The sequence below is a fragment of the Schistocerca piceifrons genome, chromosome 7 (genome assembly GCF_021461385.2).
Source record: "Schistocerca piceifrons isolate TAMUIC-IGC-003096 chromosome 7, iqSchPice1.1, whole genome shotgun sequence".
NCBI classification, from domain to species: Eukaryota; Metazoa; Arthropoda; class Insecta; order Orthoptera; family Acrididae; genus Schistocerca; species Schistocerca piceifrons.
Genome location: NC_060144.1, coordinates 533,774,607 through 533,846,695, shown reverse-complemented (window position 1 = coordinate 533,846,695; position 72,089 = coordinate 533,774,607).

Sequence of the window (72,089 nt, the reverse complement as noted above, 5' to 3'; positions counted from 1 at the left end):
ACCAATTATACATTGAGCTGTCAAACTACACACCGTGCTCGACAGCGACAACACGATGAGGAAAATACACTGCCAGGCCAGGGCAGGTAACCTGAACGTTAACGGCCACAAGGCAGAAGATTCCGCTGGTGCACTTCAATTCAAATAACCAAGTACAGTTAAACTCCACCGGAGGGTGGAAAGCCGGCCGCGGTGGCCGAGCGGTTCTAGGCGCCTCAGTCCGGAACCGCGCAGCTGCTACGGTCGCAGGTTCGAATCCTGCCTCGGGCATGGTTGTGTGTGATGTCCTTAGGTTAGTTAGGTTTAATTAGTTCTAAGTATAGGGGACTGATGACCTCAGATGTTAAGTCCCATAGAGCTTAGAGCCATCTGAACCATCTGAGGGTGGAAAAAATTTTAGAACTAGAAAACACACGTTGTTGCTCGCGGGAATATCCCAGAAGCTGACAACGAACTCCAAACGACTCAATGTGAACAGTCTTGACTTGCTGGTAGATTAAGTCTAAACTGAACTTTCATGTCCAGGATCGGTGAGCCACGAACCTCGTAGCAATGGGAACAGCACCACACACTCCGACACTGCATAGAGGCCACCAACAGGCCCGGCCAAACTACACGCCGCGGAGATTTCCTCGCTGCTCCACGCCAACCGACCAACTGCCCGCACACAGCCCAGCCGGAAATTTTAAGCGCCAGGCCAAAGATAGTCCAAGGTGCGAATATCGATAAACACCGCTGCTGCCACCCGCTGAAAGAGAGGATAACAGCATAATCGCGATAACTGCGGGCGACTAAACACAGAAGAGCAACCGAGGTTTAATCCAACGCATAGCATGAGCCAGCCACGGCTCAAGGATATTGATCCTCAAGAAAAGCCTATAGTGATGTATCTGAGCACCTTATGTCACATAGAAAACCACTGACTTATTCGATATCTGCAATAAAAGCTATCGTATAACTAATTTGGGATTCAAAGTTCTTTGAGGCCTATGAACATCGCAGATTTTGAGACCTGGAGTTCTTTAAGACCACTGTATTTGGAAACAAAGGTTTTTATAAGATGTTAGACAGGCAAATGGAATAAAATTATAGCATATAACAGAAAATGAGAGTTATCCAGGACACCTAATTTTGGGAATCAGGAGTTGAAATACTAATTTTCTCACAGACACAGAGAAACAAGTGAACTGATTCTAACAGATACAGCACTCAGGGAAGGGTGCATATATGCAGATTCAAGTAAATGAGACACAGTTATAGTTACAGAAACCCAAGTATCTTTTAAACAGCCTATTTAAATATTATTATTTTAAAATCTCAATTAATAAAACGAAAATTATGACTTTTAGGGGAAAGAATCCAGTCAGATAAAAGTTTGCCCTGAACTGAACTGAACTGAACTCCTCCGGAACAGGCCATGGAGGCCCAACGGTACTGCCTGGCCACCGTGTCATCCTCAGCTCATAGGCGTCACTGGATGCGGATATGGAGGGGCATGTGGTCAGCACACCGCTCTCCCGCCCGTATGTCAGTTTCCGAGACCGGAGCCGCTACTTCTCAGTAAAGTAGCTCCTCAGTTTGCCTCACAAGGGCTGAATGGAGCCCACTTGCCAACAGTGCTCCGAAGACCGGATGGTCACCCATACAAGTGCTAGCCCAGCCCGACCGCGCTTAACCCAAATGGCTCTGAGCACTATGGGACTTAACATCTGAGGTCATCAGTCCCCTGCCGGCCGAAGTGGCCGTGCGGTTCAAGGCGCTGCAGTCTGGAACCGCAAGACCCCTACGGTCGCAGGTTCGAATCCTGCCTCGGGCATGGCTGTTTGTGATGTCCTTAGGTTAGTTAGGTTTAACTAGTTCTAAGTTCTAGGGGACTAATGACCTCAGCAGTTGAGTCCCATAGTGCTCAGAGCCATTTGAACCATTTTTCACCAGTCCCCTAGACTAAGAACTACTTCAACCTAACTAACCTACGGACAGCACATACATCCATGACCGATGCAGGATTCGAACCTGCGACCGTAGCAGCAGCGCGGTTCCGGACTGAAGCGCCTAGAACCGCTCGGTCACAATGGTCGGCAGCGCTTAACTGCGGTGATCTGATGGGAACTGGTGTTACCACTGCGGCAAGGCCGTTGGCAAAAGTTTGTCCTAGAAAAAAATTTCAGAACAAGTATCATATTGTAAATATCTTGACTGTGACATAAGTTTATATAATTACAACAGCCTTGAGTAAACAATCTGTGGAGTACGCTAGCAATCAAGGAACTGGAAGTGGTAAGGTGCCAGGGCACAAATACATAACAGAAAATGTGTTACAAGCATTAAAAAAAAAAAAATAACCGGCATATTCTGCCACTCATATGAATGCAAGAAACTTAGTAACAAGTATTTACTATTTGATATTCGAGAAATTTTCATTTGAGGTTTTAAATCGTTGCTGTGTGTAAAATATGTATCTCAAAATAAATTCAGTAGAGGACAGTATGAATTCAGTTACTACCGGAACTGACAGGAAAACATTTCAGTTAGCAAATGATTAGAAAAAGTACAAGAAGCCTCAATAAACATTTATTTAACATATCAATTGACAGCTGTAAGCACAGCAGATCCAAACAGGTGATGATGGACCTTAGAAGAATACGAACTATAATCTTCGTGTAAATCAGAGAAATATTTTTAACTCTCAAAAACTGGTAGCGGTTGTCTCATTAAAATAGCCAGGCATGGTAGTAAGTAAAATGCAAATCTCAGAGAAGAGAATGTGTACCAACGTAGGTACCTGGACTTGAAGTTGTTATAAGTCAGGCCAGTTCTACAAAAGAATGTATAAATAAGATTCAAACAACAACGGCCACGTGGCTTCAGCTAGCTCAGATACCAGGTACTGAAACCGAATTTTCAGTTACACTGAGTACAAAATAAATTGTGCAAGAGAGCGCAATTTATCAACAGGGTTAAAGGCCGACAGAGAGGAATAACTGTGGCACATACAATTTAAAAAAACGTAAGTTTGCCAAATTTGAATTGATAAACTATTTAAACAAAATCAGGGTTAAATTTGCAACAATATAACATGGTGTAAATATCTCACAGCACATAAGGTAGCTCTGGACAGCTCTTCGTACGGTCTACATACCAAGGCGCTCGCCAAACAAGTGCAACAATTGACGATGACTATGGTTCGGTAATCCCTCTTCGCTCGTAAATAGCGAAGTTGTAGTGCCGCCTCCAACCAAATCTGAGCGACGTGCTTCTGGGATATATAAGTTGCTAGAATAGAGAATTGCACAGCCGCTCAAAGTGATATTCAATTTCAGCGAAAGCGCATAGCGTCCGTGTCACTGTTAACTGACGACATTTGCCCTTGGATGATCATCTTGTCGTTTTCGGTGGAAAACGACTGAGAGCAGCTCATGTGCATCGCCTTCAAGTCGGACTCGCATTTGGCAGGACGACGGTTCAAACCCACATCCGGCCATTCTGATTTAGCTTTTCCGTGATTTCCCTCAATCGCTTCAGGCAAATGCCAGCATGGTTCCTATGAAAGGGCATTGCCGACTTCTTTCCCCACCCTTCCCTAAACCGATGAGACCGATTACCTCTCTGTATGGTCCCCTTCCCCGAATCAACCAGTCAACCAATGTTCAAGTCGGTGTAGTAGAGAGCGTGTATGCCCACAGGTGGGACGTGTGGGAGGCTGTTGCTTAGGGATGAGATTACATCACGCTTTCGATTTCACATTGAAGCACCACTTGGGTCAGTCAGCAAAGTTCAAGCTGCACATGGGACTATTCAAGGAAATTTTGAAAGTAAAGTTAGGAAACAATCGAAAGTGATTTTTTTTAAACTAGTCGTTTTACCCACACTGCTTTATTGCAGCGAAGCCTGGGTACCGGCTCAAATGCAAACAAATGAAATACGTTCGGCATAAAAGAGGTTTCTAAGGCGTGTTAAAAGATGTATAAGAATGGATAGGATACGAACTGAAGATAATCGGAAAGAAAGAAGTATGGTGGTCTAGTGGTTCTAGGCGCGCAGTCCGGAACCGCGGGACTGCTACGGTCGCAGGTTCGAATCCTGCTTCGGGCATGGATGGGTGTGATGTCCTTAGGTTAGTTAGGTTTAAGTAGTTCTAAGTTCTAGGGGACTGATGACCACAGAAGTTAAGTCCCATAGTGCTCAGAGCCATTTGAAAGAAATATAGAATTGATGCATAGTAAAATACTAAATAATAGAAATAATAGACATAACTGCCCCGTGCAGTTACAAATGGAAAACATCAAAAAAAAAAAAAAAAAAAAAAAAAAAAAAAAAAAAAAAAGACGCCATACGATGATGTGATTAAGCGAAAGTATGACGCAATGTTTAAATTGGCTGTCAGTTACCTTGTTCCCCTAACGAACTGGCATTGTTAAACTACGCTGGCGGCTGTGTTATTGTCCCAACCACGGCCGGCATCGGGCTTTGTCACGTCTAGCTGGGATTTCAGTACTCAACTGATAATAACAGGAGACAACAGGGGGGAAACCACATACCAAGAAAAAACAGACAGACACGGTAAAATGTTGCGCATATTTTCTCAGAAGAACACATTAAACGACATTACAAGTGAATAACGATTACTGCACACAAATCAAGCTAAGAAACAAGACAAAATAGCAGTTACACCGGAAACATACTACGGACGTGATGAATGGTCTAACCCGCAAATTAACAGAGTCTTTGACGGGAGATACTTGGAATAGTAACAGTCATGAGAACTGAACGATCGGTCCTGTCAGGAGCGGTTTAGATTGCTATTCAGGAAGCATGATACGATCGCCGCTGCTAGTGTGTGGCGCACGCGATATTGCATCGCGTCGGAATTATTACCGATTAGCACACGGGAACTGATTACTAACCGTACTACAGCGAGCTGCACGATCAGTAGCCGCTATCGATGTAACGAGCATGCACGCCTGTGCATAATGGCAGCAGCTCACTCGCTGACGACGGTCTCGAACCTGCTCCAAGTGAAAACTGTCTTCAACTGGGACGTTGATGGAGCGACTTTTCACTTCTGTGAACGAAGACCCGATGGTACTGTACGTCTCCACCGGCAACAACAGGAATCCAGTGACCAACGTAACAGGTGCACTAATTGTGTACTTCTTCCGGCCAGCGTAGGCAGCGGCTGCGGCTCACAGGTTGGAAGACCTGGAATGGCAGTCGAAAACGGCGGGCAGAATGTGTCCCTCCGTGGCTGGCGAAGAAGAACTGAATTTCAAGCAAACGGCTGCCTTGGCCTTCCAGGAATGCTTCACTGCAAATTTAAACGCAGCCAAAACCTCTCAGACAAACAGAAGCTAAACGGTGTCCAAGTTAGCGTAAGAGGGCTATGCCTGAAGCGTTCAGTGAATTCGAAGGTAAAATTCTATGTACCGACTTGATAGAAAATCCTAGGAAGTTCTGGTCTTACGTTAAATCAGTAAGTGGATGGAAACAGCATATCCAGACACTCTGGGATGATGATGGCATTGAAACAGAGGATGACACGCGTAAAGCTGCAATACTAAACATCTTTTTCCAGAGCTGTTTCACTGAGGAAGACCGCACTGAAGTTCCTTCTCTAAATCCTCGCACGAACGAAAAAAATGGCTGACATCGAAATAAGTGTCCAAGGAATACAAAAACAACTGAAGTCACCTAACACAGGAAAGTCCACTGGACCTGACGGGATACCAAATCGATTCTACACAGAGTAAGCGAAAGAACTTGCCCCCCTTGTAACAGCCGTGTACCGCAAGTCTCTAGAGGAACGGAAGGTTCCAAATGATTGGAAAAGAGTACAGGCAGTTCCAGTTTTCAAGAAGGGTCGTCGAGCAGATGCGCAAAACTATAGGCCTATATCTCTGACATCGATCTGTTGTAGAATTTTAGAACATGTTTTTTGCACGCGTGTCATGTCATTTCTGGAAACCCAGAATCTACTCTGTAGGAATCAACATGGATTCCGGAAACAGCGATCGTGTGAGACCCAACTCGCTTTATTTGTTCATGAGACCGAGAAAATATTAGATACAGGCACCCAGGTAGATGCCATTTTCCTTGACTTCCGGAAGGCGTTCGATACAGTTCCGCACTGTCGCTTGATAAACAAAGTAAGAGCCTACGGAATATCAAATCAGCAGTTTTTAGCAAACAGAACACAGCATGTTGTTCTCAATGGAGTGACGTCTACAGACGTTAAAGTAACCTCCGGCGTGCCACAGGGAGGTGTTATGGGACCATTGCTTTTCACAATATATATAAATGACCTATTAGATAGTGTCGGCAGTTCCATGGGGCTTTTCGCGGATGATGTTGTAGTATACAGACAAGTTGCAGCATCAAAAAAATGCAGCAAAATGCAGGAAGATCTGCAGCGAATAGGCACTTGGTGCAGGGAGTGGCAACTGACCCTTAACATAGACAAATGTAATGTATTGCGAATACATAGAAAGAAGGATCCTATATTGTACGATTGTATGATAGCGGAACAAACACTGGTACCAGTTACTTCTGTAAAATATTCGGGAGTATGCATACGAAACGATTTGAAGTGGAATGACCATATAAAATTAATTGTTGGTAAGGTGGGTGCCAGGTTGAGATTCATTGGGAGAGTCCTTAGAAAATGTAGTCCAACAACAAAGGAGGTGGCTTACAAAACACTCGTTCGACCTATACTTGAGTATTGCTCATCTTATTTGGTAAGCGTGATAGCGTTACGGAGATGTTTAGCAAACTCAAGTGGCAGACTCTGCAAGAGAGGCGCTCTGCATCACGGTGTAGCTTGCTCTCCAGGTTTCGAGAGGGTGCGTTTTTGGATGAGTTATCGATTATATTGCTTCCCCCTACTTATACATCCCGAGGAGATCACGAATGTAAAATTAGAGAGATTCGAGGGCGCACGGAGGCTTTCCGGCAGTCGTTCTCTCCGCGAACCATACGCGACTGGAACAGGAAAGGGAGGTAATGACAGTGGCAAGTAAAGTGCCCTCCGCCACACACCGTTGGGTGGCTTGCTGAGTATAAATGTAGATGTAGATGTAGGTATTGTACAATTTCTATATTCATTAAACCAGACGACAGAAAGTGATAATATCTTCACGAGTCCTGTGCTTAGGAAAGCCTGTGAAGGTCCCTAAATGCTAGGAAAACTCATTTTTTATGTGATTTAATTATATCGTGTTTAAACTGCTACGCTGATTAACCCGTAACCTGTATCAGTCGATACGTGATTTGATGACAATGCTAAATATGAAATTAAGGGTAGTCATTAAATTTTGTTCGTGCACTCTCCCTTTGTCGGAGAACTCGACTAGCTGCTATCGTGTTTGCACGTTCTTTGTAGCTAGGCAGCACAGTATATCACTGCTACACAAGCAGAATTCGATTGCATGGCTAAGAGAAGAAGAGATCTATGACGACCAAGGACACGCGAAGCCGGAATGGGCAATAATGTCTCATCCGTGAAGTGTAGACAGGAAGAATAATACTGTTCAGTAAGAAAAATTTACGTGTGCCACAATAAGAATGCAGTGGGAATGTATTCACATCTGTTGGACGAATGTTATGAAAACAAACACTCCAAACAGACATTTCACGTAAGTCACATGGGACGAAAATCTGTAACGCAACCATATGTGTGTGGTGTGTTTATAATTATGTATTATTTATATTTTAGGACAATTAATCTGTAAAAAACACACCACATGTCATAAAAATGCGCGTAAGCCGTCTGAGGATTAATCACAACGATTCGAAACCGGTAACCGTACCCTTTGAATAAAGGAAATGAAAGTAAATTTGTGGCTGGTTGCTGTCCCAACACCATCAACATTTGTCTTCAAACAACAGCCACGGTCTCCATCATGTCATCATATGACAAAATTGCAATAATAGTATTGGTTAAAAACAATGTAGGTTGCAATTTTAGTTTTTTATTTTTCAATGATGCGAACTACCTGAGCCCCCATCCTACTCTGTGAACGGGAACGCGTTATGCAGATGTTGGTGCCTCTCGCGTCCATCTAGAAAACATAACCTGAAGATGCCTAAATAAGGCGAAACGCGTCGTTGAAAAATAAAAATCTAAAATTGCAAACAAGACTGTTTTTAACCAATACTGTTAAGCACTGTTTTGTTGTGAGACACATATGGAAGGGAAGAATAATTTATCATATCTGCTTACATGCTAAAATGCCATTCCAGACAGTCGAGTTGGCTAAACAACAACCCTTACGCCCGGGTAATATCATCATCCACTAATTTACCGTTCCGAAATTCGTATTGTTTCTGCCAAAGTCGCACGAACTCCATTAGTAACTCTAAGACAACAAAGAAAAAGAAAAAAAAAAAAGAGACGACGCACCAGGAAGGAATCAATTTAACGAGAGAGAAATCGTTAGATGTGATATACGTGTACGGACAAACAAATGATCACAATAAAAATAAAATAGAAGATGATTTATACAAGAGAAAGAAGTTCACAATCGGAACTGGCCAGTAATATGCAAGTCCTTTTGTGGCCCTTAAGCAAACAGTTATTCGTCTTGGCACTGGTTGAGGGAGTTGCTGGATGTCCTCCTGAGGGATATAGTGTCAAATTCTGTCCATTTACAGACTTAGACCATAAGAATATCCAGATGGTAGGAGTACCCTCCTCATAGCGTTCCAAACGTGATCTGTCGACCTTGCTGTCCGAAGTAGGGTTTGGCAAACATGAAGACAAGCAGCAGAAACTCTGGCCATTATCGAGCGAGCATTATCTAGAAATGGCGCACCAGACCATCACCCACCGTCTTATGGGAGGGCGACAGTTAGGTTGGTATTCCACCATTGTTTCCAGACATGTCTTCTTTCTGAAATCTCATTCACTGGAGTAGAATTGCCGCCAGTAGTGAGTCCTTTTTCGAACTGAACCCTGATGACTAGCGAAGACGTGTGTGGAGACGTCCTTGACAGCAGAGGGATACCAACCTGGTTGTCGCCTATCATACGGCCCGACAACTAAGAGTCATCGCTGGGATGCCATTTACTTTCATAGCAGCACTCCTCTGGTTGCCATCCGCTGCAGCCTTACAGCACAGCGGTTCTTCAGCGCTATTCTACGCCCCGTTTTGTTGCCCTTCATGGCAACCCGTCCTGGTCTGGGGTGCCAGTTCATTTCATAACAAGACCTCTTTGTTTGTCACCCGCGGCACCCTTACAACACAACGGAACGTCGAAGATATTCTACACCCAGTTTCGTTACTCTTCATGGCCAGTCAAATTGTACTTACATTTCACCAAGATAGTAGCCACCCTCACGCGGTGAGAGTTTATAATGCTTGTAGTCGTGTTTGCTAAACCCTGCGTTGGCCAGGAATGTCGCCGGATCTCAACCCAAATTAGAAACTTTGGAGCATTATGTTCAGGACCTTTAAATCATCTCTGGATTTTGACGTTCGACTTCGTCAATTGGACAGAAGATTTTGTGTGTCCATTCTTGCGATTTATGGTCTTTAACTTACGTAATAAAATAAAACACGTGCAACCGTCGTTTTGATGTTATGATATTGCAACCAGTTTTGGTGACTCAATACACCATCTTCAAGTCTTAACTGACGCTGAGCGGTTGAACTCCAATCATATACTCGATGCGATACGATGGTGGCCACTGGTGGGATGATGTATACGATTGGAGTTTAACCCGTCAGAGTCAATTAAGGCCTGAAGATGATGTATTAAGTCACCGAAACTGGTAGCAATGTAATACAATAACATCATAACGACGGCTGTAGGTGTTTAATTTTACTACATAATTGGATAGAATGCGGCACGATTACCCCAAGAGGATGTGTCACAAGTTTACTCAATTCCAAGACAAATAAGTGCTTCCGTAAGTGCCAGAGATGGACCGACGCCCGGCCGTTGTGGCCGAGCGGTTCTAGGAGCTTCAGTCCGGAACCGCGCAACCGCTACTGTGGCAGGTTCGAATCCTGCCTCAGGCATGGATGTGTATGATGTCCTAAGGTTAGTTAGGTTTAAGTAGTTCCAAGTTCTAGGGGACTGATGACCTCAGATGTTAAGTCTCATAGTGCTCAGTGCCATTTGGACCAACGCGTTACGAACTTTCTCAATACATGAAGCTCATTCTCTTCAATAAATTATCCAATTTTTCTAAAATTGTTATCATTCGTTTGTCTGTGTATGGCTGTCACATCTACCGATTTCCGTCCGATTTGGATAATTCCTTCGTGGTACGTCTTTTTTTTTTTTGTCTTAAAGTGTATATGCAAACAGCCACACAGTAACCTCTGCCGGACCTTGCAAGGGATGCTGGGCGACGCCCAGTAGCAGCTACAGCTGCAAGCACCGCACCACGAGTCGCCGAAATTTACGGCGGACTCGCGGGCCGCGTTTCGCTGCAGCTGGTGACGTCTTCAGGCAGGAGGAGCCGGCGGGGGCGGACGGAGAGATTCGGTTTTCATCCAGCGCCGCGCGGCCGTGCGTTATTGATGGCGCGCTGTCAGCGGTAGATCAATCGCTGCCGCGAGTTACCGGCGCCGCCGGCGCCCCTCAATAATGCATGCCGAGACGCGCCGGGCGTCCGCGTCTTCCGCTGTCTCCTCCCAACCCCTCCCCCCCCCCCGCCTCCCTCCCACACCCCCTATCCTCGCCCCCCGCCGTCGTCCGCCCCCGCCGCCGCCTCCCAGAGCCTCCCAGCCTCGCCCCAGCTCGGCGTCGCGGGATTTATGGAGCTGCGCAGATGCGATCATACCGGCGCGGCCCGTCTCCATCTCCAGCGGTTCCCGCGCCCAGCTCCTCATTCCAGACCGGAAGGGAAGGGGGGCGAAGAAAGCGGCCGCCTCGCAGGTGTGCTGGACTCCACACAGGCTCTGGAGACGCTATCGCATCATCGCACTTATTCCCAGTTTCTGCTGGACCCACCACACCGCACGAAGCAACGTGGCTTCACAATCAAGGTCAGAGAAAAAAATGCTCCACAGTAAAGTACTACGGCCCGCCGTTAACTTTAACACTTCGTTGCTTTACAGTCGTTATATCTTATGGGGACATTAATCCCTTCTCTTCCCCTGACTTTTTTTTTTCCCCGAAGAGCGCATCAGAAGGGAGATGAATGTATAGCTAACTGGACAGTCATTATGAACCCTCATCAAAACTGGGCCTAGAATTCTGCAGGTATGACTGTTGTTGCAAGGAAGTGTGATGATAATGAGGACCAAGGTATGGTGTATTATGGTCATACTATAAAACCATATTCCGCCTCGATAGCTGCGTGGTTAACGCAGCAGGTTGGCAACTTAAGAGGCCCGGAATCGATTCTCGGCCGGCTTGGAGATTTCCTTCGCTCGGGTACACCGTGCTATGTAGTCCTTACATTCGTATCGCAATTACTGACACAGAAGTCGCCTGAAACACACTGTGGTATCTTCTTTCAACTAGTGAGATGGCTGTATGGCCATAAATCGCCCGAATCTCGTGCTCGTGCGGTAGCGTTCTCGCTTCCCACGCCCGGGTTCCCGGGTTCGATTCCCGGCGGGGTCAGGGATTTTCTCTGCCTCGTGATGGCTGGGTGTTGTGTGCTGTCCTTAGGTTAGTTAGGTTTAAGTAGTTCTAAGTTCTAGGGGACTGATGACCATCGATGTTAAGTCCCATAGTGCTAAGAGCCATTTGAACCATTTTTGAGCCATGAATCGAAATACAATTAACTGAAAAAAAAAGGTCCAAAGATCCAGGATAAACTCAATCGTTCGTCTTCCGACAGTAGCTGTTAACACGGTATTCTTAAGGTTTATTTGTAAAGGTGATATCCAATTGACGTGAAGGACATAGAGGAACCAATATTAGTGTCAGAGACTTCTCTAACGAACAGTTAAGTACCTATCATGCCGAAGATGGACTGTAAACTGCTGCCACAAACAGAGCTTACTGTGTCAAGAATATGAAAACAAAAGTGACAGCATTTAAAGAGAACGAACATTTATGACAAGGCAACAGAATAAGTGAAATGTTTTAACTACTTTGGCAAGCAAATATTGTGTAATAGTAAAAACATAACACCGAAAAGAAAAGTGAGAAAAGAAACTAAAATCAATATTTATAAAACTATGACAGATCCTGTATATCTCCACGACAGAGATACCTGTATCTTGCCAAACGACAGAGCAACTAGGTTCAGGAGTTTCAAATGAGTTTCGTAGCAGCTGTGGAATTGCATACAAATGGCACACAATAAAACAATGAAACTGCAGCAGATTTTGTATAGGGATGACGTTTCCTGCATTCTGCTCTGTTGTAAATGGAACTACCGACCTCTTGACGGTTAAATAGTTTTTATCACAGTTGGAAGAAGAATGTCGAGCCACCCCCCGTTTATCGTTTGGAATAATTTGTAAAATAAATCTGTATCCCTGAAGATGTAGCTCTAACGCTGCGAAACTAATTGGATCGGAAATAAACATCTGTCAAGCAGCTGAAGTGGTCTTATTCATCACGGTTCAATAACGAAACTGTTGACTTAAAATTGAGCTAATTAACGACACAATAGATGAATACAGAGATAAATGCAAGGATCATGGGCTCAGAGCATCAGAGCATTGATTAGTAATAGAAAACTTGAAATATGTACTACATCTACATCTACATCCATACTCCACAAGCCACCTGACGGTGTGTGGCGGAGGGTACCCTGAGTACCTCTATCGGTTCTCCCTTCTATTCCAGTCCCGTATTGTTCGTGGAAAGAAGGACTGTCGGTGTGCCTCTGTGTGGGCTCTAATCTCTCTGATTTTATCCTCATGGTCTCTTCGCGAGATATACGTAGGAGGGAGCAATATACTGCTTGACTCTTCGGTGAAGGTATGTTCTCGAAACTTTAACAAAAACCCATACCGAGCTACTGAGCGTCTCTCCTACAGAGTCTTCCACTGGAGTTTATCTATCATCTCCGTAACGCTTTCGCGATTACTGAATGCTCCTGTAACGAAGCGCGCTGCTCTCCGTACGATCTTCTCTACCTGCATGGTAACAGTAGTCTCAAAAGCAGAGGGGGCATGAATAAAGCTGATCCACATAAATAGAGGAGTTGTCACACTAATTCGTGGATGTTAAGATGGTGGTTATACGATGGAGTTTAAGACTTAGTACCAAACAAGGGAGAAGTGTACACAACACACCTGCGGATTTACTTATTTATTCAGAGGCAGTGGCAACCAAACGATTATGTAGATTGGTGGTAGAATCTGTGAGACTGGCGACGTGCCATCAGTCATACGGAAGAATATATTCTACACTATCCCAAAGACAGCAAGGGCGGACAAGTGTGACAACAAGCGCACAGTCAGTACGAAAGCTCATAAATCCAAATTGATAAAAGGAAGAAATACAGAAAAGCGGAAAATAAAATTGAGGACTTGTTGGGATGGATGACCGTGACAATAACAGCGATCTATGAAACTACGAGGGCAGTTCAATAAGTAATACAACACTTTTTTTTCTCGGCCAATTTTGCTTGAAAAAACCGGAAATTTCTTGTGGAATATTTTCAAACATTCCCGCTTCGTCTCGTATAGTTTCATTGACTTCCGACAGGTGGCAGCGCTGTACGGAGCTGTTAAAATGGCGTCTGTAACGGATGTGCGTTGCAAACAACGGGCAGTGATCGAGTTTCTTTTGGCGGAAAACCAGGGCATCTCACATATTCATAGGCGCTTGCAGAATGTCTACGGTGATCTGGCAGTGGACAAAAGCACGGTGAGTCGTTGGGCAAAGCGTGTGTCATCATCGCCGCAAGGTCCAGTAAGACTGTCTGATCTCCAGCGTGCGGGCCGGCCGTGCACAGCTGTGACTTCTGCAATGGCGGAGCGTGCGAACACACTCGTTCGAGATGATCGATGGATCACCATCAAACAACTCAGTGCTCAACTTGACATCTCTGTTGGTAGTGCTGTCACAATTGTTCACCAGTTGGGATATTCAAAGGTTTGTTCCCGCTGGGTCCCTCGTTGTCTAACCGAACACCATAAAGAGCAAAGTAGAACCATCTGTGCGGAATTGCTTGCTCGTCATGTGGCTGAGGGTGACAATTTCTTGTCAAAGATTGTTACAGGCGATGAAACATGGGTTCATCACTTCGAACCTGAAACAAAACGGCAATCAATGGAGTGGCGCCACACCCACTCCCCTACCAAGAAAAAGTTTAAAGCCATACCCTCAGCCAGTAAAGTCATGGTTACAGTCTTCTGGGACGCTGAAGGTGTTATTCTGTTCGATGTCCTTCCCCATGGTCAAACGATCAACTCTGAAGTGTATTGTGCTACTCTTCAGAAATTGAAGAAACGACTTCAGCGTGTTCGTAGGCACAAAAATCTGAACGAACCTCTCCTTCTTCATGACAACGCAAGACCTCACACAAGTCTTCGCACCCGAGAGGAGCTCACAAAACTTCAGTGGACTGTTCTTCCTCATGCACCCTACAGCCCCGATTTCGCACCGTCGGATTTCCGTATGTTTGGTCCAATGAAGGACGCAATCCGTGGGAGGCACTACGCGGATGATGAAGAAGTTATTGATGCAGTACGACGTTGGCTCCGACATCGACCAGTGGAATGGTACCGTGCAGGCATACAGGCCTTCATTTCAAGGTGGCGTAAGGCCGTAGCATTGAATGGAGATTACGTTGAAAAATAGTGTTGTGTAGCTAAAAGATTGGGGAATAACCTGGTGTATTTCAATGCTGAATAAAACAACCCCTGTTTCAGAAAAAAAAGTGTTGCATTACTTATTGAACTGCCCTCGTATAATAAAGTATTTCAATAAAAGCACTCTTGATCGTCATCAAAGAGTAAAATGGTCTGATAATGACCCTACAAGAGATCGGAACCGGTCACCGCATGAAATAAATAACTTACATGCGATGAAGACTGCTTTTATTGAAATAATATTATTATGGATGACGATCAGTTAGGCTTCAGCAAAGACAGGTACCAGAGAGACATGTTAGGCGTCACACTTTGTAACGGAATCAAAAACGTCAAGACACTTTAATATGATTTGTCCGCCTAGAGAGGTATTTCGATAGTGTAAACAGGTGCAAGACATTTTAAATCAGAGAAATAGGCATACATTGTAGGAAAGACTCGTGATGTTCGATAAATATAATAGCCAACAAGGATCAGAAAGAATGGAAGGCGAAAAGCGAATCGGCTGGAATAAAAAGGTTGTTGGAAGCGATGCAGTCTGTCTTCTCTAACAGTCAACCTGTATATCGAGGAAACAATACAGCAGAAAAAAGTTGCGAAGATGGGATTAAAATTCGGAATGAAGTATATTACTGATGAGATACGCCGATGACGTTGTTTCTCTCTGCAGAAATGAGGAAGAAGTAACAGTCTACTGAACACAGAGCATGAATCGAGAGTAAATCAAATAAATAGGACCATGCTGAACTCCATAAACTTCTAAACTTCAAAGAAATACGACAGTACTGAAGTCCATAAACTTCTAAATTGGGTTTCGTGGAGTAGACGAAATGAGGCAATTCCACTGTCTTGGAAACGAAGTAACCCCTCACAGACGAAGCAAGGAACATATAAGAAGCAAACTATCACCGGAAAAGAAAGTATTCCCCGACTAAAAAGATCTGCTAATATGAAACATAGGTTTTAAACTGAGGCAGAAATTTCTGTGAATGGTCGACAGGGGCACATCACTTTGTGAAAATGAAATATGGACTGTGGGAAAACCTTCTTGGCCTAGAGCGGTGCAGATGTGATTTTGTTGCAAGGAAATGTGATGTTGAAATGTATCGAGACACTTGGATGTAATGACGTCAGCGTATAAATCCATAAATCCAACATGAAATCCATCTTTGGTCTTCCGACTGTTTCTACAGTGTTCCAAGAGCTGTTGTTGTTGTTGTTGTGGTCTTCAGTCCTGAGATTGGTTTGATGCAGCTCTCCATGCTACTCTATCCTGTGCAAGCTTCTTCATCTCCCAGTACCTACTGCAACCTACATCCTTCTGAATCTGCTTGGTGTATTCATCTCATGGTCTCCCTCTACGATTTTTACCCTCTACGCTGCCCTCCAATACTAAATTGGTGATCCCTTGATGCCTCAGAACATGTCCTACCAACCGATTCCTTCTTCTAGTCAAGTTGTGCCACAAACTTCTCCCCAATCCTATTCAACACCTCCTCATTAGTTATGAGATCTACCCATCTAATCTTCAGTATTCTTCTGTAGCACCACATTTCGAAAGCTTCTATTCTCTTCTTGTCTAAACTATTTATCGTCCATGTTTGACTTCCATACATGGCTAGACACCATACAAATATTTTCAGAAACGACTTCCTGACACTTAAATCTATACTCGATGTTAACAAATTTCTCTTCTTCAGAAACGCTTTCCTTGCCATTGCCAGTCTACATTTTATATCCTCTCTACTTCGACCATCATCAGTTATTTTGCTCCACAAATAGCAAAACTCCTTTACTACTTTAAGTGTCTCACTTCCTAATCTAATTCCCTCAGCACCACCCGACTTAATTCGACTACATTCCAGTACCCTCGTTTTGATTTTGTTGGTGTTAATCTTATACCCTCCTTTCAAGACACTATCCATTCCGTTCAACTGCTCTTCCAAGTTCCTTAGCTGTCTCTGACAAAATTACAATGTCATCGGCGAACCTCAAAGTTTTTATTTCTTCTCCGTGGATTTTAATACCTACTCCGAATTTTTCTTTTGTTTCCTTCACTGGTTGCTCAATATACAGATTGAATGACATCGGGGAGAGGCTACAACTCTGTCTCACTCCCTTCCTAACCAATGCTTCTCTTTCATGCCCCTCAACTCTTATAACTGCCATTTGGTTTCTATACAAATTGTAAATAGCCTTTCGCCCCCTGTGTTTTACCCCTGCCACCTTAAGAATTTGAAAGAGAGTATTCCAGTCAACATTATCAAAAGCTTTCTCTAAGTCTACAAATGCTAGAAACGTAGGTTTGCCTTTCCTTAATCTAGCTTCTAAGATAAGTCGTAGGGTCAGTATTGCCTCACGTGTTCCAATACTTCTACGGAATCCAAACTGATCTTCCCCTAGGTCGGCTTCTACTAGTTTTTCCATTCGTCTCTAAAGAATTCGCATTAGTATTTTGCAGCCGTGACTTATTAAACTGATAGTTCGGTAATTTTCACATCTGTCAACACCTGCTTTCATTGGGATTGGAATTATTACATTCTTCTTGAAGTCTGAGGGTATTTCGCCTGTTTCATACATCTTGCTCACCAGATGGTAGAGTTTTGTCAGGACTGGCTCTCCCAAGGCCGTCAGTAGTTCTAATGGAATGTTGTCTACTCCCCGGACCTTGTTTCGACTTAGGTCTTTCAGTGCTCTCTCAAACTCTTCACGCAGTATCATATCTCCCATTTCGTATTCATCTACATCCTCTTCCCTTTCCATAATATAGTCCTCAAGTACATCGCCCTTGTATAGACCCTCTATATACTCCTTCCACCTTTCTGCTATCCTTTCTTTGCTTAGAACCTGGTATCCATCTGAGCTCATACTATTCATACAAGTGGTTTTCTTTTCTACAAAGGTCTCTTTAATTTTCCTGTAGGCAGTATCTATCTTACCCCTAGTGAGATAAGCCTCTACGTCCTTACATTTGTCCTCTAGCCATCCCTGCTTAGCCATTTTGCATTTCCTGTCGATCTCATTTTTGAGACGTTTGTATCCCTTTTTGCCTGTTTCATTTACTGCATTTTCATATTTTCTCCTTTCATCAATTAAATTCGATATTTCTTCTGTTACCCAAGGATTTCTACTAGCCCTCGTCTTTTTACCTATTTGATCCTCTGCTGCCTTCACTACTTCATCCCTCAAAGCCACCCATTCTTCTTCTACTGTATTTCTTTCCCCCATTCTTGTCAATTGTTCCCTTATGCTCTCCCTGAAAATCTGTACAACCTCTGGTTCTTTCAGTTTATTCAGGTCCCATCTCCTTAAATTCCCACCTTTTTGCAGTTTCTTCAGTTTTAATCTACAGTTCATAACCAATAGATTGTGGTCAGAGTCCACATCTGCCCCTGGAAATGTCTTACAGTTTAAAACCTGGTTCCTGAATCTCTGTCTTACCATTATATAATCTATCTGAAATCTGTCAGTATCTCCAGGCTTCTTCCATGTATACAACCTTCTTTTATGATTCTTGAACGAAGTGTTAGCTATGATTAAGTTGTGCTCTGCGCAAAATTCTACCAGGCGACTTCCACTTTCATTTCTTAGCCCCAATCCATATTCACCTACTACGTTTCCTTCTCTCCCTTTTCCTACTACTGAATTCCAGTCACCCATGACTATTAAGTTTTTGGCTCCCTTCACTATCTGAATAACTTCTTTTATTTCGTCATACATTTCTTCAATTTCTTCGTCATCTGCAGAGCTAGTTGGCATATCAACTTGTACTACTGTAGCAGGCGTGGGCTTCGTGTCTATCTTGGCCACAATAATGCGTTCACTATGCTGTTGGTAGTAGCTTACCCGCATTCCTATTTTTTTTATTCATTATTAAACCTACTCCTGAATTACCCCTATTTGACTTTGTATTTATAACCCTGTATTCGCCTGACCTAAAGTCTTGTTACTCCTGCCACCGAACTTCACTAATTCCCACTATATCTAACTTTAACCTATCCATTTCCCTTTTTGAATTTTCTAACCTACCTGACTGATTAATTGATCTGACATTCCACGCTCCGATCCGAAGAACGCCAGTTTTCTTTCTCCTGATTACGACGTCCTCTTGTGTAGTCCCCTGCCCGGAGATCCGAATGGGGGACTATTTTCCCTCCGGAATATTTTACCCAAGAGGACGCCATCATCATTAACCATACAGTAAAGCTGCATGCCCTCGGGAAAAATAACGGCTGTAGTTTCCCCTTGCTTTCAACCGTTCGCAGTACCAGCACAGGGAGGCTGTTTTGGTTAGTGTCACAAGGCCAGATCAGTCAATCATCCAGACTGTTGCCCCTGCAACTACTGAAAAGGCTGCTGCCCCTCTTCAGGAACCACGCGTTTGTCTGGCCTCTCAACAGCTATACATCCCTATTAATTGAGGAAGAAACAGTTTCCACATTAGAGCAGAGATTACCACTGCCACGCGGTAAACCAGTTGTGCCAGTTACGTCGGAAGTCAAAATTCCTCCCAGAAAAGTGTGGTATGACTGAACGAAACGAGGCCACCATCAAGCAACTGTACGACAAGTTCGGGAAGACACACACAGATGAGGCACACACAGCAAAACACGATCGACCTAAACTGTGTGAGCGCGACGCCTACTATTCAGTCTGGTCCCTTCACGCGGCCTGTGTAAAAACGGATTTTGTACTGTTTATGAACTAGTACCAGATGACAACGTTTAGCATTCCGTCAGTGGATCGTATCACGTTTAATTCCGGATGGGGGAGAACTCCTACATGTCGTTAGGTCCGGGCATTTTTGCTTTTATTAACTTACGTTCTCAACTTAAAACTCGAAACACTTACAATGGGAAGGCTTCAAACACGGCCTACCGATTCGGCTCACATTTGTCAGGTCGTTCGTGTACTGTCAAAACTGAGAGTCTTTAAGATACATTGGCACAATACCCTTCCGGAAATCGAGAGCAGGAAAAGGGAGAGAAGGAAACATAGTTGGTGAATATGGGTTGGGGGTAAGAAATGAAAGAGAAAGCCGTCCGGTAGAATTTTGCACAGAGCATAACTTCATCATAGCTAACACTTGGTTCAAGAATCGTAAAAGAAGGTTGTGTACATGGAAGAATCCTGGAGATACTAGAAGGTAAAGTAGTAAAGGAGTTTTGCTATTTGGGGAGCAAAATAACTGATGATGGTCGAAGTAGAGAGGATATAAAATGTAGACTGGCAATGGCAAGGAAAGCGTTTCTGAAGAAGAGAAATTTGTTAACATCGAGTATAGATTTAAGTGTCAGGAAGTCGTTTCTGAAAGTATTTGTATGGAGTGTAGCCATGTATGGAAATGAAACATGGACTAAAAATAGTTTACACAAGAATAGAATAGAAGCTTTCGAAATGTGGTGCTACAGAAGAATGCTGAAGATTAGATGGGTAGATCACATAACTAATGAGGTGATATTGAATAGAATCGGGGAGAAGAAGAGTTTGTGGCACAACTTGACTAGAAGAAGGGATCGGTTGGTAGGACATGTTCTGAGGCATCAAGGGATCACCAATTTGGTACTGGAGGGCAGCGTGGAGGGTAAAAATCGTAGAGGGAGACCAAGAGATGAATACACTAAGCAGATTCAGAAGGACGTAGGCTGCAGTAGGTACTGGGAGATGAAGAAGGTTGCACAGGATAGAGTAACATGGAGAGCTGCATCAAACCAGTCTCAGGACTGAAGACCACAAAAACAACAATCGTTCACTGGTGAGACACTATGCAAAGGTAAAAGAGGCCCCACTGAACCACTTTGTAACCAGCCTCGGTACGAGAACAGCTTCACCCCCTTCCTAAACGGCGCATATGGACGTAGACGTTAAAACTAATTAAAGGTGTAACGTTCCTGCATGGGCTACAAAGACTAGTACTGCTGTTACTCAAATGGCATACGGAACGTATCAGCGGAGGGAGTCGCTATTGTGTAGACGTGCGTAAGACGCCATGAACTCAGTGAGTAAATATCATGGAATCAACAGAAACTAGTTGGTTTTCATTGGACAGCCTGCAAACTCTAAAACAGGAATGAAGAAACACTTGCCACTGGAATTTCACCGGACATGCAACAATATCAAGAACAGAAGAAAAGTGATGCTGCTTATGCCAAACGTAGAGAAAATGCAACCTATTTCACTCATTAACCTGACAAGACGCGTGAAACAGACTCTGTATGTATATGAAAAGTCGCTTCCCATCTTATCTTCAGAGAATACAAATAACAGAGCCGCATTCTACACATATGGAGAACTCTGAATACTAGAGCATCAGCTATGTAAATGCAGTCAGGGGCTGATTATATATCGGTAACGAAATGTCACATAGAAGACACAGTACACGAAATAGTGGGACATGGATGATAGTGAGGGTAGTTGGATGACATAGTCGATAAAACAGTAGTGGCTGAAGGTCTTGAAGACCACGAGAAAGAGGATGGAGGATAATCTGGAGTTGCTGTTCATGTAAACTAGAGATAACTGGACAAAATGTATCGGTAGAAGGCAGACATACACTTTTCGAGACTGTATAACACGCAATACTAGCAATATACACAACAGCGAGAACGAGAGCATGTCTGTGTCGGCGGTAGTGATAGTTAATTTACATTACGAAATAATATTTCTAATTTTTAATTTATTTAACAATTTTTACACTACTGGCCATTAAAATTGCTACACCACGAAGATGACGTGCTACAGACGCGAAATGTAATCGTCAGGATGAAGATGCTGTGATATGCAAATGATTAGCTTTTCACTGCATTCACACAAGGTTGGCGCCGGTGGCGATACCTACGACGTGCTGACATGAGGAAAGTTTCCAACCGATTTCTCATACACAAACAGCAGTTGACTGGCGTTGCCTGGTGAAACATTGTTGTGATACCTCCTGTAAGGAGGAGAAATGCGTACCATCACGTTTCCGACTTTGATAAAGGTCGGATTGTAGCCTATCGCGATTGCGGTTTATCGTACCGCGACATTGCTGCTCGCGTTGGTCGAGATCCAATGTCTGTTAGCAGAATATGGGATCGGTGGGTTCAGGAGGGTAATACGGAACGCCGAGCTGGATCCCAACGGCCTCGTTCACTAGCAGTCGAGATGACAGGCATCTTCTCCGCATGGCTGTAACGGATCGTGCAGCCACGTCTCGATTCCCGAGTCAACAGATGGGGACGTTTGCAAGACAACAACCATCTGCACGGACAGTTCGACGACGTTTGCAGCAGCATGGACCATCAGCTCGGAAACGATGGCTGCGGTTACCCTTGACGCTGCGTCACAGAAGGAGCGCCTGCCATGCTGTATTCAACGACAAACCTGGGTGCACCTATGGCAGAACGTCATTTTTTCTGATGAATCCAGGTTGTGTTACAGCATCACGATGGTCGCATCCGTGTTTGGCGACATCGGGGTGAACGCACATTGGAAGCGTGTATTCGTCATCTCCATACTGGCGTATCACCCGGCGTGATGGTATGGGGTGCCACTGGGTACACGTCTCGGTCACCTCTTGATCGCATTGACGGCACTTTGAACAGTGGACGTTACATTTCAGATGTGTTACGACCCGTGGCTCTACCCTTCATTCGATACCTGCGAAACCCTACATTTCAGCAGGATAATGCACGATCGCATGTTGCAGGTCTTGTATGGGCCTTTCTGGATACAGAAAATGTTCGACTGCTGCCCTGGCCAGGACATTCTCCAGATCTCTCACCAATTGAAAAAGTTTGGTCAATGGTGGCCGAGCAACTGGCTCGTCACAATACGCCAGTCACTACTCTTGATGAACTGTGGTATCGTGTTGAAGCTGCATGCGCAACTGTACCTGTACACGCTATCCAAGCTCTGTTTGACTCATGCCCAGGCGTATCACGGCTGTTATTACGGCCAGAGATGTTTGTTCTGGGTACTAATTTCTCAGGATCTATGCTCCCAAATTGCGTGACAATGTACTTACATGTCGGTTCTAGTATATTTATTTTTGTCCAATGAATACCCGTTTATCATCCGCATTTCTTCTTGGTGTAGCAATTTTAATGGCCAGCAGTGTAATTTATGTCTCTTTATCGTTTACTAAAAACTCTCCTAGAATCCTATTTAAAAATAACAGGAGTTTCCTTCTTGTATTATCTTTATGTAAAATTACTATAGAATCAAATAGTGCTAATCTAAAATAGAAAACAGCAATAAGTGTTGACTCCCTGAGCCGATAGTTGAGAGATTATATATAATTAGCAGCAAATAAATTAATTCTGGTAACAATTGGCGTAGACCTCTGACACGATTCGTTTTTCCCGTGGTGCGCGGTCCTGGTCATCGGGCTTCTGCAGTTACAATTTGTACCAATGGTTTAAGTCATAAGTTTCCCCCACACGCTGAAAGCGAACTGTTTCAAATGGTACGTCTGGAGATCGGGCACGTAATTGTCTTCTTCACATCGTTACGTATAGCTCACGTGAACAGCGCTTGTTTATAGGTCACTATTTTTGTACATCTAAAATGATATAGTGCAGAAATAACGTGACTAATACAAAATATTTAACATATAAGAGACAACGCTCGTGAGTGCACTAGTACTTTTGGATAGCACACGTACATTGCGGAGCATGCGACCGACACATATGAATCAGTGCATGGTGGCATACACAACACAATACATTCACACACAAGCAACGTGTGCACGTTAAGAACGCTATTCCACACTATGTAAAAAGAAGCACCGGCCGCGGTGGTCTCGCGGTTCTGGGCGCGCAGTCCGGAACCGTGCGGCTGATACGGTCGCAGGTTCGAATCCTGCCTCGGGCATGGATGTGTGTGATGTCCTTAGGCTAGTTAGGTTTAAGTAGTTCTAAGTTCTAAGGGACTGATGACCACAGCTGTTAAGTCCCATAGTGCTCAGAGCCATTTTTTTTTTTGAAAAGAAGCAGTCCCTTTGTTGAGAATCTGACGTTAAACTAAACTTTCATGATCGAAAAGGAAAATGTTAGCACTGGATTCGAATGGTAAACACTTTAAAATGAACTGAGATTCCGGTCCATGACCTAACAGCGTGACGATAATCGAACAACTCGACTAGACCGAATGATGATAGCAATGAATTCAGGGACATATGCAGCTGGTATTGCCGTCATTATCGTACTAAAGTGTGGAGAAACTGTTAAGTCTGTAGCAGAATATTGCCAACGAAACGCGAAACTAACAATAAGTGCTACCTACGCAGGAAACCGTTAGTTCTGTAACAGTACGTTCGTGTGTTCCTCGATTGCATATGATTGGAGAGCCGAGTGCAACAAAAGGTCAGCTCTATTCGATATGGCAAGCGAGAAATGACAAAGGTGTAGCCATATATGTAGCCATGTCTATCTGCTAGCGCTAACAAGGCGGTAATGTCACTCATGATAATACAGCAAGGTGTAATTTTCAGTCGTAGTTGGATTGTAGATCCGGTAGAGGTGTTTCGACGCCAATCACGTGACCTCTCTTCCCATAAAAGGTAGGTTTGCTGTCCCCAGTCACTTGGAATATACTCTCTGCCAGTTCACACTCGGAACTATCAAGTACTTTTCTGTTGACCGATTTGTGCAAGGTGAACAACCTAATGGCATACCGACCGTAAATCTTACAGAAATTTACAGGGTCCATAGTTGCCACGTTAACGACGAAAGCACCTGTGCACGGGAATGGCAAATAGATAAAGGCAGATGTTGGTGAATCGTGTGTCCACCAATGAAATTCAGCTTAAAAAAGTAACTTCCGTCATCCCTCTCGCTGTTATTCTCGTTATTATTCAAAGTTGTAAGTCTGTACTTGTTGGATTTCTGAGTCTTTTGGTGTATTCATCGTCATCTATTTTCCGGTGCTTACGTGGCCATCTACCGAATGTTGTGTCAAACAAAGCAACTAACTGATCGCCCGATTTCGTTTTTACATTAGAGTACCCAGAGTTATAAGCTGTGAACTTCATTGGAATATGACAAAGGCTGCTGCCACTATAGGATATTGGGTAGGAAAGTAATTTTCTTCCTTCCACATTGTTTTGAGGCACTTTTACGCGGATTTCTTTTCGGAATTTTTATTTATTTATTTATTTTTGTTAGATTTATCGCGTATAAATACATTTGGAATTGTAATATGGTTATCAAAAGTATAACTTGGTGTATTTATATATTTCAACAATATATTTAAGAGCACAAAATAAGTTTATATAGTCTCAGTTCGAGTACGTAAATGAGCCCTGTGTATGGGCAGATTTACGCACCTAGGGGGGTTACGCAATCACAGAGCACAATAATGAGTTAAAAAAAAGTTACTCAACATTTCTTAACATACATTGTTGGAAGTACAGGAAAGCACAGTCTCACTGACGCTAACTGACTTGGTAAAACAACTATTTTAATGGCAGTAAACTATTTTTTTTGGAGAACTTACATCTGTTAGCGCGATATGACCTACATGGAAGCTTCAATGTTAATTAAAGGCCTACTCATCATCACTGTGCGAGGTGCAATTTACTCACAGAAAAAAATGTATCCTGTGACACAATAATCGTGAGCCCACCTTTAACATCTAAGGAACTGGACGAAATCTTGATTTTTTTAATACTGGATGTATCGTTTCAAGCAGTAAATGCAAAGACAGTTTTCATCCTCTTCATCAGATTGCTGCAAGTTATAAGAAAAATGACGAGGAGCTGGATGGCACATTTTTTTTAGACAGAAGTGCTTGCTAACAGACGCTTTGGAAGGACTAGTGTGTGGGAGGAGATGGAGAGGAAGAAGGACATCCAAATTATAGTCGATATGAAGGGAAGCGGAAATTACGCGGACCTGAAGAGAATGCTAGAAAGAAGTTCTAGCAATTACTTGCTCTCCTGAGGCCTTGCCCTCATAGAATTAATTTCTTCTGCTTGAGGTTCATGAGGTTCAATTTTCATCAAATTTTTACCTTTTCTCTCCTGTGTCTCTATTTTTTGTAGATTGTTTTTCCTACTGGCGTTAAAGTTTCCTCGAATGGGGTATCAGTTAGGATGGCGATGGGAAACAGTGCGCAAATATGACCCATTGCCGTGTTTCAATTAGTTTCTAAATCACAATAGCACGAGGGCTATTCGGAAAGTAATGAACAATAGGTCGCGAAATGGAAACCACAGTAAAAATCAAAACTGTTTTATTTGCAACGTTTTGCTACATCTTCCAGTTACTTCTCTACGCAGTCGCCGCTCAGACTTAGACATCTGTCGTTGCGTTGTACCAACTTTTCAATTCCCTCGTTATAGAAGATAGCCGCCAGTGCTTTTCGATAATTTTCTACTCTGGACTGCAGCTCGATGGGGTTCATTTCAGCAGAGATGAACCTCAGGGGTAGCCAATTACGGTCTGTTTGTGGGTGATCAAACACTTCCCATCGAAAACGCTGCAGGAGCATCTTCATTGCCCCAGCAGAGTGCGGCCGAGAATTGTCGTGTACAATGAACCGCATGACAGATATGCTATGTGGATTGCATAGCTTCAGGCGAAATCTTTCACCAGGCCCTCATACTTGGCGGGAGACGCTAATTTCTAAACATCTTCACGTTCACACTGAGCTCAATACTAAAAAGAGAGACATGATGCGATCGACGGGAGTACTAGACATGGTGCCCAAAGCATCTGTGCAAAGCTTCATCAGATTTTCACTGTATTTTCCATTTCGCGACCGATCGTTCCTTACTTTCCGAATAACGCTCGTAACTCCCACGCTATCAAATTAAACGAATGTACCTTGTATTGTGAACTATTCTCAATTATAATAGGTATCTTTTTTAGGAAGTTCGATATTTGAGTAACAAAATCTACTCACCTTGCATAAAAACACAAAGAAGTTCTTAGCGCTAAGACATTGAGCCAGCTGGTGCTGTGAAGTTTGAGAGGGCCCTCAGCACATGGCGGTAGTAATTCTCCACTATCGGTAGCACCCTAGCAACAATGGTTTCTGAGAAAAGTGCTCTGCGTAGACGTGTCCCGTGCGTGAACGAGCCTCGATCTGTCCTACCAGACTGACGTTACCTGTTAATCTGAATTTGAACCTGCGTCAAGCTATAGAAGAAAAAGAAGCTCGTGGAAGATTAAAAATGACTGTACATCGCCTCATATCAGCACACAAGAGAATCTGGAAATCCATTAATCCAGTGGCAATCGGCAGCATCTCTATACGGTATATTGTGTTATGAAGTCATTAAATGGCTTCTTGACTGTTCCCTGTTCATTGCCTAAGTACAAAAAAAAATGTCTCCCATCTGGAATTATAAAAGAGGGTCGCACGATTCCTAGTAGTTCCAAGTTATTTTTTACCACGAAGCTGTTGAGCAAGGATTTTCACATGAGAGCTTACGACACTTGGAGGTTATTATGAGCATTTTCTTTCGACTTGGACAACAGCACAGCGTTCTACATACAGTGATGATACCCGTTACTGCTACAGCGGGTCCTTTCCAAGGAAAAAGAAAGGACAGGCAAATGAAAACGAGACAGCTGGTAAACAAATAGAACCATTGTTTATTATTTCAAAAGTAATCGCCATAACAGTCAATACATGTATCTCATCGTGAGACGAGACGGTCAATGCCGCCGTGGAAAAATGTTTGCGATTGCCCACGGGACTATGTTTGTAGCCATTCGTACCAAGAAAATCGACGGACACGAACATCTATCTTCAGGACTCCAAAAATTCGAAATCGAGTGGGGAGAGATCGGGACTCTGTGGAGGATGTGTGAGAGCTTCCCAGAGAAAATTCTGCGGCGTACTCGAAAGGACCTCGGCAAAATGTGGGTCCTAGTGTCAGGAAGTGAAATTCATGCTCGAATGTTGCTGCGTATGGTGAACACAGCGTATCGCGTGTGCGTTATTTGCGGGTAATAAACGACGTCGAGATGGTCGGATGTCACTGAAAGACAGCAGTCGGCCAGGACATTACCCAGTCTGTCATTGCTGCGGTGGTGCATCCTACCGCCAGAAATGACCGACGGCGGACGGACGGTGGTTCAAAAATGGCTCTGAGCACTATGGGACTTAACTTCCGAGGTCATCAGTCCCCTAGAACTTAGAACTACTTAAACCTAACTAACCTAAGGACATCACACACATCCATGCCCGAGGTAGGATTCGAACCTGCGACCGTAGCGGTCGCGTGGTTCCAGACTGAAGCGCCTAGAACCGCTCGGCCACTTCGGCCGGCGACGGACGGTGGAATACATTCGGCTCGCGTTGGGCAACAGTCGTGGTACTGCTCCTCTCATAACGACCGAGCATCTGAAGTTCCGGAATGTCTGTCGGCATTGGGTTCCCCGCAGCCTGAGGGAGGAGAAGAAGTTGAACAGAATGTGGACATCAATGCAGCGCCTGGATCGGTAGAAAGCTGAAGAGTATCGTTTCCTCTCCCATATTGTGCGGAATATGAAACATGGTGTCATCATTTTGAGCCGGAGAGCCCACGTCAGAGCCAGCAATGGAAGCACTTGGATTCACCACTACCAAAAAAATCCAAAGTTGTGCATGCCAGCTCTGGAAATGTCATGATGACCTTTTTCTTTACTGCAAGAGTCCGATGCTCATTGGATTTCTGGAACACGGAGCCACAGTTAACGCACAGCGGTATGTGGATATTTTGTAAAAACTGAAGCTCACCATCAAGTCCTAACGCCCGGGAAATCTGACGGACGGCATCATTCAGTTGCAGGATAACGGCCGTCTAGATGATACCAAGGATGTTCCGACTACGCTACAGATGTTTCACTGGAAAACCCTTATACAACCTCCATACAGCCCCGACGTCTTCCCGTGCGAATTGCATGTTTCTTGGAGCCCTAAAGAAAGACACCCGTGGCAGATGATTCGCTTCGGACGAGGAGGTGCATGCCTGAGTACAACATGGTTGCTTAGGCAAGCACAAACATTTTCCCACGAAGGCATTGGCAGCTTGGACTCCCGCTGGGATAAATGTATTAACAGTTATGGCGGATGCTTTTGAATAATAAACAGTATGTTTTCGTACATTTCTCTTGTTATCATCTGACTAAACTTTGTATAACCGTGGCTGGTAAAACCACATAAAATGTGCGATATTTATGGAAAACAACGTGGAAGGTAGGGAGTATGTTAACAAGGTCTATAACTGGCATCTTTTTGAGGTATAACACGAGCTGGATAGGGACGGAAAGTTACACGTGGAGAAACGCACAGCAAAGTGTAGTATCTCCTCGCTTTTCGTCTTCTCAATTTTTCCAGGCCATCTTACTTCGTTTCTATTTTATCACTGCTTTTTGCGGGTACGAGTGGGGATACTCGGTCTCACCATAGCAAAATTGACTCTGGAAAATGGACTCTACAGCGCACTTTCCGTCTTTCGATAATCAGCATATACACTTTTTCGAAACGCCATAACGATTTCCCATTGAGCCGCCTAAGTTTGAAACTTGTTTCAGAGGTGCCCACCACTTTTCTCTGTAACGCTGCAAAAGCGTGGCGGCCTGCGACGCCATTCTTGTGATCGGCGACGCTTTAAACATAAAAAAGGAAGGGCCAAAGCTCGGTAGTTCAGGTGTAAGGTGGATTAATGGTATCACATTCGCAACAAATTTCACCACAATTCATCCCAATGGCACCGTGGAAGTGTCAGCCGATGGAAAGGTCATCATACCCCCTCTTACCCACGTTTCACCCCTTCCTTTGATGTTTTGTGAAGGCAGTTTTCGTATCGGTGGCCGAGGAAAACATCTCACACACCTATATCACTGAGATGTCAAAATAATTGGTCAGATTTGGTAAAAGGGGACGTGACGACCTTCACATCATGCGACACGTCTGCGGTGGCATTCTACATCTACATCTACATCTACATCACATTTAAGTGCTGGCAGAGGCTCGGGCTGAATTGTGGTGAAATTTGGTACCAATGTCACATCATTAACCCGCCATAGTGCTCAAATAAACTTCTGAGGTGCACCGTTTTTTGCATGCGTCGACAGTTTTCTGTCTGAAGCGTCACCAAACCAAGGGCTGATGTCGTAGGGCGCCACGCATTTGCACAGTTACGGAGGAAAGCTGTAGGCAACTTTGAGCCAAATTTAATGATTATGCTGCGTAATGGGAGACAGTTTCAAAAAAGTGATCCTTCAGTTTTGTTGTGCAGTGTAGCTCGCTCGCCGTAGGTGATAACTGAACCAAAGCATACTGAGTGTTCAACCACATGGTGTGGACAAGAATTTTCTGTATTGTATGAGTAGTCCAGGTCACTCCATGCTTTAAAAATTCTAAGAGATTAGTTAAAAAATTTGTTTGGTCTGTAAGATACAAGGACGGCCGGGGTGGCCGAGCCGTGCTAGGCGCTTCAGTCTGGCACCGCGCGACCGCTACGGTCGCAGGTTCGAATCCTGCCTCTGACATGGATGTGTGTGTTATCCTTAGTTTAGTTAGGTTTAAGTAGTTCTAAGTTCTAATGGACTGATGACCTCAGATGTTAAGTCCCATAGTGCTCAGAGTCATTTTTTTTTGTAAGATACAATGAAGTGTATTAAGGCGTCACATTTTACGGAAGCCGCCATAGCCCTTCGGCCTCAACAGCAGTAATCTCTGTCTCAACCAAAACTCAATTCAAAAGTCTGAAAATCCCATATGGTGGAGTGTGGATTTCTACAGGGTGTCCGAGTGGGAGTGGTCAATATTGAGGAATATGACAGGCACGATCATTCCAAACAAAATGCCTCGTAAACATGGGCTGTAAACTGCATGCCCTAAGACGTAAGAGTACTTCTTCATCTTAGATGCTAGGAAACAGATCTCTTGCACTGTGAGCTCTTTGCTTTCCATATTTTGAGAGGTGATAGTATGGACGGAAACAAGAAAACAATAGACAGTAAACATGCTTTCTAAAGTACGGACCTTAAGGGCTATCACCACTTGTTCATCTACGCTAATGCGAAACACATCTCTTCTACCGAACAAGTCCTCACAGCCTTTAAGGCATGCGTTTTATAGCCTGTTTCTACTAGACTTTTTTGTTTGGAATGATCGTTCCTGCTATGTTCTTAAATATTGACCATGCTTCCTGGGACACGCTGTTATAGTGTTTAGTGTCTCTAAGCATGTCTGAAACCTGTTCTTAATTTTCATCAGTGGCGGAAACATGTTAATTTTATTAAACGGATGGAAATTTAACGTCTAGGAATCTTACCACATCATATATCGAAAGAAAAATTGCTTGCTCTCCATACGGATTTGTTCAAAGTTTCTTGCGTACTGCGTTTGCTATAAGTAAACTTGAGAAAACGACGTTCCTTACACGTTTGTAAATATTTTAATTGTAAAACGTTGCAACGACAACACTACAGAACGATACGGATGTTTCTTTCCGTTTTCCTGCACTTTACTTTTTCTCTTTTTCTTCTTTATTTTCGTGATAAACCGAAAATTTTATTTTGGGATGAGTGCTGTAAATTTATTTCTTTGTGCAACTGCGTTTCTGTTTACGTCATGAATTTCCATTTTTCCTGATACCCTTTGTTTTCACGTCCATTAACACGTTGTTCAAACACTTTTTCAGTGAACAGAATAATCTGAAGTAATTTTGTATGAAACTATAAATCAATGTACTAGCAATTTTTGAATGTGAAGCGAGGTGGGTTGAGCAATGCAGAAACTTATCGGTAGGTTGAGAGAAAATGCTTCAGCAAAGTGTTGGGAGCGAGAACGTGGAGGTGACTGACGTACGGCTGGAATTTCTGTTAATACTTCGTCTGTGGCCGATGTAAGGTAACTGTTTGGACGGTGATACACTGTGTGATTTTGGTCTGTACCGCTGACACAGAATTAATTATGTATCGCATTGCTTATTAGTCGGAACTAAATGGCTCAAATGGCTCTGAGCACTATGGGACTCAACTGCTGTGGTCATAAGTCCCCTAGAACTTAGAACTACTTAAACCTAACTAACCTAAGGACATCACACACATCCATGCCCGAGGCAGGATTCGAACCTGCGACCGTTGCGGTCGCACGGTTCCGGACTGCGCGCCTAGAACCGCGAGACCACCGCGGCCGGCAGTCGGAACTATTATTCGGAATATTAAACTGAAACACTATGATTTGGAGACGAGACCGCTAAGCTGGGGGAACGCTGAGAGTGTGCTGTTTTTACTGCCGACAGCGTGGATTTCCTTGTCGTGAACTGATACAAATAACTTTAATCTTGAATGTGAGATGTGCCGATCGCCGAGCAAATAATGTGACTACCGTGACTGCTGTGCACGAGCGGATTGTCTGACATACACTGCAGACCACTGTGAAGCTACAAGTAACTTAACGTTCCCAGAATGAAATTTTCACTCTGCAGCGGAGTGTGCGCTGATATGAAACTTCCTGGTAGATCGAAACTGTGTGCCGGACTGAGACTCGAACTCGGGAGTCCCGATTGCAAGTCTCGGTCCGACACACAGTTTTAATCTGCCAGGGAGTTTCATATCAGCACACACTCCGCTGGACAGTGAAAATTTCACTCTCGAAACATCCGCCAGGCTGTGACAAAGCCATGTCTCCGCAATATCCTTTCTTCTAGGGGTGCTAGTTCTGCACGGTTCGCAGGACAGCTTCTGTGAAGTTTGGAAGGTAGGAGACGAAGTACTGGCAGAATTAAAGTCGTGAGGACGGGTCGTGAGCCGCGCTTGTGTAGCACAGTTGGTAGAGCACTTGTCCGCGAAAGGCAATAGATCCAGAGTTTGAATCTCGGTTCGGCACACAGTTTTAATCTGCCAGGAAGAAGGACGGTTGAACTGCCGAGCCGCGATCGTACGGAAAACTGTAAATTTGAAACTGTGACTAGTGACAGCTAATAAACATTACCGCGTAGGGATACGTCACGCGAAAATTGAACGAGTGTGTCTTACTTCCGTCGTTGAATGCAGATGCGCTAGTTACGACAATTCTAAAAACATTACACGCCACTGCTTTATTTGCAACGGGAGGCTATAATGAAGAGGATCCTCAAGACTACTATAATTACTAGATTACATGCTCAAGGATTACGGACAAACAACACGGACGTCAACGATTCGCCGACAGCCGTCTAAGAGAAGATTACCTCATAATACAATACCCACGCGACCTGTTACTGAAAAGAACTTTATATTCAATTTATTAACTGTGTGAAAAGTTATGCTACCTTTCCATGGCCACTGTCTTTTTAATAACTGAAGTTTCATTTAACATCGAAATGCATTTCTCCAGTAGCTTTCAAAATTAACGACTAAAATCATTTTCGTTCAGTAAGTCAGTTAATTTTACAGATGTCATTTCTCTGCAAGCACAGCTTTCCTTTCCTTCGACGCTGTGTACATTAGTGCAATAAACTACGGTTGTAATCAGTGAGACTAAAATTATTCGGTCTTTATTTTTCATTTGATTCTAATCGCTTAAGTATAGTTATTTGTGTTTTTTACCTGTATTACATTTCAATTTTTGTGTTCCTTTTTTTGCACCAGTTCTCATGTGTATTATTGCGTGATGAACAGTCGTGCATCATCCACCACTGAATATTCACCACGTTATTATATTATGTGCCTTGGTTGCATGTGTGGATGTAATGTACAGTTAATCCTGGGAAGGTCAAATGTTCTTGGTTTTAGTTACTTAAAACTTACGTACCAGTGAAATTAGGGGAGACGTATCAGGCCTCCTTCAGTTTTAGTAGATGAAAACGGTCATTTCTAGCTAATTTAACATTCGAGGAAGTCCTATTTCGTCACAAAGTATGAAGCTTAAGTTTTTTTCCACAAAAATCACACGAAGATTCTTAAAATCACAAGTTGTTTAGATCCCTATTGATCGATAAACCAGCGAATGGCATGGCCGGTTGAGACCGTAAGGTGTGGGTTAAGCCGCGTATTTTAAAAGTTTTTTGTTTCCCTTCAAGCAGAACGGCGCCCTTCATTTGTGAAGACTGAGAGAGGTGTGTTAAGTGTATCTGTTAAGTGCAGTTGAGTGTAATGGGTGTTAACGTAAACAATCTCAGCTCTTTTATTCCAAAATAATTGGGTTTCGACCAGTTTCGTTCGTTCAATATCTCCAGCACATCTGAGAAACCTGAGAATGTTCAGCGATCGAAACCGGTCGTAACACAATAAATATTCGATAATACAGCTGAGGAGGTTTTCATTAATTATTATCATTAGTGTCTAATGTTTTGTTCAACATGAAATTTGAGTAACCTGTGTTTATAGTGTGGTGATGTATGATGGTGGGAATAAGAAGAGGGTGAAACATGGTGTTGGCACACAGAATTCTGTTCTTGAAGAGCACCAAGGAGACCGCCTGGCTTAACGCCCCATCCAATGTACGGGCCCTACAAGCAATGTCATGTGCCTTCACTCCATGACACAGTTCGAGGAGGTTTGCAATTTAATGCAGGACATTGTCACAGTCTAGTGACAAGGAATTTCACACCACTACCTGTCCTCCCTTGTCAGGCAAATACTGGAGGTGAAAATTTCTTCTGCGACCAGGATGCGAACCTGCTTACATCTCAGTAGGGTGCCAGCGAAATTCTCGCGGCTGAAATGCCAATACAGTGGTAGCCTACAGTGCAAAACTTCCTTTGGTATGTTGCTGGCTGGAGCAGTCCAGCCTTTTCGCTGTCAAATGCCAAATACTTCGACTGTAAATACACACACCACACTTACAACACACACACACAAACACACACACACGCATACACAGGTTATTTCATAAATAAATTAAAAGAGGGCGTTGTCCACTCGTTCCGATAAAGGATTATTGGAGATTCCCAGTGGTTAACAGGCAGATGCCGTAGCTAAATATCAGCTTGTCTCCAGTCAGCCCCAACAGACTGGAATGGACATTTGGCTGCGAAGGACAACGTTTGTTGTACAACAGCCTTCACAGCTGTCAGGAGTAGGGAATGATACATGTGACAAAAAATAAAAAAAAACTGATAAAACACTTTTAATACATGTCTTGGACGAAAGTTCCGGGCAGATTAAAAGTGTGTGCCGGACCGAGACTCGAACTCGGGATCTTTGCCTTTCGCGGGCAAGTGTTCTAGTAACTGAGCTACCCAAGCACGACTCACGCCCCGACCTCACAGCTTTACTTCTGCCAGTACCTCGTCTCCTACCTTCCAAATTTTACAGAAGCTCTCCAGAGCGCCAGTTCTGCGAGGTTCGCAGGAGAGTAGAAGTAAAGTTGTGAGGACGGGGCGTGAATCGAGCTTGGGTAGCTCAGTTGGTAGAGCATTTGCCCGTGAAAGGCAAAGGTTCCGAGTTCGAGTCTCGGTCCGGCACACAGTTTTAATCTGCCAGGAAGTTTCATAGCGCACACTCCCCTGTAGAGTGAAAATCTCATTCTGGAAACATCCCCCAGGCTGTGGCTAAGCTATGTCTCCGCAATATCCTTTCTTTCAAGAGTGCTAGTTCTGCAAGGTTCGCAGGAGAGCTTCTGTAAAGTCTGGAAGGTAGGAGACGGGGTACTGGCAGAAGTAAAGCTGTGAGGACGGGGCATGAGTCGTGCTTGGGTAGCTCAGTTGGTAGAGCACTTGCCCGCGAAAGGCAAAGGTCCCGAGTTCGAGTCTCGGTCCGGCACATAGTTTTAATCTGCCAGGAAGTTTCATATCAGCGCACATTCTGCTGCAGAGAGAAAATCTCATTCTTGGAGATGTCTTGGACAATGGCCAACATTGCCGTTTTACTGATAACAGTTTTCGGCCGGTTTCGCTTGGTTGGCAGACGAGTGACGGAACACGAAATCGCCTCCCACATCTTCCCAGTCGGGAGTCTCTCTGCACCGCTCGTGGCCTACTGGGATATTTTCATGAATGGAATAGTGTATGTTCAAGAAAATCCTGGGCAGTTCTCAGGAGCAGTGAATGAAAGATGCCAAAAAGTGGCTCTCGGCATATTAAACATCGCCCTTGCGAAGAAGAAATAGGTTTTTTGTGGTTTCCCTGCATAATTCTATGTAAATGTCGGGATAGTTTCTTTAAAAAGGGTACGGCACATTTCTGTCGGCATCTTGATCTTATCCGAGCTTGTGCTTTGGCGCTAATGATCTCGTTATCGACAGGGTTGTAAATTTCAGTCATTCGTATTATTCACTTTTGCTGGAAATATGGTGAGTGACGGGTTAGTATCTGTGTCGCCAGAATGCATATTCCACTCTACAGGTGGTGGGCACTAATTTGAAAGTTACTTACACTACATCAGTGATCAGAACTGGGACTACGGTGAAATTAGGAAAGTATGTCTTATCGACTGAGTCCTACTTCCCAATTAGCATAGAGGTATAATTACACTAGGCCACCTGAGAGAAAGACTTTCATGCATAATGGCCCGGTCGCGGCTGAAGGGTCGTCCCCAGGATCTTTTATTTTGGCATTAGGGTTTTGCTGGATATTTCAGCTGGCATAGCATTGTCGATAAAGGAAATGGTCTGAGTTTGATTCTCGGTATATCACACAGATTTAGGAGTCAGATTGTTTCTCGACAAGCCTGTTAGTGACCCGCTCAGAATGTCCCTGTTAAAGATTTGCTAAGTATGTGGAATACGAAAGAGTCTGTCATCAACACGATTTAGACTGCGTTCATGTTTTGTTTACCTCCTTATTTACTGTTTATTTGATTCTGAATGTTTAAGGCGGAGGAGCAGACTGAGAAAAGGGTGATTATATTTAAGGGATGCAATTACGCGTGTGTGTGACGTTGTTTGAGACTGCAGACAACGCGGTATTAAATATCACAGTAGATAGTTCAGTTGAAGAAAAATTCAAATCCCTGAAAAGGGCAGTCACAGAGGTTGCACAGGGAAATATAGGTACGAGAGAGGTAATTACGAAGAAACCTTGAGTAACATAAGAAGTGATTCACTTGTTCGACAGAAGAAAAAAAATTCAGGTGTAGCTTTTTTGAAAAACCTCTTCTTGCTCGCTGCACCTCAGTTAGTGCCATGAAGTTATTCCTTGCAGTCTCATCATATATCCTATCATACTGACCCTTCTTTCGTCACTGTTTGCTCGTCGATACTACGAAGAATCTTACCACTTCCTATCTTGTGCTTCCATTTGATCTGACCTCCTTAGATTCTGGTTTTGCAAGTGCTATGATTCAGTACCATTCAGTACTGTGTTCCTCACGTACAGTCTCAGAAATTTGTTCCAGAAATTGAGATCTGTGTCTGACACTATTAGAATTCTTTTGGTGAGGGACACTTTTCTGGCTATGTTCCTCATATCGTCCTTGCTTCGTCGGTCACAACTTCTTTTGGTGCCCAGATAGCAGATTTCCTTCACTTCATTTACTTAGTGGTTCCCAGTTTGGATGTTACGTTTGTCGCTAATGTCATTTCTGCTGCTCTTCAGTCCTTTCGTCTTTCTTATGTTTATTCTCGATACATTTTATACGGGCAGTAGAGTGTAATTCCGTTCATCAGGCGCTGCAGTTGCTCCTAATTTTCATTGAAGATATCTACGTCATCAGCAAATGTATCGTTATGCCCTTTTATTCTGCATTTTGCTTCTACTTCTGATGCTTTCATCTATTTTAATTTCGTCGGCGGAATACGGGATAGGAAGTTGGTGTGCGAGTATCTGGTGAGAATCGAACCGTTGCGAAAGATATACATTACGCCGTGAAAAGTAAAATGTATGAAAGTAGCTCATTATTGTCAGTTTCATTGAAGTGATAATAAATATAACAAAGATGAGCTGATAGTGACGATTTCTTGTCAAACACTGACACAGGTGAAACGTTGGTTCACCACTTCAAACCAAAGCAAAATCAGTCCAGGAAAGGCACCACACAACGTCTCCTTTGAGGCCCTCAGATCTGTAGACAGCAATAAAATAACTGGTTGGCAAATACTTTACGAAATGCCTACATCTAACATGAAATGCACCAGAACGTTCCTGAATGTATCGGTTATGAGTGTGTAACCTGTCCAAGTATCGACAAATTCACTTGTTACGTGACACAATAAAAAGTGATTAGTTTAAATTAATTACATCCAAGAACAGTATTCTCACTAAAGAAATACAAATTATTATTAAGTCAGTCAGGGTGCTACGTTTTATGCAAATGTAATAAATGTACTGGACACGGCCTGTCTGTAGTAGCCTTGGATTACACCAAACTACAATAATTTTATTATTTGACGCAGCATGTGAATTTGCTGATTGTTGGACAGGTTACTTTAGTAATCGATACATTCACGTACGTAACCGATACATTCACGTACGTTCAGGTGCGTCTGATGTTAGACGTAAGCATAGAATGATAACATTCCGTACTTCATAGCGTATTTGCCAGTTAGCTGTTTTACTGTTGTCTGCAGATCTGAGGATGGTTCACATTAAACCGAAACCGGTTATTTAAAAAATTAATGCAGTCAAGCTGGATAATAACTCTGTTTGAAAACCAGTGACTGTGGATTTGTTCTCCAAGGACCTTACGTCGATTTTTATAAAATCCTCCGGCATGGTAAAACGATTAACTCCTGAGGCTGTTTTGTGCTCTCAGGAAACTGAAGAAACGGCTGCAGTTTGTTCGTGGCCACAAAAATGCGAACGCCCTCTTACTTCTCTACGATAACAGAGTACGCGAAAGAACTTGCCCCCCTTCTAACAGCCGTGTACCGCAAGTCTCTAGAGGAACGGAAGGCTCCAAATGATTGGAAAAGAGCACAGGTAGTCCCAGTCTTCAAGAAGGGTCGTCGAGCAGATGCGCAAAACTATAGACCTATATCTCTGACGTCGATCTGTTGTAGAATTTTAGAACATGTTTTTTGCTCGAGTATCATGTCGTTTTTGGAAACCCAGAATCAACTCTGTAGGAATCAACATGGATTCCGGAAACAGCGATCGTGTGAGACCCAACTCGCTTTATTTGTTCATGAGACCCTGAAAATATTAGGTACAGGCTCCCAGGTAGATGCTATTTTCCTAGACTTCCGGAAGGCGTTCGGTACAGTTCCGCACTGTCGCCTGATAAACAAACTAAGAGCCTACGGAATATCGGACCAGCTGTGTGGCTGGATTGAAGAGATTTTACCAAACAGAACACAGCATGTTGTTATCAATGGAGAGACGTCTACAGGGGAGTGTTATGGGACCATTGCTTTTCACAATATATATAAATGACCTAGTAGATAATGTCGGAAGTTCCATGCAGCTTTTCGCGGATGATGCTGTAGTATACAGAGAAGTTGCAGCATTACAAAATTGTAGCGAAATGCAGGAAGATCTGCAGCGGATAGGCACTTGGTGCAGGGAGTGGTAACTGACCCTTAACATAGACAAATGTAATGTATTGCTAATACATAGAAACAAGGATCCTTTATTGTATGATTATATGATAGCGGAACAAACACTGGTAGCAGTTACTTCTGTAAAATATCTGGGAGTATGCGTGCGGAACGATTTGAAGTGGAATGATCATATAAAATTAATTGTTGGTAAGGCGGGTACCAGGTTGAGATTCATTGGGAGAGTCCTTAGAAAATGTAGTCCAACAACAAAGGAGTTGGCTTACAAAACACTCGTTCGACCTATACTTGAGTATTGCTCATCAGTGTGGGATCCGTACCAGATCGGGTTGACGGAGCAGATAGAGAAGATCCAAAGAAGAACGGCGCGTTTCGTCACAGGGTTATTTGGTAACAGTGGTAGCGTTACGGAGATGTTTAACAAACTCAAGTGGCAGACTCTGCAAGAGAGGCGCTCTGCATCACGGTGTAGCTTGCTGTCCAGGTTTCGAGAGGGTGCGTTTCTGGATGCGGTATCGAATATATTGCTTCCCCCTACTTATACCTCCCCAGGAGATCACGAATGGAAAATTAGAGAGATTCGAGCGCGCACGGAGGCTTTCAGACAATCGTTCTTCCCGCGAACCATACGCGACTGGAACAGATAATGGAGGTAATGACAGTGGCACGTAAAGTGCCCTCCGCCACACACCGTTGGGTGGCTTGCGGAGTATAAATGTAGCTGTAGATGTAACACAAGGTCGCGCACAATTCCGCACACTCGGCAGAAGATTACCAAACTCTGCCGGCCGAAGTGGCCGTGCGGTTAAAGGCGCTGCAGTCTGGAACCGCAAGACCGCTACGGTCGCAGGTTCGAATCCTGCCTCGGGCATGGATGTTTGTGATGTCCTTAGGTTAGTTAGGTTTAACTAGTTCTAAGTTCTAGGGGACTAATGACCTCAGCAGTTGAGTCCCATAGTGCTCAGAGCCATTTGAACCATTACCAAACTCCGACATCTGTTCTTTCTCATACACCGTACAGCCCGTGACGCGCGTCTTTTGACTTCTCTCTCTTTGGCCGACTGAATTATGGACTCCGTTGGAAGCCTACAGTAATGTTGGAGAAGTGTTTGATGGATCAAGAACTTAGCTGAACGCAGACCACGCTCACATTAAGGTGGTGTAAGCCCAGAGAACCGAACGGAGATCGCGGTGAACTGGGGAACAGTATCTTGCATTTAAATCATGAATCAAACCATCCTACTTTGAGGAAAAAATGTTTCCGTTGCCTATTTAACGACCCTCGTATTATGGTAAAGAAGGTAAAAAACTACTTCAGCGAGCTCGACAGTTTTGAAGACAATCTGAAGATGTTTCCGGGACGGGAAAACATCACCTGTTTAAAAAGGAATTAACAGAGCTCTGGTCCTAACTAAAATTAAGAACCGATTGTCACATGTTTATAGGCTCTACAGAAATCTGTATGATAGATGAATTTCAGATGTTGCAAGTAATTTCTGTAAGAGACAGAGACTTTAAAGCGAAACTCTATCCCCACAGAGAGTGAACCATTCGTGTGGCTTAAGATGGACAGTACCTTCTTGTCGTGAGACAGTCGCAACTTTGGACACAGGATACCAGATGGCAACTACTTTAAATCAGTCTACACTATCTGCCGTATGTCAAGGGTGGGCAACCGGTGGCCCACGTGTCGCATCCATTCCGCGTTTGGTTTCAATCCGACCCCTGGAAGACATTCATAGGAGAGATTTGCAGCATGTGACTAAAACAACTGAAAGTTTTACTTAATCTGCGAATGCGCGACGTAATTTCGCTGCCTAAGCGGTCGTGTGGTTCCTGAGAGTGAGGATAATAGCTCACTACCTCGAAGGGGTGCGTGGGAAGTATTTTCGCCTCTGGATCACTGCTGACAACACACACATGTTTTGTACTGCCTACGCATGTGCTACGTGCCGATAAACTGAAAATGTTGGTAGTAGATGACAATAGCACGAAATTTACCGATTAGTCGCGAATTACGCCTATTCGAACTGCGGCAGCAGGGACCTTAACTTTCTGAACAGACTACTTATCTGTTGTCGGTTCACGAGTAAAGCTCTGTACTAGTTGTTTGTTAATTCCGTGCAAGTGTTTCCATGCGTCTTTAATGACTTTATTCGCAAAAAACTGGCATTAAGAACAGAAAAGTTAATGCTTAATATCACCAATCCAGTAGAAATAGACAGCGGATAATTTGTTTTTCATGTACAAAGGTGTACCTGTGTTTGTTGTCTACGAATCACTACCTGTTGTGAAGCATTATAATATGAAAAGGCACTTTTCTGAGAAACACATTTCTCAACAATGACCTACAGCTCCATTGCGGAAATACAAAATTAAAATAACAATTTCCCATTTGAACAAGCAGCAGCATTTGTTTGCCAACCCAGGACCCAGTGAGACATTTCGGTACTGCTAGTTTTATAGAGAGGAGAAAAATTGCCAAACCTTTATATCCTTCTGCTGAACGTGAATTCGTAAAGGCTTCCCTCTTGGACATTGTAAATATACTATGTCCTGATAAAAAAAAGAATCTGAACAAATAAGTTTATGGAGAAGAACCGTCGCTTCCCGCATTGGTATGATGGCTGATGACATTAAAAACGGTTTGTGCGAACCTGCTGTCACATTCGACGCATTCCTTTGGACGAAACCACTGATTTGTCAGACACAGCACCTTTAGCAATTTTCTTCATTGTGTATATTCTAAATACAACATAACAGAAATATGATTAGCCTTACGGCCATTAAATGGAACATCGGTCCTTTAAGAACTGCCTTGCAGAATTTTGCAGCGTAAGTATTCAAGGCACCTATTGTCAAACGTCGTAAGTAAATAAACAATCTTCAGAACTCCGAAATAAAGTAAACATCTGAAGATTAAGGGAACATAAATTTTAATGAACGTACTCAAAAAAATGGTTCAAATGGCTCTGAGCACTATGAGGTCATCAGTCCCCTAGAACTTAGAACTAATTAAACCTAATTAACCTAAGGACATCACACACATCCATGCCCGAGGCAGGATTCAAAACTGCGACCGTAGCGGTCGCGCGGTTCCAGACTGTAGCGCCTAGAACCGCTTGTCCACCCCGGCCGGCAATGAGTGTACTCCCAAAAACGCTTGTTTTGAGGCATAATTTGTTAACGTTGCTTGTGGAAAAGGGGTGCCTTCATATGACTGCGTTACCCCATAAACATTGACGTCATCGACACTATAGTTGTTACTTAATGTGCTGGGTGTGCTGCTGGCCCCACAGTTTAAGTATGTCAATCAGGACCGCGGTTCACCAAAGGTTGCCCATGCCTGCTGTAAGTAGTTGCCCGAGCCTGCTGTAAGTACTAGGGCGATTAGGATCGTATGTCATTTGGAAAAATCGGCACGTATCGTGGTACCTGTCGAAAATTCAGTGATGACGCGAAGAAATTACCGGGTCTCTGGTGTGTTTACAGTGAGACCACGAGTGCAAACAGCATTATATGGATGACGGTAACGAGCTGCCCCGGCGCCGCCTCCGCAGCTGGTGCAAGCAGCTACGCACCACAGCCTCCTCTGCCATACATATGCATTAGCGGCGCTCGTCTTGGCAAAGTAAACAAACCCAGGTCCGGCGGGCACGCAACCACTTTTCCGTCAGACGCATAGTGGAAGGAAGGCCTCGACAGGAGGCAGTGGCAGGCCTTAAGCCGAGTGCGTCCACTCTGCCCCCTCCAGAGCCTGCAGACCTGAGCTGCGTCTCGCCAAATGTTACACCACAGCGGCACTATGATCTCTGCCCTGTGCTTCTTCACAATGTAGGGCAACTCACACGAAATGAAGATTAGATTACTTTACATTACATTAGTTTTTCGTTCCATAGATCCGTGCTGAGGAGATCCTCGTGGATGTGGAACATGTCAATTTTTTTTAAGCTGAAATAACAATACTAATAGTATGAGTATATACAATACATCATTTGTTTCTATTAAAAAATTCGTCAATGGAGTAGAAGGAGTTGGCCACTAGTAAGTCTTTCAGGCTCCTTTTAAACTGATCTTTATTAGTAACTAAATTTTTTATGTTTGCTGGCAAATTATTGAAGACGAGTGTTCCTGAGTAGTGGACCCCTTTTTGAACTATAGTAAGTGCTTTTAAGTCATTGTGCAGATGATTTTTATTCCTGGTATTGTATGTATGAAGTGAGCTGTTTATGGAAAAAGAGATATATTATTTAGGACAAATTTCATTAAGGAGTAAATATACTGAGAGGCTGTAGTTAGTATACCCAGTTCTTTGAAGAGGTTTCTACAGGACGTCCGTGAATTTACTCCACAAATAATACGTATTACACGCTTTTGGACTCTGAAAACTTTTGTTTGACTTGAAGAGTTACCCCCAAATATTATACCATATGACATTATGGAATGAAAGTAGGCAAAGTATGCAAGCTTTTTCATTTTTACGTCGCCTATGTCTGCTAACACCCGAATTCCAAATACAGATTTGTGAAGGCGTTTCTGCAGTTCTATGGTGTGCTCCCCCCAACGGAATTTATTATCAAGTTGTAATCCCAGGAATTTAATACTGTCAACCTCTTCTATCTGTTGGGTGGAAACCTCTTGCAGGCTCTGAATTGCATACAGTCAGTCTTTTCGAAGTTTAATGTAAGTGAGTTGGCTTTAAACCATTTATTAATATCCATGAAAATATCACTAGCAGATCTTTCTAGAACTACACTCGACATACTATTTATTGCAATACTTGTGTCATCTGCAAACAAAACGAACGCTGCTTGTGGCAGTGTAACTGATGAGCGATCAATAATGTACACAAGAAAAAGCACTGGCCCTAACATGGATCCGTATGCGACACCACATGTAATTTCCTCCCATTCTGATGATGACTGATGACTTAATTCACTAGTCCCTTGCACTGACACCCTTTCTTTCCTGTTAGCGAGATATGACTTGAACCATTCTGCAGCACTGCCCGTGGCACCATATAATTCTAAGGTATTTAAAAGGATGTTGTGGTTCGCACAATCAAATGCCTTTGACAAATCACAGAAAATACCTGCTGCTTGTAATTTGTTACTTAATGAATTAAGTACATTTTCACTGTAGGTGTAAATAGCCTTCTCGATATCAGAACCCTTCAGAAATCCAAACTGTTTTCTTGATAATATGTTATTTGTGGTCAGATGGCTGAGAACCTCCCTGTACATAACTTTTTCTAAAATTTTTGAGAATGCTGGCAAAAGTGAAATCGGTCTGTAGTTTGATGGTATCTCTTTATCCCCTTTCTTTAATAGAGGCTTAACATCTGCATATTTTAACCAGTCAGCAATTGTCCCAGTTATAATTGACTGGTTATACACATAACTTAGAATTGTACTAAACTCAGTAGAACATGCCTTAATTAACTTTGCTGATATTTCATCGTAACCACTACAATGCTTTGTTTTTAAAGATTTTATTATGAAAGTTATGTCTTTTGGTGAAGTGAGTGACATATTCATGTACCTGAAGCTATTTGTAAAGGCTTGTTTCAGATATTCATTTGCTTATGTCTTCCACTGATGTGCCTCTTCTTTGAGGATTTATAATATCATCAGGCAATTCGACACGACATGAGTACGACGCAGATTTGCAGCATTAGTGTTTATATGACATGGCTGTGTCGTGAATTACCCCCTTCCCTTTACAGAGAAGATATATCCCACGCTCCTCTCCCTTCCTGTCCCTCTAGCCCCCACAATTCTATTTACATCCACGTACATCACATACACCACGTACATCGCAGACCGTATTCCACTTGGCGATGGTCCCTTATACTACAGCTGATGTTTTCCTTTCATGTTCCACTCGCAAACGGAGCGAAGGAAACAACTTTGCTGTTCTGCGCGAGCCCGAATTTGTCTTTACTTCGCGTTCGTCACGCGAGATGGACGTTAGTGGCAGTAGAACTGTTCTATAGTCAGTCGCAAATGCTGGTTCACTAATCTAGTTTCTTGCGAACATAAGGTCTTGTTTCCTCCAGGGTTTCTCTTCTGACTAATATCCTACGTTACACAGAATAGAAGAAGCGATCTTTGGTTAATTTTTCAAATTAAAAATAATATGTTTTACAAAAATGTTTCAATACCTAGGTCTCACATAAGATAATTAAAATATAATCATTGGATAGTTTCAGTTTAGGTAAAGTCATGTAAGTAGAGTTATGTTTTGACCCTGAATCGGGATAGTCAAGACAGTGCGTCAGGACATACAAACATTTTATTTCGTTATCGATGAGTTACCTGATGTAACGGTGGACATTTTATGTTTTATAATGGACTACAATTTTTTTATCAGTCAGGGTGCAGAACCATTCACAATTTTTGCGTCGTTGCATAGATGTTTGTTCGCTGAACTTGCCTTTCATACAACTTCAAGTTAACGATACATATAATTTTTACTGATACAACTAGCTCAGCCAACCCGCGTCTCGTACGGGCCTAGTGGGTAGATTCCCCCAATTTTGTTGTTGCTGTTAGCAACAAATTTCTTATTCTTGTAGCTTTCTACACAAATGCGTGTTAGTGCATTATGACTATTACTGGTGCATCCAGTATGTGTTCAACCCTCATTTAATAGATGCCTGGTCTGAAGATAGTTGTTACTTACAACCTAAACCAGTTACTCATAAAATTTTAATTGTCTCTCGTGAAAGTCATTTTTGTAAGAAAAATTTACAAATTCTCTGAAATCCCGAAACACAGGATGGGTAGGACAAGGAAAGCATGGAAGGGCGAACCTAGAATAGCACCGTCATGCCGTTTGGTTGTTAGCATTTATTTAACAACATGACAGCATGAATAAATTGATACAATAATCACAAATAATTATGAATGACGGGATCGAGCTAATTAGTTGCTTACTCCAATGATCTGCTTTAACAAATAATTTATCTTAACAAGCCACAAAACTCAGTGCCAGAACAAATATAAAACAGTAAAAACATATTTTAAAACTTCTTTCCTTATAAGACAACAACAATCTCTTTAAGATAATTCAAGAAAAGGTGACAAAGCCTTCAAAGGATTTTCGGGAAACTAATCGAGAATTTTTTTAAATCAAACAGGACATTAACACACAGGAGGGCAAATACATCTACATCTACATCTACATTGATACTCCGCAAGCCACCCAACGGTGTGTGGCGGAGGGCACTTTACGTGCCACTGTCATTACCTCCCTTTCCTGTTCCAGTCGCGTATGGTTCGCGGGAAGAACGACTGTCTGAAAGCCTCCGTGCGCGCTCTAATCTCTCTAATTTTACATTCGTGATCTCCTCGGGAAGTATAAGTAGGGGGAAGCAATATATTCGATACCTCATCCAGAAACGCACCCTCTCGAAACCTGGCGAGCAAGCTACACCGCGATGCAGAACGCCTCTCTTGCAGAGTCTGCCACTTGAGTTTATTAAACATCTCCGTAACGCTATCACGGTTACCAAATAACCCAGTGACGAAACGCGCCGCTCTTCTTTGGATCTTCTCTATCTCCTCCGTCAACCCGACCTGGTACGGATCCCACACTGATGAGCAATACTCAAGTATAGGTCGAACGAGTGTTTTGTAAGCCACCTCCTTTGTTGATGGACTACATTTTCTAAGCACTCTCCCAATGAATCTCAACCTGGTACCCGCCTTACCAACAATTAGTTTTATATGATCATTTCACTTCAAATCGTTCCGTACGCATACTCCCAGATATTTTACAGAAGTAACTGCTACCAGTGTTTGTTCCGCTATCATATAATCATACAATAAAGGATCCTTCTTTCTATGTATTCGCAATACATTACATTTGTCTATGTTAAGGGTCAGTTGCCACTCCCTGCACCAAGTGCCTATCCGCTGCAGATCTTCCTGTATTTCGCTACAATTTTCTAATGCAGCAACTTCTCTTTATACTACAGCATCATCCGCGAAAAGCCGCATGGAACTTCCGACACTATCTACTAAGTCATTTATATATATTGTGAAAAGCAATGGTCCCATAACACTCCCCTGTGGCACGCCAGAGGTTACTTTAACGTCTGTAGACGTCTCTCCATTGATAACAACATGCTGTGTTCTGTTTGCTAAAAACTCTTCAATCCAGCCACACAGCTGGTCTGATATTCCGTAGGCTCTTACTTTGTTTATCAGGCGACAGTGCGGAACTGTATCGAACACCTTCCGGAAGTCAAGAAAAATAGCATCTACCTGGGAGCCTGTATCTAATATTTTCTGGGTCTCATGAACAAATAAGGCGAGTTGGGTCTCACACGATCGCTGTTTCCGGAATCCATGTTGATTCCTACATAGTAGATTCTGGGTTTCCAGAAATGACATGATACACGAGCAAAAAACATGTTCTAAAATTCTACAAGAGATCGACGTAAGAGATATAGGTCTATAGTTTTGCGCATCTGCTCGACGACCCTTCTTGAAGACTGGGACTATCTCTGCTCTTTTCCAATCATTTGGAACCCTCCGTTCCTCTAGAGACTTGCGGTACACGGCTGTTAGAAGGGGGGCAAGTTCTTTCGCGTACTCTGTGTAGAATCGAATTGGTATCCCGTCAGGTCCAGTGGACTTTCCTCTATTGAGTGATTCCAGTTGCTTTTCTATTCCTTGGACACTTATTTCGATGTCAGCCATTTTTTCGTTTGTGCGAGGATTTAGAGAAGGAACTGCAGTGCGGTCTTCCTCTGTGAAGCAGCTTTGGAAAAAGGTTTTTAGTATTTCAGCTTTACGCGTGTCATCCTCTGTTTCAATGCCATCATCATCCCGTAGTGTCTGGATATGCTGTTTCGAGCCACTTACTGATTTAACGTAAGACCAGAACTTCCTAGGATTTTCTGTCAAGTCGGTACATAGAATTTTACTTTCGAATTCAATGAACGCTTCACGCATAGCCCTCCTTACGCTAACTTTGACATCGTTTAGCTTCTGTTTGTCTGAGAGGTTTTGGCTGCGTTTAAACTTGGAGTGGAGCTCTCTTTGCTTTCGCAGTAGTTTCCTAACTTTGTTGTTGTACCACGGTGGGTTTTTCCCGTCTCTCACAGTTTTACTCGGCACGTACCTGTCTAAAACGCATTTTACGATTGCCTTGAACTTTTTCCATAAACACTCAACATTGTCAGTGTCGGAACAGAAATTTTCGTTTTGATCTGTTACGTAGTCTGAAATCTGCCTTCTATTACTCTTGCTAAACAGATAAACCTTCCTCCCTTTTTTTATATTCCTATTAACTTCCATATTCAGGGATGCTGCAACGGCCTTATGATCACTGATTCCCTGTTCTGTACATACAGATTCGAAAAGTTCGGGTCTGTTTGTTATCAGTAGGTCCAATATGTTATCTCCACGAGTCGGTTCTCTGTTTAATTGCTCGAGGTAATTTTCGGATAGTGCACTCAGTATAATGTCACTCGATGCTCTGTCCGTACCACCCGTCCTAAACATCTGAGTGTCCCAGTCTATATCTGGTAAATTGAAATCTCCACCTAAGACTATAACATGCTGAGAAAATTTATGTGAAATGTATTCCAAATTTTCTCTCAGTTGTTCTGCCACTAATGCTACTGAGTCGGGAGGTCGGTAAAAGGAGCCAATTATTAACCTAGTTCGGTTGTTTAGTGTAACCTCCACCCATAATAATTCACAGGAACTATCCACTTCTATGAAACTTCCTGGCAGATTAAAACTATGTGCCCGACCGAGACTCGAACTCGGGACCTTTGCCTTTCGCGGGCAAGTGCTCTACCACCGAGCTACCGAAGCACGACTCACGCCCGGTGCTCACAGCTTTACTTCTGCCAGTACCTCGTCTCCTACCTTCCAAACTTTACAGAAGCTCTCCTGCGAACCTTGCAGAACTAGCACTCCTGAAAGAAAGGATATTGCGGAGACATGGCTTAGCCACAGCCTGGGGGATGTTTCCAGAATGAGATTTTCACTCTGCAGCGGAGTGTGCGCTGATATGAAACTTCCTGGCAGATTAAAACTATGTGCCCGACCGAGACTCGAACTCGGGACCTTTGCCTTTCGCGGGCAAGTGCTCTACCAACTGAGCTACCGAAGCACGACTCACGCCCGGTGCTCACAGCTTTACTTCTGCCAGTACCTCGTCTCCTACCTTCCAAACTTTACAGAAGCTCTCCTGCGAACCTTGCAGAACTAGCACTCCTGAAAGAAAGGATATTGCGGAGACATGGCTTAGCCACAGCCTGGGGGATGTTTCCAGAATGAGATTTTCACTCTGCAGCGGAGTGTGCGCTGATATGAAACTTCCTGGCAGATTAAAACTATGTGCCCGACCGAGACTCGAACTCGGGACCTTTGCCTTTCGCGGGCAAGTGCTCTACCAACTGAGCTACCGAAGCACGACTCACGCCCGGTGCTCACAGCTTTACTTCTGCCAGTACCTCGTCTCCTACCTTCCAAACTTTACAGAAGCTCTCCTGCGAACCTTGCAGAACTAGCACTCCTGAAAGAAAGGATATTGCGGAGACATGGCTTAGCCACAGCCTGGGGGATGTTTCCAGAATGAGATTTTCACTCTGCAGCGGAGTGTGCGCTGATATGAAACTTCCTGGCAGATTAAAACTATGTGCCCGACCGAGACTCGAACTCGGGACCTTTGCCTTTCGCGGGCAAGTGCTCTACCAAAAAAATGGTTCAAATGGCTCTGAGCGCTATGGGACTTAACTGCTGAGGTCATCAGTCCCCTAGAACTTAGAACTACTTAAACCTAACTAACCTAAGGACATCACACACATCCATGCCAGAGGCAGGATTCGAACCTGCGACCGTAGGGGTCGCGCGGTTCCAGACTGTAGCGCCTAGAACCGCTCGGCCACACCGGCCGGCCTGTGCTCTACCAAGTGAGCTACCCAAGCATGACTCACACCCCGTCCTCACAGCTTTACTTCTGCCAGTACCTCGCCTCCCACTTTCCAAACTTTACAGAAGTTCTCCTGCCAACCATGCAGAACTAGCACTCCTGAAAGAAAGGATATTGCGAAGACATGGCTTAGCCACAGCCTGGGGAATGTTTCCAGAAAGAGATTTTCACTCTGCAGTGGAGTGTGCGCTGATATGAAACTTCCTGAGAGATTAAAACTGTGTGCTGGGCCAAGACTCGAACTCGGGACTTCTGTAAAGTTTGGAAACTAGGAGACAAGGTAGAGGCAGAAGTAAATCTGTGAAGACGGGGCGTGAGTCGTGCTTGGGTAGCTCAGTTGGTAGAGAACTTGCCCGCGAAAGGCAAAGGTCCTGAGTTCGAGTCTCGGTCCAGCACACAGTTTTAATCTGCCAGGAAGTTTCATATCAGAGCACACTCCGCTGCAGAGTGAAAATCTCATTCAACGTCCCATAAATTAGAACGTTAAGCAATGTACGCAGTACTTAACTTAAAATCTCTTAGTAGGCAGCGTGAACCGGCGGGCTAAGGTAATCACGGACGCGTCTCAAATGCAGCCGATAAACATCAAGTCGGTGCGTACGGCAACAAGCCTACGCGGCCACCAGCCGCTGAAAACGTGGCCGCGATGTTCAGGAGACTGCGTAGAGCTATTAACAAACGCCACTCTGGTGAAACATAGGCCAAACCATCAAGTTAGGCAAATATTAATGGTCACCATCTCGAGAAATGGTCAGCATAAGTGCTCTTAATCCACCACAAAATTTGAAAATTTTACTCTAGTCCAAATTTTCGTAATATCAAAACGCATAGTAGTGACGAAGGTAATGTCTCTGAAAGCATTTAGCAGAATAAAATTTAACATAGAAAAATGTAGTAAACGCACAGAATAAGATCTGATAGTAGTTTAGCCAACCTTGCGTGGAGCAAACAGTTATGTAAGGAAAATGACAAGCTTACCTCAGGGAGGCGGTATCTTTAGATCTTACAAACAATGCCTCGTTCCGTAGGATTTAGACATGTACATCTACAACGCAATTTTAATACGTATATTAAATACAGAAAAGTTTCTGTTAAAGCAAATGAATATAAAATAAAAAAACTATTAAATTCATAATTCTGAAAACAACGAAAATACAGGCGCAATTATATATACATCCAAATTCCACTGATCGGAAGTATGAATACTCGAAAAAAACAGAGCCTTGGCTTAGATAATTATACTCAAACAAATATTTCAGCATGCACCAAGGGCAGGCAACAGAGGCGGACTAGTCGTTGTACAAGATGTTCAAATGCTCAAACGTGAGTGAATACCTAAGGGACCAAACTGCTGAGGTCATCGCTCCCTAGACTTACACACTACTTAAACTAACTTACACTAAGAACAACACACATACCAGTGCCCGAGGGAGGATCCGAACCTCCGGGGAGGGGGGCGCAATCCATGACATGACGCCCCAAACAACGCGGCCACTCCTCGCGGCTGTACGAGACATAGTGACAATAAACGGATGATGTAACAGATATCAGATAATACTGGAAACATGCAGTGCGGCTTCCAGCATCCAGTCACGAACAGCACGGAATATCAAAGCCGGTCAAATCCGCGACCGTGGACGGAAGAACGCCGTACTCAGCTCGATATCGTAACTCCGACTTCACCAGTTAGGGCAAGGCCGACTGACCCACAGTGTCCGGAACTTGGCCCGTAATGCCCTCTAGCCCGCTTTGACTAGCTGCCCTGCTCTTACTGCTATCCCAGCGCTCCTCAAGGCGTACTTTAGGACTTTCTTTGCCAGAGATTATCAGCGACAAGCTACAATCGATTCGCGCTGCAAATAATGGCGCCAGTGAATAATGCACGAAATCCAGGCACGCGAAATCGATTGCGATCCCGCTACGGCTCATTCTCATTTCAGTTTTCGAAGTATTTCTGTAACACTCGTATGTTGATCGAGCTTGCCGGTAAACAATCTAGTATCACATCACTAAACTGCTTCGATGTCTTTCTTTGCTACTACCTGTGGGAACCCCAAACACTCGAGCAGTATTCGAGAATGAATCGTTCTAGCGTTCTATACGCGGTATCAGTAATAGACGAGCTACACTCTGTGGAATTCTCCATACAAACTGAAGTCGGCAATTCGCCTACCCTATAACCGACGGTTTGCGCTTGTTCCAATTCACATCCCTTTGGAGCGTCACATCTAGAGATTTAATCGACATGACTTTGTCAAGCAACATACCACTAATACTGTATTCGAAAATAACAAGATTGTTTTTCCTTCTCGCCTGCATTAATTGATATTTGGGACATTTAGATGAAGCTGCCTTTCATGGCGCTAAACAGAAATTCTGCCCAGATCAACCTGTGTCCTCCAACAGTTTGTAAGCAGGCTGTATAGGTTTTTTTTATTGGTAACGCCACGTAGCGCTCTGTATGAAAATCACCGGCTGTGCTATGTGCAGTCTGTGGCTGGTTTGCATTGTTGTTGGCTATTGTAGTGCTGGGCAGTTGGCTGTTAACAGCGCGTAGCGTTGCGCAGTTGGAGGTGAGCCGCCAGCAGTGGTGGATGTGGGGAGAGAAGTGGCGGAATTTTGAGAGCGGATGATCTGGACGTGTGTTTATCAGAGTAAATTTGTAAGACTGGATGTTATGAACTTATATATATATATATATATATATATATATATATATATATATATATATATATATATATAATGACTTTTGAACACTAGTAAGGTAAATACATTGCTTGTTCTCTATCAAACTATTTCATTTGCTAACTATGCCTATCAGTAGTTAGTGCCTTCAGTAGTTTGAATCTTTTATTTAGCTGGCAGTAGTGGCGCTCGCTGTATTGCAGTAGTTCGAGCAACGAAGATTTTTGTGAGGTAAGTGATTTGTGAAACGTATAGGTTATTGTTAGTCAGGGCCATTCTATTGTAGGGATTATTGAAAGTCAGATTGCGTTGCGCTAAGAAAATATTGTGTATCACACAGTTTTGGCATGCATGTAGGTTTGCACCAAGTATTTCGCAGCTGCGCTTGCAATTAACTAGATTTTCAGTGCTATGTTAATGTGTTTTCTTATTTTGCTCTTCAAATTGTGCTTTTCTGTGTTATCGTGTGAAATGTTGTGACAATAATTGCGTGTGAAAAACGTAACACTGGGCTCCAAAGTAAACTGAGAAATAATAGTGATGACGAACGTAGCTTATCAGCACCACTGTGTAATGAATTAACAGACATTCAAAGTAGTAATTTCGTAACTGTGCATAGGGAAATGGAGCGGGCGTCAAATAATGGTGTAGACAATGAAACAAGTAGTGAACAGGGAAGCATTATCGATCGATCGGTCGGCAACAGCTCGCCTCAGGAATCCGAAATGACAGGACACAATCTCGCAAATACTGTGGAATCAGGTTTTGGGTCCTCGCCGTTTTCTCAAATAAGTCAAGACACATTTTCTGCTTCTCAAAATGTGAATGTTGCCGGTGCAAATTCACTGCCGAAAAGCACTGAGGAGTATGTTTCAGACACCAGTGCGTTGTTATTACAATTGATACAACAAATGGGACAAACACAGCAAAAACTTCAAAAGTTAGACACAATGGAACAAAATCTTCGAAAGTTAGACACAATGGAACAAAATCTTCAAAAGTTAGACACAATGGAACAAAATCTTCAAAAGGTTAGACACCACGCTTGAACAAACACATGAAGATTTTACTACTGAGTTACATAAAATCGAATCGAAATGTCAAAAAGTCTGTAATGATGTAAAAACACAAATTTGTGAGCATTTCCCACCTATTTTTTCGCGGCATGAAAATACATTACAGAATCATGAAGCAGCCACAAAAGAACTGCAAACCATTGTTCATGAAAATCATGAGACCTTGCAAGCTAAGATTGACTCAGTTGCATCTACCGATTCGGTTACACAATTGGCAAAAACTCAGGAAAACTTAAAGGACACTGTAAATACTATTTCAACACAAATGGACACTGAAACTTGGTTCAGAAAAACACACTGAGGAAATAAGTTCACTATCGGAATAGTAGTCGAACTTTCGGATCAGTTCACTAACTTATCTACAAAGGTGGATGATGATCTGAGTGACACAAGACCTGTAGCCTTCACTGACACAGAAGAGTATGAACAAATTAAGAAATTCAAACAAAATCAGAATCAAATTAATACGCAACAGAAAAGAGAAATCCGGGAAGTACAAGATCAGTTGCTACAAGTAATACAAGAATTACATATTTCAGAGGACACTAGCGCTCCAATACGGGAAGAGGGACATACAAATACGGAATAGCCACAAAATAATAACACAGCGCATTTCGGAAATTATAAAAGAAATGTGCAAGGTGCACCGAATTTTGAAATGGAACCGCCGAAACGACGTAACAATGACCGACATGCGACTCGCCAACACTATGATTTTGACTATAAGCTGTTCATTACTACACATAAATTCAAAACATTTAAGAATTATGGCAACGACATTCATCCACAAGCGTGGCTTCATCAATTCTCTCATTATTTTCCTCCCAACTGGTCATTAGAGCACAGATTAGAATTTATGTGTGGCTATTTAGAGAATGAACCAGCTGTAAGAATGCGATCGGTCATCCACGATTGCCACAGTGAAGGAGAATTTTATCATGCCTTCCTCTCAGCATATTGGTCTCAAGCTACACAGGACCAAGTAAAACATAGCATCATAATGATGAAACATTTCGAACAATCTGAATTTTCCAGTCTTGTGAAATATTTTGAAGACATGTTGCACAAGAATCAGTACCTGTCAAACCCACACAGCCCCTGAGAACTCATCCGCATTTGCTTAATCAAATTGGCTGAACATTTACGACACATTATTTTGGCAGGACGTTGCAAAGACGACATCGAAGCTTTTCAGGGACTGTTACAAGAATTGGAAATTGACACTGACAATCGCGAAACGCGAAAACAGGAGCACAACAACTACAGGTCACATCCGTCACAATTCTGCAGTGACAGAAATAATAACTGGACATGACAAGGCTATTCTTACAACGTAAATCGTGACCAAAACAGACACCACCCGTATGACAACTGTTGGCAGAGTAGTAATAACTACAGAGAAAGATCGCATTTCCATGGTAATGAATGTGACGGAGACAACCATAGAAATAGACAATATGGGAACCAAAACAATTATTATCAAGGGAGACAGAATAACTTCAGACACAACGGTCCTCCGTGCAGTTACGACTCAGGGAGAAGTTCTCCACCATGTGACTGACAAGAAATTAATTACAGAAATTACCGACATGACGACAGACGATATAATCATAATGACAGACCTGAATTTCATCTGAACTGGTGAGATTCAAACAGGGCAGGGCCTTCTCGGCAAGGTGAATTTGTAGAAGTTCGGTCTCCTAATCCCAATAACGACGCACGCCAACAAAGAGATAGCAGACAATGACTCGCACCGCAGGCAGCCATGTGCGCCGGCTGGCTCAGCGAAAAATAACATAGACGCAAACCTTGAGAAAAATTTTAGCATTCCTTACCGACGTATACTACATGATAATTGCTTTGAAGTTGAAACTCTGAGTACTAGGAAGAGTAAAGGATTGCACCACATTTCACATGTAAAACCGTTTCTTGAGAGATAATCTGCTTTTTAACATAGTCTTTGCCATAAAATTTTTCACTTCAAGCTACTAGTAGGCATTGTCACACTGTTAACATGCAACAATGTTTTAAAGTTAACTATCCAGTCAAGAACCTGGGCAACTTATTTAAACAGAAATTACAAATGCATTGTTATAGTGAACAGACAACACAGTGTTGTTATTTGTACATTCTTGCTTGTTAGTTGCACGATTACATAATGAATATAAGGCTCACATACTTACAACATGTACCGATACTGCTAATCAACATTTTGGTTTACTTGAAAAGACATTCCTTATTTGAAGTATTTTCCATGAGATTAAAGATGACACGGTAGCGTTCTTGCTTCCCAAGCACGGGGGCCTGGGTTCGATTCCCGGCGGGGTCAGGGATTTTTCCTGCCTCAAGATGACTGGGTGTTGTTGTGTCGTCTTCATCATCATCATTCAACCCAGTTACGGTCAGAGGAAGGCAATGGCAAACCACCTCCATTAGGACCTTGCCTAGTAAGGCGGTGCGGGTCTCCCGCATCGTTCCCCTACGCTCTGCAAAGAAGCATGGGACTTCATTTCCATTTTTTTCATTATTTGGTTTCTTTGACAGCTACACGATTATATCACGACGCTACTAATGTGTGACACAATTTATATTATTGCTTTTGTGCTGTATCTGCTTTATATCTGCACAGTTTTTCTGAATTCTTCTGGAAAGTAAAACATGTTTTAGTAGTAACTTTTGTGGTATAGCTACAATGAGACAGCCTTTTTTGTAGCACAGTAATACGTTACATTGTAGTGCTTTCTTGATCATGGAATTGTACATAATGATGACGATATCTATACGCATAGCATTTCGCTTTTGTTTATTACGAGGTAAGTACATTGACTTCAGCAGAACTTTGCTTACAGAGGATGATAACTACGACACTTCCACAGAATTATCTTACGGCAAGATGCACATTTAGCACTACGGGACACACATTTGAGTAATTAATTTTGTACTTAAAACATTTATTTTTAAAGATTTTTGAATTAGAAAGAAAGTTTTCCGTGAAACATTTCATTCCATTGCTGTAATCTGTAACACCTGATGGTATAATTACATTAATCCTCAGGGGGGCACACACTTACTTTGTGTACCATGTGTTTGGCAAGCACAAGGAGCCCTAGCTAATATGGTATTTGCTTATACAACTTTACACATCGGTACCATATTTCTCTAACACATAAACTACACAGCTATCTGATCATTAAACAGAGAAACAAACTTTTTTTTTTACTACGTCAGTGACAGATGTTTACGCAATTACGCAGATGGATAACTTCACACTTACAAAATTGTATTTACTCTGTACCTTGTGACTGTTCATATTTTTTCGGAACCATTGTGATACTATGAGAGCTTTGAATGATGTATTTGGTAAGGGATCATGATTTTTGAAGTACATTTGAGGTAGATGACTTTATTGAAGGTCTTGAAATTATTGAAAGAAGCTGCGACCATTCTGAGATATGATTGATCTGTTAAGATGTTATTATTATGATGACGATGTGTATTATGGTGTTGACGTATGTCTATGCTCAGTAAGCTGTGAATCGTACATTAAGAGTTAGGAAATGTGTGTAAAATCGTGAATGTATCACAATGCAGGCGAAAATTTTTTGCACACTGTTATATTCATAGGATTTTGTTTCTACACATTTGCAACACAAATTCTCGACCTGTGAAATTTTTTATATGAGACTGTCACTGTAGTGCAAACTGGTGTCGTAAATATTTCGGTAAGAAAGTTAAGTGACCTTCACGTAATGCGTCATGGGCACCCAGCTGCGCGACAGTCGCCTGGAAAAAAATCCATTAGTGTGTGCCTTTCAGAGGCACAGGTGGAGAAAAAAGGAGGCCATTATCCTCGCTATTGGCATTTCTTTGTAGAAAGCATCGCAAATACGACACGCTCAAACTTGAAAACATATGATTATACTGTGGAGCTCTTTATTTATGATATTTACTACAATGCCTAATGAAATGATGAGAAACATTTTACATCTATTGTCTTTCTAGTAGAGAGTTTGCTCATTTTGTTTAATATCTAGTTTCTAGCTGCACTGCAGCATTGGTTAAAATAAAATTTTATAGATGTACTAATATAGATACTTTATGCCTACAGATCCAGTAAATAATAACTTCATGATCCACTTAAAAAAAACGAAGGAGAACAAAAAGACATTTCCCCTCACAGGAACTGCATACATAATTTTATTTTCAAGTACTTCCTAATTTTTTGTAGAATAAGATTTTGTGGTGCACCACTTTCACTATATAGACATTAATAAGTGAATAGACATTTCCCTTATCTGCATTGTTGTCTTTAGTCTACTATTTTTTCTGCTTGAGCTTTGTCATGTTTAGGTATAAGTTATAGCGTTTGCTGCTGCTGTTTGCCAGGCATAGTGCTACTGAATTTCACTTTGTATTACTCTGTTAAGCCAGCTTTACTACTGATTTATTTTTCTTGTTGCTGCATATTGGTTCATATTAGTTGTAACGTTGCATTGGCTCTGCTAATTTAAATATACTGCTGCTTGCCTTGCCAATTTGCATTTTTTTGTTATTCCTGTTTGTGTTAATTTGTTGTGTGTTGCTGCATTGCCTCGTCCCTCAGTTTAGCATCTGAGCTCAGTAGATTTAAGTTAGCTTAAGAGGGGGTAGGCTATATGAGAGAATGAGTTGTGATGATTTGGAAGTAATGCGTTGACAAGGTATAAAAAAAATGAAATAAGAGGAAACATCTATGAAATGAAGTTTTGGGTTGGACTGCAGTACCAAATGTTACACTGAAATCAAACCCTGTCCTTTCCTCATTTGTTATTCTGTTATGTGTCTGTGTACTTTTGCGTATTTGTGTTTTTCCTGTCTTTATGTGTTTAGCTAATAAGATTAATATTGTAGAATTTTTCTAGTACTAAACTTCATTCACTATGATGAGGACTACTGTTATCCTCAAATATAATTTGCATTAATAATATGTTATTTACTTTGTAAAGATGTTAGATATTATTAATTTTATTAATTCTGTTCTGTTTTAATGCTCATATGTGAAATTAATGTTTTGAATACTATTCTCATTATTTTATATTTTTACTTATGTCATAATTCCTGTAATACTGATGTATATGTTTATTTATATTCTTTTGTAAAGCCTGTATTACTACAAATGTAATCTGTATTATTGTGTTTTTAATGATGTTTTCTGTATCTTTGTAATTGTATTCTCCTGTTATAAAATTGTAATGGACACCAGTTTAGCAAATTAAGTAACTTGTAAGCATTCATTTCAGTGCACACATTTCTGTTGATCATAGTGTATGCGCAATATGTGACAAGTTGGGACTGTTAGTGTTTGCATGTGTGTTGATAATTCAGCAAGGGACTGGTTAACAGCATTGCTGGTTCTAAGGACAATTCCAAATACTTTGTGATTGCACAAGTGGTGGCTTATGAACTTGCTATACAGTGCAAGACTCTTCAATGGTGATTGTGCACCTGCACAGTCGCAACAGATGGCTGCTGGCCATCTCTACAAGGACTGAAGTGGGTCTGCACCTTTGATGGCCCACCAATACCATTATTTCTACAAGGACTGCAGTGGGGCTGCACATCTGGTGGCCCACCAATACCATAATCTCTACCAGGACTACAGTGGGTCTGCTCTGTGATGACCTACCTACCAGTATTCTTCAAAACTTCGACCGACTCTGCTGTGGGTTTGCTCTGTTGTGGCCCATTACCTGTCTGCATGTCAAGAGTCAGCACTGTCTTTCCGTTGGAAGGACAACACTACTTCTTCAAGACTGCATGGAAATCCATTACTTCCGTGTGTATTTTCTTTTACTTTTAAGACTTTGAGAAAGAAAAACTGCAATTTTACTGTGATGAATGATCAGAACTGTCTTTATGGACTGTGAGAAAATTTTATCTTTTGACCAACATTGTATCAATAAGTGTGTGCATTTGATATCTTTGTTATTGTAACCATGAAAAATTTTTTCGAATCTGTATTGGCCACTGCCCAAAACAATTCGTAACATTTTGTGTGGGGAGCATAGGGGCTATGTAAGTAGGCTGCATAGGTTTTCTTATTGGTAACGCCACGTAGTGCTCTGTATGAAAATCACTGGCTGTGCTATGTGCAGTCTGTGGCTGGTTTGCATTGTTGTTGGCTATTGTAGTGTTGGGCAGTTGGCAGCACGTAGCGTTGCGCAGTTGGAGGTGAGCCGCCAGCAGTGGTGGATGTGGGGAGAGAAATGGCGGAATTTTGAGAGTGGATGATCTGGACGTGTGTTCATCAGAGTAAATTTGTAAGACTGGATGTCATGAACTGATATATATAATGACTTTTGAACACTATTAAAGTAAATACATTGCTTATTCTCTATCAAAATCTTTCATTTGCTAACTATGCCTATCAGTAGTTAGTGCCTTCAGTAGTTTGAATCTTTTATTTAGCTGGCAGTAGTGGCGCTCGCTGTATTGCTGTAGTTCGAGTAATGAAGATTTTTGTGAGGTAAGTGATTTGTGAAACGTATAGGTTATTGTTAGTCAGGGCCATTCTATTGTAGGGATTATTGAAAGTCAGATTGCGTTGCGCTAAAAAAATATTGTGTATCAGTTTAAGCACAGTCATGTATAATTTTTCTAAGGGGGCGTTTCAAGTTCTCGTATAACACAGCGTCATCAGCAGTCAGTTGCAGAATGCTGCTCAGTGTTTTCGTCACATCATTTTTGTGTACAGAGAACAAGAGCACTCCTATCACACGTCCTGCGGGACTCTCCTGATGATACCTCGCCATCCGGGACAACGGACAATTCTTATAATCGTGCACTTGTCTGTGAACCTATTCTGTATGCACTGTGTCAAACGGTTTCCGAAAATCTGGGAATATGGAATCTGTGTGCTGACTTTCGTACGTGGATCGCAGGATATCGTGCGACAAAACGGCAAGCTCAGTTTTTCACGTGCGATGCTGTCCACACCCGAGTTGATCTTGAGATTAGACTGGGAAGGGCCATATGGAAAGAAAGAAAAATGAAGATCTGAGAACAATGAAGAGAGATATCTAATTTCAAATAATACAAATAATACAAACATTGTAAATGGTATAGAAGTCGCAATGCTAGAAAATTATGGCAGAATGCATAATGGCCTGCTAAAGATCGACACTTGATGGAGGGAGTGAAAATGACCCTCAACATAAACAACTGTAATGTAATGTACTGCGAATACCTCTATCGGGGACTTCTGCAGACACGTCTTCGTTGGCCATCGAGGCTCAGTTCGAATGGGGACTCACCACAAAAGGGATTTCTGCTACAGTCAATGAGATGTGTCAGTGAGATGTGTCTGGAGACACCCCTTGGCAGATTTGAGATACCAGCCCCACTGTCGCCTGCCAGCATGTGGTGATGGTCTGGGGTGCCATGTCTTTTCATAGCAGGACCCCTTTGGTTGCCATCCGCGGCATACTCGCAGAACACCGTTGCGACAACGATATTCCAAGTCCCGTTTTGTTGCCGTTCGTGGCAAGCAACTCTGGGCTTACATCACAGCAAGGTAATGTCATCCCGCAAATGACAAGATTTTCTACTGCTTGTCTTCCTGCTTACCAAACTGTACTTTGGCCAGCAAGGTCACCGGATCTCCCTCCAGTTGAGAACGTTTGGAGCATTATGGACAGGGCGGTCCAACCATCTCGGAATTTAGACGATCCAGAAGCGCCAATTGGTCAGAATACGGCACGCTGTCCCCCAGGAGGATATTCAACAACTCTCTCAATCAATGCCAGGCAAAATAATTACTTGCATAATGGCCAGAGGTGGATCAACGCGTTATTGACTTGTTCATTTTGTGAAGCTCTTTCTCTTGAATAAATCATTCAATGTTTCTGAACTTTGAATCATTTGTTTGTCCATGTACAACACATCTACCCATTTTCATCCCATTTGGGTAACTGCTTCGTGCCGCGCGGTTTTAATTTTTTATTTTTTTGTTTCCTTAATTTTTTATTTATTATTTTATTTTTGAGTATGTTTGTGGGTATACATATGGCGCTTTTTGAAGCTGGATGACCGAACGACGAAGTAATATTAATCGCGGGTAAGGCAGATGCGAGACTGAGATTCAGTCGAAGGATCTTCAGATAAAATATTGTTTCTTGAAAAGAAGTAGCTTACAAAACATAAACATTCGGTGGAGTAATATTTTAATATTGCTCCTCAATCTGGGACCCGTACAAGGTAGGACTGACAGAGGAAACAGAGATGATCCAAAGAAGAGCAGCAAGTTTTCTTACAGGTTCATTTAATAACCGCGAAACCGCAAAATCGTCACGGAGTTGCTCAGCCAACTAGAGTGGCAGACGCTTCGAGAGAGGTGTCCTACGTTATGGTATGATTTGCTGTTAAAAATTCCGAGAGCGTACTTTGATAGAAGAGTTGACCAATATATTCCTTCCTGCTGCTTATACATCGCGGAGAGACGATGGAGATAAAATAAAAGAGTTTCGCGCCCCCATAGAGGCTTGCCAGCAATCTATCGTCCCGTGAACCATTCGCGACAGAAACAGAAAAAGTGGACGTCACACTGGTGCACAAATTATTGTCTGCTACACACGGTTAGGTGGTTTGCGGAATGTAGATGTCGGTGTAAACTCCAAAAAAGGAAAACAAAAGTTTTGGACGTTTATTGAGATTATAAATGTTTAAGAGACGTGATGGAAGGAAAATTTGTGGGAAAGAAAACCAAAGGGAGGTCAAGAAATAAAGTAGTCGAAGATGAATTGGAAGTAGCAAAGCGATAATATTTATGGAGAGGACAGCGCAGAATGGAAGAGAATGGAAGCAAAGCATAGCCTTTGGAAGATAATAAAGAACCAAGCCAAAAGGGAAAAAACTACACGAAGGTTCAGTTTCGAAAACCAGGTTAAATATCATGTATCTTATTTAGTCACTGTTTAGTCCTCGTAATCTCAGCATTATATAAGATTTCGTCGATGACCTTTAGCACGTGCTGGTACTCCGAAAGAATAGCATTATTAGTAGTGAATACTGCGTAGAAATTGAAACTGTCGATTGTCGGCGCCCTCGGCTCTTGTTTTCAAGGCGAAGCAACTAATTAAAATATTATTAGAAGTGTTATTAGGATCCCGAGATTTAATTATCGCAGTTTCATCTCACTCGCACAGCTGCCGACGGCCGCGAGATACAGAAACGGTAATATTTATTATTGGTTTGATTTATTCCGTTCATGCGGACGGAGCGCTGGCGGACGGTCGCAGTATTACTAATTAAAGAGAGGCTGATTAATTAACCCATTTGATAGGGCACCTGTTGGCGGCGGGGGTGCAACTAAACGGCGGTAAGTCGTGCCGGCCGCAGGCGTCCGTGAAGCCGCCATCCATCACCGCTGAGCAGAGTGTAGCCCGCTGTGTGTAGCGGCTGGCGTGTAGCGCGCAGAGCGTGTGTCGGGCGCGGCTGCCTGCCCACAATGGGCGCGCGGCTCCTTTGTGGTCGTGCCTGTAACGCACCGGGAAACCGCTCCCCCCACCGACACTCTCAGCTTTTCTAAAGCTCGCTGCCTGCGTATGCGTGATCAAGGGCTCCTTTCTATCTCGTAACACCCCGACGAGTGTATGAGGGAACTAGACATTAATATCATCACTTCGTGCATGTGTGACGTCAGCCTGCGAAGATCACGATGTAACACCACCTAACTATCCTTGGCAAAGTACAATGATTTTTATGAAATAATATGTTCTGCAACCGGCACTTGTTACAAATAATTTATTTGCACGACGCGTTTCGGCAACACGCTGTCATCGTCAACTGCATTTACAGTTAATTTCACCTTGCAATTAATCTGAAGTGAGGTTAGTTTCCTTTGACGTGGGCCAGTAGGTTTACGTGTGCCAAAAGAGACGCCGGTTCAGGAAGAAAATAAACATGTTATAGAGTGTGTATCATGTGTTGAGCATGATTAGTCATTTTGTTAATGCATTTCCTTAGATTCTTGTCGACAATTTCGTTGTCTGGTATAAAAGACACAGTAAAAAGTACATTACACTTTAATACTTCGATTATCATTTGTCTACATCAGCCGGCTGGAGTGGCCAAGCGGTTCTAGGCGCTTCTGTCTGGAACCGCGCGACCACTACGGTCGCAGGTTCGAATCCTGCCTCGGGCATGGATATTTGTGATGTCCTTAGGTTAGTTAGGTTTAAGTAGTTCTAAGTTCTAGGGGACTGATGACCTCACATGTTAAGTCCCATTTGAACCATTTTTTTGTCTACATCAGTCCAAAGAGTCTTAAACGCTAAGATAATCTAGTTTCTATTGTATACACTCAACATGAAACATTCATATCCAGATATACTTGAGTCATGCCAAACATTACATGAGTAGCTATTAAAGACATATTTGCCTTCTCAGTGAAATAGGCTTTCAACAGTAGTGAAGTTTTTAAAGAATCTAATCTTGTTACACACATCAAGAAAAATTTTGCATCACCCCGATCCCCAGAACTCCCGAAGATAGACGTTGACTGTGGATATTGTATCACAGACACAGTCCCTTTAATTGTTCAGTGATGTCACTAAACCCGCCCAAAGATGGAAACAACCATGTATGAATAGCGCCTATTAGACGGAGGGGATCCGATAGCCGATCAGTTGCAGTCATTCCAACCAGGAAAAAGGTACACGGCTCGTGTTGTCTGTAATTCAATCATGCCTTGACGGTCAATACCGCAGTTCGATAGCGTCCGCATTGTTACTTTGTGCCAGGAAGGGCTCTTACCAATGGAAGTGTCCAGTCGTCTCGGAGTGAACCAAAGCGATGTCGTCCGGACATGGTGGAGATTCAGAGAGACAGGAACTGTCGACGACATGCCTCGCTCAGGCCGCCCAAGGGCTACTACTGAAGTCCATGACCGCTACCTACAGATTATTACTCGGAGGAACCCTGACAGCAACGCCACCATGTTGAATAATCCTTTTATTGCAGCCACAGGACGTCGTGTTACAATTCAAGCTGTACGCAATAGCCTGGATGATGGGCAGCTTCACTCCCGACGTCCCTGGCGAGATCCATCTTTGCAACCACGACACCATGCAGCATGATACAGATGGGACCAACAACTTACCGAATGGACCGCTCAGGATTGGCATCACGTTCTCTTCACCGATGAGTGTCGCATACGCATTCAACCACACAATCGTCGGAGACGTGTTTGGATGCAACCCAGTCAGGCTGAACGCATTAGACACACTGTCCAGCGAGTGCAGGAGGGTGGAAGTTCCCTCCTGTTTAGAGGTGGCATTATGTGGGGCCGAAGAACGCCGACGGTGGTCATGTGTAAGTAGGCTGTTTAGGTTTTTATGTTGGTAGCGTCACGTAGCGCTCTGTATGAAAATCACTGGCTGTCCTATGTGCAGTCTGTGGCTGGTTGGCATTGTTGGAATATTCGCTATTGTAGTGTTGGGCTGTTGGATGTGAACAGCGCGTAGCGTTGCGCAGTTGGAGGTGAGCCGCAAGACTTTTGAACACTATTAAGGTAAATACATTGTTTGTTCTCTACCAAAATCTTTCATTTGCTAACTATGGTTATCAGTAGTTAGTGCCTTCAGTTGTTAGAATCCTTTATTTTTCTGGCAATATTGGCGCTCGCTGTATTGCAGTAGTTCGAGTAAAGAAGATTTTTGTGAGGTAAGTGATTCATGAAAGGTATAGGTTATTGTTAGTCAGGGCCATTCTTTTGCATGGATTATTGAAGGTCAGATTGCGTTGCGCTAAAAATATCGTGTGTCAGTTTAGTGTTGATCAGAATAATTAAAGAGAGAAATGTCTGAATAGGTTCAGTTCTGCTCAGCTGTTTGAAAATCAAATAACGTAAGAGGTTTACCAGCGCCGTCATTCTTAATTTTTCTAAGGGGGTGTTTCATATGTCGACCCTTAGCCGAGGATACGTCACTGGAATCTTCTGATGTTTTCTTGTAGTTTGTGTAATTAGAGTAGCTATTGTTTACTGATAGAGCGTAATTGTAGAGAGAATATCCTTTGTAGTTGTAGTTTTTCATTGTTGTACAGTGAAACAGTTGTGGCATGCATGTAGGTTTGCACCAAGTATTTTGCAGCTGCGCTTGCAATTAACTAGATATTATTTTCAGTGCTATGTTAATGTGTTTTCTTATTTTTGTTTTTAAAATTTGCTTTTCTTGTTATCGTGTGAAATACGTGATAATTATGGCATGTGAAAAACTTAACACTAGGCTCCAAAGTAAATTGAGAAATGATAGTGGCGAGGAGTGTAGCTTTTCAGCACCACTGTGTAATGACATTCAAAGTAGTAGTTTGGTAATTGCGCATAGGGAAACGGAGCTGGCGGCAAACAGTGGTGTAGACAGTGAAACAATTAGCATTATCGATCGATCGGTCGGCAACAGCTCGCCTCAGGATTCCGAAATGACAGGACACAATCTTGCAAATACTATAGATGCATGTTTTGCGTCCTCACCGTTATCTCAATTAAGTCAAGACTCATTTTCTGCTTTTCAGAATGCGAATATTGCAGGTTCAAATGCACTGCCGAATAGCACCGAGGAACAAGTTTCAGACACCATTGCATTGTTATTACAATTAATGCAACATATGGGACAAAAGCTTCAAAAGCTAGACACAGTGGAACAAAATCTTCAAAAGTTAGACACAATGGAACAACACCAGAGACAAACACAGCAACAGCTTCAAAAGTTAGACTCCACGCTTGAACAAACGCGTGAAGGTTTAATTGCTGAGTTACTTAAAATCGAATCGAAATGTCAAAAACTCTGTAATGACGTAAGAACAGAAATTTGTGAGCATTTCCAACCTATTTTTTCGTGTCATGAAAATGTATTATAGTATCACAAAGCAGCCATAAAGGAACTGCAAACTATTGTTCATGGAAATCACGACACCTTGAAAGTTAAAATTGACTCAGTTGCATTTACCGATTCGGTTATGCAACTTCCAAAAACTCACGAAAACTTAAAGGACACATTAGATACGTTTCAACACAAATGGACACTCTGAAACTTGGTCAGAAAAACACACTGAGGAAATCAGTTCATTATCGGAGAAAGTAGCCGAACTTTCGGATCTGTTCACTAACTTATCTACAAAGGTAGATGATGATCTGAATAACACAAGACCTGTAGCCTTCACTGGTACAGAAGAGTATCAACAAATTAAGAAATTTAAACAAAATAAAAATCAAATTAATACACAACACAAAAGAGAAATCCGGGAAGTACAAGATCAGTTGGCACAAGTAATACAAGAATTACATATTTCAGAGGACAATCGCGCTCCAACACCGGAAGAGAGAAATACGGAAAAGCCACAAAATAATAACACAGGGCATTTCGGAAATTATGAAACAAATGTGCAAGGTGCACCGGATTTTTAGATGGAACCGCCGACACGACGTAACAATGACCGATATGCGACTCGCCGACACGATGACTTTGACTATAAGCTGTTCATTACTACACGTAAATTCAAAACATTTAAGAATTCTAGCAACAACATTCATCCACAAGCGTGGCTTCCTCAATTCTCTCATTGTTTTCCTCCCAACTGGTCATTACAGCACTGATTAGAATTTATGTGGGGGTATTTAGAGAATGAACCAGCTGTAAGAATGCGATCGGTCATTCACGATTGTGACAGTGAAGGTGAATTTTATTATGCCTTCCTCTCAGCATGTTGGTCTCAAGCTACTCAAGATCGAGTAAAACATAGGGTCATAATGATAAAACAGTTCGAACAATCTGAATTTTCCAGTCTTGTGAAATATTTTGAAGACATGTTGCAGAAGAATCAGTATCTGTCAAACCCACACAGCCCTTCAGAACTCATCCGCATTTGCTTAATCAAATTGCCTGAACATTTACGACACATTATTTTGGCAGGACGTTGCAAAGACGACATTGAAGCTTTTCAGGGCCTGTTACAAGACTCGGAAATTGACTCTGACAATCGCGGGGCGCTAAAACAGGAACACAACAATTACATGTCACATCCGTCACAATTCCGCGATGATGGTATAATAACGGGAGACCTAACTAAGGCACGAGCATATGGGATTGGTTCCCAAGTATGTGAGTGGCTCGAAGACTTTTTAAGTAATAGAACCCAATACGTTGTCCTCAATAGTGAGTGTACATCGGAGGTGAGGGTATAGTCTGGAGTGCCCCAGGGAAGTGTGGTAGGTCCGCTGTTGTTTTCTATCTACATAAATGATCTTTTGGATAGGGTGGATAGCAATGTGCGGCTGTTTGCTGATGATGCTGTGGTGTACGGGAAGGTGTCGTCATTGAGTGACTGTAGGAGGATACAAGATGACTTGGACAGGATTTGTGATTGGTGCAAAGAATGGCAGCTAACTCTAAATATAGATAAATGTAAATTAATGCAGATGAATAGGTAAAAGAATCCTGTAATGTTTGAATACTCCATTAGTAGTGTAGCACTTGACACAATCACGTCGATTAAATATTTGGGCGTAACATTTCAGAGCGATATGAAGTGGGACAAGCTTGTAATGGCAGTTGTGGGGAAGGTGGTTCATTGGTAGAACTTTGGGAAGATATGGTTCATCTGTAAAGGAGACCGCTTATAAAACACTAACATGACCTATTCTTGAGTACTGGTCGAGCGTTTGGGATCCCTATCACGCTGGATTGAGGGAGGACGTAGAAGCAATTCAGAGGTGGGCTGCTAGATATGTTACTGGTAGGTTTGATCATCATGCGAGTGTTACGGAAATGCTTCAGGAACTCGGGTGGGAGTTCTTTCCGTGAATCGCTACTGAGGAAATTTAGAGAACCAGCATTTGAGACTGACTGCGGTATAATTTTATTGCCGCCGACTTACATTTCGCGGAAAGACCACAAAGATAAGAGAGATTAGGGCTCGTACAGAGGCATATAGGCTGTCATTTTTCCCTCGTTCTGTTTGGGAGTGGATCAGGGAGAGACGATGCTAGTTGTGGTATGAGGTACCCTCCGCCACGCACCATATGGTGGATTGCGGAGTATGTATGTAGATGTTGATGTAGATGTAGACGACAAGGCTATTCTTACAACGCAAATCATGACCAAAACAGACACCACACATATGACAACCGTTGGCAGAGTAGTAATAATTACAGGGAAAGATCACCTGTCAGCAGTAATTACTTTGACAGAGACAGTCAGAGAAACAGACAATATGGGAACCAAAGTAATTATTATCAAGGGAGACAGAATAACTTCAGATGCAATGGTCCACCGCGCATTTACGATTCCGGGAGAAATTCTCCACCATATGACCGACAAAAAAGAAACTATGGAAACTACCGACATAACGACCGAACTGAATGTCATCAGAACAGGCTGGATTCAGACAGAACTTTCTTGTTGTTCCATTGCTGACGACGGAAATTATATTGGGAGTAGACTTTTTGAATCAATACAAAGCAATCTTAAACTTTCACGATGCTGAAATAAGTTTAGAGAAAGAAGGCAAGTCAACAGCTTTGAAATTTGAATATTGGTTCTCAAACAATGACGAGGAAATTAATCGGCTTTACCTTCTGTTAGACAACAGTTCGGAATTGTCGACGGTACTTGACACTAGCAATCACTCTGCAAGCACTGACAGGGATGATATCGAAGGCGTATTTGATACCAATGAGTTAATTCACAATACAATTCAAACAATTGAGAACTGTAATGACACTGATAGTCAGGAACTTTCTGAGATTTTACAAGCACATTTCACAGTCTTTACTGACAAAACAGGAACAATCAAGGGATTTCAATACCAATTTCGTGTTCGTGACCATACTAAATGTTATGTTAGAACATATGTAATTCCAGCACATTAGAGGGACCTTGTTAGAACAGAAATACATTCTATGCTTGACGAGGGAATTACTGAGCCTGCAATAAGCTCATACAACAATCCATCACATGTTGATGAGACGAAAAATGGATCGATCAGGCTTGTCTTAGATTCGAGACAAATCAATCACATCATTCCTGAAACAGACAGGCCGCAAACGTTGGAATAACTTCTTCAAAATTTTAATGGTGTAAAAGTGTTGTCTTCTATTGATCTCAGATCCAGCTTTTATCCGCTCGAACTTCATCCAGAATGTAGATAATACACAACTTTTCTTTGTTTCGGCATTTGTTATCAATTTCGGAAACCTCCTTTTCGTTTGAACATTTCTTCGGCAGCATTCATTCGTGGGCCAAATTCCATATTACCTGAGTTCTTAAAGCGTCACATCACCCTATATGTAGACGATATTCTGATAGCAGAAGCCTCATGGGAACAACATAATCGCATCCTCAACAGCGTGTTACATATTTTTGCAGAATCTGGAATTACAGTTAACTTGGAAAAGAGTGAATTCGGTAGGACAAAGGTGAAGTTTTTGGGACATATTATTTCTTCTGAAGGCATTCAGCCAGATCCTGAAAAGTTAGAAGCAATCAGAGCCATTCCAGTTCCATCCTCAAAAAAAAAACAAGTCCGCAGTTTTCTAGGTCTCATAAATTTTTACCGTCGTTTTTTGAGTATGCAAATTTTAGTTACACCAAAACTTTGTTCTCTCACTGGAAAGAATACTATTTGGAACTGGGACGAACAAGCACAGTTGGAATTCAATTCTTTGAAAGAAGCGCTACTTAACGCGCCAATACTAGCTCATTCAGATCTGTCACAAGATTTCTGCCTTAGCACGGATTCTTCTAAAGTCGGTCTTGGTGCCCATTTATTTCGAGAATCCATAGAAAATGACACTACTGTTCAGAAAACCATTGCTTTTGCAACCCGAGTGCTAACAAAATCTGAAAAAAATCATTCCGTTACTGAATTAGAAGCTTTAGCTATCGTTTGGACATTTAACAAATTCCGTTTCTTTCTTTCTGGTAAGCGCGTAAAAATATACAGTGATCATCGTGCATTACAATTTCTTATGTCTTCAAAATTAAATCATGATAGGTTAAAACGTTGGTTATTGTTTTTGCAAGAATTCCGCTTCACAATAGTCTACATTCCCGGCAAGGAGAACATTGTTGCGGACGCACTGTCACGCGCACCGGCTGGGCTTGAGAAAAGTAACACAGAAGGCAACCTCGAGAAAAATTTCAGTATCTTTTACATTCAGAAAGTCGCCTTTGAAAACTTCATCGCCACATCTTTAAAGGACATTGCTCATGAACAAGATAAAGGTCCGATTTGGAAAGACATCAAAAGCAAATAGCATGAAAAGACACACACAGATTCGGCATTATTATCTGGTTAGAAACAACATACCCTTCAAACGCTGCACTATTGATGACATGCTATGGGTACTTTGCATTCCAGACGATTTTGTTAATAAGCTCATCTGGTACATTCATTTCAGCTATGCACATTTTGGTCCAAGAAAATGTTATCATATTCTTCGGACGACTTGTTATTTTAACGCTATGGGAAAGAGAATTCGAAGAGTCTTGTCTATTTGTAAACTTTGTCAAAAAGCTAAACCATCTACCATCTCACATTCTGCTCTGTTGTTTCCTGTCATTCCTTCAAATTAAAAGAATTTTCTGCTGTTGATCTCTTGGGACCCCTTGTCAGAACATCGAATGGATTTTCGTATCTTCTAGTCGCTGTTGAAATTACTTCAAAATTTGTGTCTTTCACACCGTTAGGTAAAGCCACTGGACGGTCTGTATCCAACGCCTTTGTTAAAAATTTCTTATGTGTAGTTGGCCACGTTAGTAAAGTCATTTCAGATAATGGACCGCAATTCAGATCTGCTATTTGGTCACGCATGCTTCGGAATCATAAAATCAAACCTGTGTTTATTTCATGGTACTCAACACATTGTAACCCGTCTGCACGGATTATGAAAGAAATCAATAAGCTTTGCAGAGTTTATTGTCACAGAAAGAATCAGTATTGGGACAAATATTTACACTTATTTCAAAACATGCTGAATCTAATGCCTCACGACTCCACTGCTTTACCACCTATTCTTGTACTGAAGAATGGAGAACCACCGAACAGAATCAGAGAGCTTGTACCTTTTCTGAATACATGTTAACTTCGACACAAAGACATAATTGTTTTGGCTATTAAAAATATAAATTCTGCAGCAGACAAAAGGAGAAAAATACATGGTAAAGCAAATGCATTGTCACATAAGAATAAACACTTGAGTCACAAATTCTTTCTGATTTACAATGGACCTTACAGAATCCGGCGTATACCACATGATAAT